The sequence below is a fragment of the Micromys minutus genome, assembly GCF_963924665.1.
Source record: "Micromys minutus genome assembly, chromosome: 26".
NCBI classification, from domain to species: Eukaryota; Metazoa; Chordata; class Mammalia; order Rodentia; family Muridae; genus Micromys; species Micromys minutus.
Genome location: NC_137961.1, coordinates 28,310,439 through 28,382,527, shown reverse-complemented (window position 1 = coordinate 28,382,527; position 72,089 = coordinate 28,310,439). Strand labels below are relative to the sequence as shown.

Genomic DNA, 72,089 nt, shown 5'->3' with positions numbered 1-72,089 from the left:
CTATGTGGATATATTTTTAGTGTAAAATACCGTATGAATTTTCTGATTTTCTGATAGCATTTGCTATATTTTCTCAGTAAGTTCCCAAATAACTGATTTCAATATAAACTTCTTTAGGTCACATTTACATGTTATATTTCTGTCAGACCTCTTTTTGTTTTTCTTTTCTTTTCATTTTTTAGCCCAAATGCACTTCAAGGTCATATGCTCTTAGGTGATTTTCCTAAAACAAACAATGTAATAGACAGATACTGTGCAATGACACAAAATAAACTAAGCTTTCTAGTACTATACCGAATAGGTAAGGGGACAGTGGGCAGCCTCCTCTAGTCCCTGATTTTAGTGGGATTATTTCAAGTTTCTCATTGTTTAGTTTGAAGTTGGCTATTGGATTTTTGTATATTGCCTTTATTATGTTTAGGTATGGGTCTTGAATTCCTGCTCTTTCCAAGACTTTTAAAATGAAGGGATGTTGAATTTTGTAAAATGCTTTCTCAGCATATAGTGAGATGATCATATTTTTTTCTGTCAGTTTGTTTATATGGTGGATATATATATATATATATATATAAACATCCCTGCTTCCCAGGGATGAAACCTAAATGATCATGGTGAACGATTGTTCTGATGTGTTCTCAGATTCTGTTTGAAAGAATTTTATTGAGTATTTTTGCATCAAAATTCATAAGGGAGATTAGTCTGAAGTTCTCTTTCCTTGTAGGGGCTTTGTGTAGTTTAGGAATTAGAGCAATAATGGCTACTCAAGCTTGTTTCTTGGTGCCATTTGCTTAGAAGTTTTATTTTTTGTTTTTTTTTTTTTTTCCCAGCCTTTTGCTCTGAGGTAGTGTCTGTCTGTTTTCTCTGAAATGAGTTTCCTGTATGCAACAAAATGCTGGATGTTGTTTATGTATCCAGTCTGATAGTCTGTTTCTTTTTTTTAAACGACTTTATTTTACAAAGCAAAGATAAATGTACAGATTTTAAACATTTTTGCTTAAAATTATACATTTTTGTCAGTAATGTTTTTTCAGACATTGAAATAATTTTTACATAAAACCATGTGAATATATTTTTTTCGTCAGAACTTGATTTTTTTCAAGGGCTTGACAGTATGCATTGAAAACCTAATAGTTACAATAAGCGTAAAGTACATGCAAAACAAAACGGAACATGGAAATAGTCAAAGTCTTCTTGTTTTGTAAATATATGTATATTCTTTTGTTTTCTTTATTTCTTGGACTTCATACAGTCTGTGAGTTGTTTCTGGGGGAGTGCAAGCCTCTGGGGTTAGCATCCCACTATCAGTGACTGCATATTATGTCTGTTCTTTTGTGACTGGGTTATCTCACTCAGGATGATATTCTCTAGATGCAGCCATTTTCTTAAGAATTTGGTTAAGTCATTGTTTCTGGTGGCTGAGTAGTATTCCATTGTGTATATGTACCACAATTTTTGTATCCATTCATCTTCTGAAGGACATCTGGGTTCCTTCCAGCTTCTGGCTATTATAAAGAGAGATGCTATGAACATTGTGGTGCATATATCTTTGTTGTGTATTGAAGTGTCTCTGGGGTATATGCCCAGAAGTGGACTAGCTGGGTCTTCAGGTAGTACTATATCCAATTTTCTGAGGTATCGCCAGACAGACTTCCAGAGTGGTTGTATTAGCTTGCAACCCCACCAACAGTGGAGAAGTGTTCCTCTTTCTCCGCAGCCTCGCCAGCGTCTGCTGTCATCTGAGTTTTGGATCTTGGCCAATCTGACTGGTGTGAGGTGGTATCTCAGGGTTGTTTTAATTTGCATTTCCCTGATGGCTAAGGATGTCCAGCACTTCCTCAGGTGTTTCTCGGCCATTCTGTGTTCCTCAACTGAAAACGTTTTGTTTAGCACTGTACCCCATTTTTAATAGGGTTATTTGTTTCTCTGGTGTCTAGCTTTTTGAGTTCCTTGTACACCTTGGATATTAGGCCTCTATCTGATGTGGTGTTGGTAAAGATCTTTTCCCATTCTGTTGGTTGCCATTTTGTTTTCTTGACGATGTCTTTAGCCTTACAGAAACTTTGCAATCTAATTAAGTCCCATTTGTTAATCTTTGATCTTAGAGCTTGAGCCATTGGTGTTTTGTTCAGGAAATTTTCTCCTGTACCTATGTGTTCTAAGGTTTTCCCTACTTTCTCATCTAATAGTTTCAGTGTATCTGCTTTAATGTGGAGATCTTTGATCCACTTACACTTGAGCTTTGTACAAGGAGATAAGAACGGGTCTATTTTCATTCTTTTGCATGCTGAGTGCCAGTTGGACCAGCACCATTTGTTGAATAGGCTGTCCTTTTTCCATTGAATGTTTACTGCTCCTTTGTCAAAGATCAGGTGACCATATACATGAGGGCTCATTTCTGGATCTTCTATTCTATTCCATTGATCCACATGCCTATTTCTGTACCAGTACCATGCAGTTTTCAGCACAATTGCCTTGTAATATAGCTTGAGGTCAGGGATAGTGATTCCCGCAGATGTTTTTTTGCTGTTGAGGATGGATTTCACTATTCTAGGTCTTTTGTTATTCCATATGAAATTGCACATTGATCTTTCCAATTCCATGAAGAACTGGGTTGGAATTTTGATGGGGATTGCATTGAATCTGTAGATTGCTTTTGGTAGGATGGCCATTTTTAAGATGTTGATCTTTCCAATCCATGAGCATGGGAGATCTTTCCATTTTCTGATATCCTCCTCAATTTCTTTCTTTAGAGGTTTGAAGTTCTTGTCATACAGGTCCTTCACTTGCTTAGTTAGAGTCACACCAAGGTATTTCATAGTTTTTATAACGATTGTGAAGGGTACCATTTCCCTAATTTCTTTCTCCACATGTTTGTCCTTTGAGTACAGAAAGGCTACTGATTTGTTTGAGTTAATTTTGTATCCAGCCACTTTGCTGAACTTGTTTATCAGCTGTAGGAGTTCTCTGGTGGAATTTTTGGGGTCACTTAAGTACACTATCATGCCATTGGCAAAGAGTGATGTTTTTATCTCTTCCTTTCCGATTTGTATCCCCTTGATCTCCTTTTGCTGTCTAATTGCTCCAGCCAGGACTTCCAGTACTATGTTGAATAAGTAGGGGGAGAGTGGGCAGCCTTGTCGATTCCCTGATTTTAGTGGGATTGCTTCAAGTTTCTCGCCATTAAGTTTGATGTTGGCTGTTGGTTTGCTGTATATAGCTTTTATTATGTTTAAGTATGGGTCATGGATTCCTGTTCTTTCCAGGACTTTTAACATGAAGGGGTGTTGGATTTTGTCGAATGCTTTCTCAGCATCTAGTGAGATGACCATGTGATTTTGGTCTTTGAGTTTGTTTATATGGTGGATTACATTGATGGATTTCCTTCTGTTAAACCATCTCTGCATCCCAGGGATGAAGCCTACTTGGTCATGATGAATGATCGTTTTGATGTGTTCTTGGATTCGGTTTGCAAGGATTTTGTTGAGTATTTTTGCATCAATGTTCATAAGTGAGATTGGTCTGAAGTTCTCTTTCCTTGTAGGGTCTTTGTGTGGTTTAGGTACGAGGGTTATTGTAGCCTGAAAAAATGAGTTGGGTAATATTCCATCTGATTCTATCTTTTGGAATAGTTTGGCGAGTATTGGTGTTATATCCTCAATAAAAGTCTGATAAAATTCTGCACTGAACCCGTCTAGACCTGGGCTTTTTTTTGGTTGGGAGGCTTTTGATGACTTCTTCTATTTCTTTAGGTGTTATAGGGTTATTTAGACGGTTTACTTGGTCTTCGTTTAACTTTGGGACCTTGTATCTGTCTAGGAATTCATCCATTTCTTCCAGATTTTCTTATTTTGTGGAGTATAAATTTTTGTAGTAGGATCTGATGATTTCTTAAATTTCCTCAGTTTCAGTTGTTATTTTCCCACTTTCCTTTCTGATTTTGTTAATTTGGATACTCTCTCTTTGCCCTCTCGTTAGTCTGGCTAGGGCTTTATCAATCTTGTTGATTTTCTCAAAGAACCAACTCTTTGTTTTGTTGATTTTTTCAATGGTTCTTTTTGTTTCTATTTGGTCTATTTCTGCCATAATTTTGATTATTTCTTGCCGTCTACTCTTTTTGGGTATATCTGCTTTCTTTTTTTCTAGGGCTTTTAGCTGTGCTGTGAGGTTGCTGATGTGAGCTCTCTCCAGTTTCTTTTTGGAAGCACTTAGGGCTATGAGTTTTCCTCTCAATACTGCTTTCATTGCATCCCATAGGTTTGGGTATGTTGTGTTTTCGTTTTCGTTGAATTCTAGAAAATCCTTAATTTCTTTCTTTATTTCTTTTTTGACCCTGCTATCCTTTAACAGAGCGTTGTTTAGTTTCCATGTGTATGTGGGCTTTTTGTTGTCTTTGTTGTTGTTAAAGACCAGCCGTAGACCATGGTGATCTGAGAGGATGCATGGGAGTATTTCAATCTTCTTATATTGATGGAGGCTCGTTCTGTGTCCAATTATGTGGTCAATTTTTGAGAAGGTGCCATGGCGTGGTGAGAAGAAGGTGTATTCTTTTACTTTGGGATAGTATGTTCTGTATATATCTATTAATTCTAGTTGGTTCAAAGTCTCTGCTAGTTTTACAGTGTCCTTGTTCAGTTTCTGTTTCCCTGATCTGTCCATTGGTGAGAGTGGAGTATTAAAGTCTCCCACTATTATTGTGTGGGGTGAAATGTATTTTTTGAGCTTTAGTAGGGTTTCTTTTATGAATGTGGGTGATTTTTTATTTGGAGCATATATGTTAAGGATTGAGAGTTCCTCCTGACAGATTTCCCTGGTAATGTGTAAAAAGTGTCCTTCCTTATCTTTTTTGATAACTTTTGGTTGGAAATTTACTTTATTCGATATTAGAATAGCCACTCCAGCTTGCTTCTTGGAGCTGTTTACTTGGAAGTTTTTTTCCCACCCTTTTAGTCTGAGATAGTGTCTGTCTTTGTCTCTGAGATGAGTTTCCTGTATGCAGCAAAAGGCTGGATTTTGTTTATGTATCCAGTCTGATAGTCTATGTCTCTTTATTGGGGAGTTAAGACCATTTATGTTAATAGATATCAAGGAATAGTTGTTTTTGTTTCCTGCCATTATTGTTTTTTTGGGTTGAGTTGTGTCTGTGTTTTTTTCTTCTTTTAGTTTTCTTGTTTAGGAGTTTTCTTGTTCTTACTAGGCTGTATTTTCCCTCATTGTATTGGGTTTTCCACCTATAATTCGTTGTAGTGCTGGGTTTGTGGTCAGATATTGTGTGAATTTTGATTTGTCTTGAAATATCTTTATATCTCCATTGATGGTGAATGATAGTTTTGCTGGGTATAGCAGCTTGGGCTGGCACTTGTGCTCTCTTAAGGAGTGCATGATGTCTGTCCAGGCTCTTCTAGCTTTCATAGTCTCTGTTGAGAAATCGGGTGTGAGTCTGATTGGTCTGCCTTTATATGTTACTTGACCTTTTTCCCTTACTGCTTTTAGTATTCTTTCCTTACTTTGGGCGCTTGATGTTTTTACTATTATGTGTCGGGAGGTATTTCTTTTCTGGTCCAACCTATATGGAGTTCTGAAGGCTTCTTTTATGCTCGTGGTCATCTCATTCTTGAGGGTAGAGAAGTATTTTTCTATGATTTTGTTGAAGATATTTACTGTGCCCCTTAGTTGATACTCTTCTCCCTCTTCTATTCCTATTATCTTTAGGTTCGGTCTTCTCATTGTGTCTTGGGTTTCCTGGACATTTTGGGTTAGGAGCTTTTTGTTGGGGCTGGAGGGATGGCTCAGAGGTTAAGAGCACTGACTGCTCTTCCAGAGGTTCTGAGTTCAATTCCCAGCAACCACATGGTGGCTCACAACCATCTGTAATGGGATCTGATGCTATCTTCTGGTGAGTCTGTTTCTTTATTATGGAATTGAGTCTATTTATGTTGAAAGATATTAAGGAATAGTGATTGTTATTTCCTTTTTTTGTTAGAGGTAGAATTATGTTTGTCTGCTTTCTTTTTTTTTTTTTTTTTTTTTTTAGTTTTCTTGCATTGTTATTTTCTTGCTTTTTCTAGGGTGTAGTTTTCCTCCTTGTGTTAGGTTTTCCATTTATTATCCTTTGTAGGGCTGGATTTGTGTTCAGATATTGTGTAAATTTAATTTTTTCCTGGAATATGTTGGTTTCTCCATCTGTGGTGACTGAGAATTTTGCTGGGTATAGCAGCCTGGGCTGATATTTGTGTTCTCTTAGAGTATGTATGATGTCTGTTCAGGATCTTCTAGCTTTCATAGTCTCAGTTGAGAAGTCGGGTGTAATCTGATTGGTCTGCTTTTATATGTTACTTTTCCTTTGATCTTTACTGCTTTTAGTATTCTTTTGTTGTTTAGAACATTTGGTGTTTTGACTATTATGTGTCAGAAAGGATTTCTTTTGTTGTCCAATCTATTTGGAGTTCTTTAGGCTTCTTGTATGTTTATGGTCATCTCGTTCTTAAAGGTAGGAACTTTTATTCTACGATTTTTAGAAGATATTTACTGTGCCTTTTAGTTGACCATCTTAGCTCTCTTCTATTTTTATTATCCTTAGGTTTGGTCTTCTCATTATTATTCAGACCTTTAATAAGATTACCTTTTATCTTTATTATTAGGCATATCCTTTTTCTCTTTCCTCATAGACCGAATGAAAGGAAAATAAAAGCACCTTGAATACATTGACCTGTGATCTTTACAATCACAGTTGTCCCTTAGTGTGACATCTCCAACTTTAAAGAGAGCACCTTGTAGTGATTTTATATCCTAGGTGAGTATAAAAAATGCAAATGGAAGAAATTGGGAGGTAAGAAAACACTGGATGTAGAGTAGGTACCTTCTTATAGAATAGAGGAAGCTAATATGATTGGTTTATAGAGCTAGCAGATGACAGTGACAAAAAAAAGTTAGTGGCTTTCAGTTTTAATGATTCTTTATCCTTCAGCAAACAAAAAATAACAGTGGCACTCACTCTTCATGGTTTCTTGTTAGCTCAAAGAAACTTCTGTTTAGCACAGCTAGCTTTGATTATGTTGATTTGGAATTAGATATATTTACTTTTGAGCATTAGCTGAGGCATCATAGGTGGAACTTGGAAAAGACTTGGCCAAACGCTGCTAATACAGGAGACTTGGGAGACTTTCTTATATATATAAAACCTCTCCTTGTATCTTTCAGGGTTTTGTAGTTAAGGTACATCATTATATATTGTTTGTCATGCTTCAAAGACTTTAGATATTATGAATTTTTCAACTTCCTCTTTTCTCCCATGAGTGATACTTTTTATACATATTCACAAATAGGCCAGCAGATCCTAGAAAAACCATTGTTTAACCTCCTTTAGCCAGAACTCTGTTACTAAGCATTTTGCCTACTCCTCTTGTTATGGCTTTGGAATAAAAAGAGTGTCATAGTTTTCTTCTCCCTTGTGATTTTTGTGGGCCAAGTCACTACTTGTCTATCTGTGGATTGAAATCCCTCTCTTGGTTACCTGCATGGCTTCTTATATTCTCTGGGGGTAAGCTGTCTCCTGTAACAGAGACTGTATGGCAATGCTACTCTGAAAGTCAAAGACTATTTTCTTGAGAAGCATATTCAGAATGTTTTGTCTATCTCTTTCTCACTTTGCAGAGAAAACAAGTATGTCCCTCTCAGTAGGCAACCTCTGAAAGTCTTCTATTACCTTGTAGTTATGTATTCTATGTTTCCAAATACAACTCTTCTAACTCCTAGGATCAAGGTGTACTTCAACATTACAGTGAAACCTAGCTTCATTCACTGTTAGTAAAACCCCAATTTTCTATATCTTATCTCATTTGTGAAAATGTGAAAATACCAGATAGGATTGGACTTAGGTTTACTATTGCTGTGATGAAATACCATGACAAATATTCATGTTGGGGAAAAGACCTTTCTTCAGCTTATTCCTTTATTTCATATCACAGTTCATCATCAAAAGGAATCAGAACAGGAACTCAAGCAGGGCAAGAGCCTTCAGGCAGGAGCTGATACAAGGAAATATGAAAAGGAATGCTCTTTACTGGCTTGGTCCTCAGGACTTGTTCAGTGTGCTTCATTATAGAATCTAGGGCCTTTAACACACATATAGCACCATCGGCAATGTCCAAAGCCTTCCTACATCAATTACTAATTTAGAAAGAACATGCTTGCCCACCACCCAACATTATAGAGACATTTTTCCCAATGGTGTCTTCCTCTTCCTAATGACCCTAATGTGTGTCACACTGACACAACACTACCAGAAGTAGCTAGGTTATTTTATTTATGAAATGTACATGTTAAGGCCTAGGTAAAATGTTAAGGCATAGGTTGAAGTTAAGGCTTAAGTAACTCTTAACTGACTAGCCTGGTAAGAAATGTTCTCATATGTTTCTGTTGTTACTAAGAAACTTTCTAATGCCCAAGTTGATTATGTATTTTGCTGTTTTGTACCCTTGGAAACCAATCACAATAGAAGTCAGTAGTACTGCTTTGAAAAGCTACCCACAATACCACAATAGGCTTGGTCCCAAACCAACCACCCAGCAGCATTTCCTGCACCTGTGTGTAAGTTTTTATATATAAGCTGCCCATAGAATAGACAGTAAAATAAGATAGACACCTTTACCAATATATGGAACTATTTGAAAAAAAACTTCCATTTTCACTAGTCTTCCAGTAAAGTTTAAGCTTAAGTTCCCTTCATAGGAACTGACATCGGACTTGGCAGAAAGAGACATGTAATAGGGTAACTGACATCCTGGTTAGCAAGTTAAGACATGAATGTTAGGCAAGTCCCAGCCTGGTAGACAAGTTAATATATAGATATTAGTGTGGCAAGTCCCTTGTCACAGTTAATACTCCAATAATGGGAGCAGGATAAATGTACAACAAAGGCATGTTTCTAAAGGTATTTCTTATTCCTAAATTCTGATTAGTAGAATATCTTGCCACAGATGTTTATAGATATCAGGCATTAAAAGTCCTGTAGGTCCTTAACTCAGGGTTACAGTTAAGTTTCTGAATCTGGACCATGGCTCTCATCAACCAGTTTTGGGCATATGTTCAATAAACTGTCCCTATTGGATTGAGATTGGTGTCTGAGAGACAATTTCTGGACCATGATACCAAGTGGCTTGCAAGTTCTCATTCTGGCTATTACTACAACCAATCTTTCAATAATTAAAGCAGGTTTACATTAAAAATACACTTTAAAACTGATTTATTCTGGTGAATTTCACTAGAAAATTCTGAAGCAAGACATTATCTTTTTTTTATTACTCTGTATTTACCTTTGAGATGTTATCCCTTTACCCCCCCCCCACCGCTCCCATCCCCATTTCCCCTCCATTTGCCTTCACAAAGGTACAGTTCCTCCAGATAATCCTCTCTACCCCATTGCTTTGGTATTCCCCTGCACTGGGAAACCATGCCCTCCCTAAAACAAAGCCTCCTCTCACATTGATGCCAGTCACTCTTATCTTCAGCTACATATGCAACTGGATCAACAGGTCTCTCAAAGTGTGCACAAAGGGTGGTGTTTTACTCCATGGGAGTTTTGGAGGGTTTGGTTGGTTTATAATGTTGTTCTTCCCATGAGGTTGCAACCCCTTTCAGCTCCTTAGGTCCTTTCTTTAGCAACCTCTTTGGGGTCCCTGAGTTCAGACTGATAGTTAGCTGCAAGGATGCTCAGCTGTAACTATATGGCTGTCTGTAGCATAGTCCCTGAGGAGGCATCTCTGCCTGGTTCCTGTCAGTAAGTACTTTTGGAATCAGCTATAGTTCTTGGATTTGGTGACTGCATATGTGGTGGATCCCCAGGTGAGGTGGTTTCTGAGTGATCTTTTCTTCAATCCCTGTTCCTCTATTTTGTCGATACCATCTCTGACCAGCAGAAAAGGAGAAATGACACAGCGTTCTTCTCAAAGCAGTTTATTCAGGAAACTTACAGCATGCCAGTGAAAATCTTTCTGTCCTTTCTGTCTCTCTGTTTCTCTTTCCCTCTCTCCTCCCCCAAGCGCAGTCCCTTTATCCTCTCTTGTCTCCACCTCCTCAGTCCAATGTTGCGTGGCTGTGCAACATTGTCCAATGGGTGTGCCTGCGCAGCTAATGGGGGGGGGGGGCAGGAGGAAATCAGGTGCTAGTCACAAGACTAGGCCAGAGTCCCAAGTGCCATCTTTGAACTGCCGCCACACCTGCTCTCCACACTATTTGACCTTGAATTTACATGCAAGTTTTGTTCTCTTTTCTAAGAAGGACTGAGGCATCACCATTTTGGCCTTCCTTCTTTTTGAGATTCATATGTCTATTAATTGTTTCTTGGGTATTGGGTATTCAGAGCTTTCTAAGGCTAGTATCTGCTTATCAGTGAGTGCATACCATATGGTTGTTTGGTTTTTTTTTTTTTTTTTTTTGACTGAGTTCCCTCACTCAGGATGATAGTCTCTAGTTCTACCCATTTGCTTATGAATTTCATAAAGTCATTGTTTCTAATAGCTGAGTAGTAAGTAATCCATTGTGTAAATGTACCATACTTTCTGTATCCATTCATCTGTTGGTGGACATTTGGGTTCTTTCCAGCTTCTGGTTATTATAAATAAGGCTGCTATAAATATGATGGAGCATGTGTCCTCATTATAATTTGGAGCATTTTTAGGGTATATTATATGCCCAGAGGTGGAATAGCTGGGTTTTCACGTAGTACTATGTTCTATTTTCTAAAAGCCAGTGCCAACAAAAGAGGAGAAATAAGGCTTAAATTTATACTATACAAAAGATAATGACTGGTCCTCTTTATATAGCATATCTTTTGTATAGTATAAATTTAGGCCTTATTTTCTCCCCTTGTTAACACTAGCTTTTTCATGGGACAACCAAGAGGATCTTGCCACTCTCTTATATGTCTTCCTCCTTTCTACCAGTCCTTCTTTCACTCTCCTTCCTCTCCTCTGTTCCTTCTTCCTCTCCTTTCCCCTCCTTTCCTTCCACTGCCTTTCCTCTCTCTTCCCCTCATTGATTTTACAATGCTGGCTATGTAACTCAGGGCACTGGACATACAAAGCACATGACTTTTACCACTTTCTATCTCCACCATGGCTTAGACTTTGAGCTTATACTCAAACTCAGACCTCTACCTTCAGCTTCACTGCCAATGCCAGTCTCTCGTTTCATTTATTATGTCTCATTCTGGCTGACCAGCATTCACATTTCTGAAGGCATTATGCTCTTAATGTTTTGCAATCTGAAACTCTTTTTTCTTTACACTTTAGATACTATGTAAGTACACAGATGTAGATGAATGCAATCTTATGTCTTATGTGAGTGTAAATTAGTTTATGAGTAATTACTAATATTTTCCTTAGATACAGAGACGTGGCTGAGGTGAATTGCAGTTCAGTGAACAAAAGTTGCAGTGTCTGGTAGGAAATTTGCTGAACAATGTCTCAGTTAGGGAGATATACAGAAGTGATTAAAAACTTTTTTTATTAAAATTTGATGGGACTAGAGAGATGACACAGTAGATAAGAGCACTTGATGCTCTTGCAGACCAGGGTTCAGTTCTTACCACACATATGGAGGCTCACAGCTATCTATAACTGCAAATCCAGAGGATCTAGTGTCCTCTTTTGGCCTTCATGACATCAAGTATGAACACAATACATATACCTACATGGTAACAAACACCCATGCATGTAAAATTAAAATAAATCATGAAAGAAAAAAGTGTCAGAACTTCTAAATAGATTGCATCATTATATATTAAAGTAGTATTAATTATGTATACCATAAAATAATCAAATGGTTACCATTTCTCTTAGTGATTTTATTTATTCTGTGAGAATTATATATAATACATTTTGATCATACATTCCTTTCTCCCAAGCAACCTAAATTATCTCTCATATCAACTTTAGTTTTTATTCCCTCTATTCAACACACAAACACACACACACACACACACACACACACACACACACACACACACAAATACACTATGGACTCTGATTTGGGTTGGCCAAATTCTCTAGAGCTTGAAGCATGAACTGGACCATGGTGGATTTATGAAGTGTCACTTCAGTGAAGAACACTGATTCTCTTTGTTGTACCAACTATTACTTGCAAATAGTTTCTTGGCTAAGAGTAAGATTTGTGGCTATGTTCTCTCCATCCATTCTGGGCAGTTTGTCTGGTATGAGCTCATATAGATCTTATGCATTCTGTCATAGTGTCTATGAATTCATATGAGCATGGTTGTGTTCTTGAAATATTTTTTTAAGTCATGCACCACCATTGCCTCTTCTCATCTCTTCTTTTGCATAGACCATTGCCCCTTGCAGGGAGGGTTGCAATAGAGATATTTCAATTAGAGTTGAGCACTGCAAATTTTTTCATTCTTTCCCTTGTCCTGCTGTGGGTCTGTGTACCAATTACCATCTACTACAAGAAGAAACTGTTCTGATGGGTTTTGAGTGTGTGAGCCAACATGTGGGTACTGACAGTCAAACAGATCCTTTGGAAGAGAACCAAGTGCTCTTCTAGTGGATGTAGCAATATACCATTGGCAGTAGTGTATTAATCTGTTCATTTTCGTGTCAAATGTAGATAAAGTTTGCATTGTTGTACCTTTCCATATAAATGTCACATCTTTCTGGATTACCTCCAAGAAGCCATTTCCAATCAGAGATGCTGACAGATGCATTACATCAGACACTTGACTAAAATGTCTCTAATCATCAGCCTTAGAGCTTCAAGCTGCAGGTGGTTCTGCACCTACTTCCGATGGCTCTAATTTTTCTCCATTTAGAAGCTCTTTCAAGTAAATCAACTTAAAGGGATATCAAGAAGCAATTTATTGGAGATTATGTATTTATTTTAATCAACGTGGAGAATTGCCTCAATGGCTGTAATCCATCATCTGGATTCTGCTATATTCTGTGTGTTCTTATTTTAGGTGAAAAGAGTAAAATCTTTTACAGTTCATTAGCTATGGTACAATTTTTTCTTGTTTTAATTAAGTTTGAACTCAAATAACTTATGTTTCACAGTGTTTTCCCTCACTCTGGCTCCAGACATAATACATAACATTTCTACCCTATGGTGCCATACAATCTGATATAATTTTTATGCTTCTCAAAATTTTTACATATTCTACTCCCTTTATAATTTTCAAAAGCAACATTTATTCCACTTTTCTAAAAGTCTGTGGTAGAACTGGTTTTATTTTGCACAGCACTTTGGTTAGTGCCCTGTGAATCCTACAATAGCCATTTATATCAAGCTAAACTCTTTTTGTATAGAGTTTTGATTATTAAGAGATGTATTTCTTTTCACTTTATGTATTAAAGTGTTTGCCTGTATATATGTTTGTACATTACCTGCATAAATTCTTATGGAAACTATAAAAGGCTACTCCTGAGACTAGATGGCCATGAGCCACTTTGTAGGTGCTGGAAGCTAAACTTAGGCTGGAAGCCAAACTCAGGTCCTCTGGAAGAGAGCCAAGAGGTCTTAACAGCAAAGCTATTTTGATAGCCCTTCCTTTTCATATTTTTAAACAGGGTCTTGGGTCAAAAGGATGGATCAGCTATTAAAAGCACATGCTTCTTTTTCAGAGGATCATGTTTGGGTCCTATCACCTACCTTGGGAGGCTTATAATCACTTCCATGAACAGCTGTACACATGTAGCATATTCTTACACAGTTCTCTCTCTCTCCCTATCCCCCTTCCCCCTCTTTCTTCACACACACACACACACACACACACACACACACACACACACACACACACTTACACATACAGTATACAATAAATAAATAAACAAACAAACAGAACTTTGTAACTTATCAAGGCTGGATTTGAACTTATGATCCACCTGCCCTACCCTTCTAATTAGCTAAAATTGCCACTATTCTCAGTTTATTTGTGGGATCAGTTTGTCTTTTTTTTCCACTTTCTCATTTTCATTTATATAAATTGCACATGTTCAGTCACATGATCTTTTAGTATTGTCTATAAAACTTTTGCAGAAAAATTACATTTGTTTTATTCAACATTAAAATCATAATTCACCATTATTTATTTGCCTCTTTATGATTGTAATAGAAGTGAATGTTTATTGTTAACAACTGTGCAAATATAAAAATGAAACTGAACACTTCCTCTAATTTCAGAGAAACTTTATCTTTGTGTTTTCTCTTAAGGCTTTAAAGCCTATATGGATTGTTAAGGCCTAGTAAAATGTTAAAGCCTAGGTAACAGTTACTTGACTAGTCTGCCGTAAGTAGACTTTCTCATGTTTCTGTTGTTACTAGGAAGCTTTCTAATGTCATGATTGACTACACATTCTGTTATGGTTTTGTGCTCTTGAAAATCAGTCACGATAAAAATCAATAGAACTGTTTTGTATAGTTCCCCACAATAAGGTTGGACCTGAGCCAGCCCCCAACAGCACTCTCTGCACCTGTGTATAAGCTTTTTCTGGTATAAGATACCACTGGGATAGATCCCAATATAAGAGGCAAGTTAGGACATGAATATTAGACAGGGCAAGACCCCTGCCACAGTTGAATGCCCTAACCAATGGGAGCAGGATAAATGTACAATAAAGACATGTTCCTAAGAAATTCCTTATCCCTAAATCATGATTAGTAAAATAACTCATCACAGACATTTGTGGATTTGGGGCTTAAAACCCCTGTGGAATCTTAATTGTGAGGAGTCATGATTCATTTGTCTAATCTGGACCATGCCCTGGTCAACCAGTCCTGTTGAATATGCTCAATAAACTATCCCTGATTGTGATCAGTGTTTGTGGAGTTTATAAGGTAATTCCTAGACTCTACCTTGTTCCTTGTCAGACATTTTTATACATGTAAAAATGTATAAATGTTTTATATGTGTAAACAGTTTTCTACAAGGCCTTAAATATTATCTCTACTTGGTGTTGGCCAGCTTTCGCTTAAACAATCAGTTGTAGATGTGTTTTTATATCAGTTACATTGCATCTTATGTGACTACATTTTCAGGCAGAAATAACTTATGTAACATTTCATATTTAAGGATAACTAACAGATATGTTACTGTGCCCTTCAATTTATAATCATTTTTTTGGTCTATGATTGTACTTTTGCCATCATGAACAAAGTTTTCAGTAATGTCCTTAGTTTTACATTTGAGTTCAATCAATACCGACAGATATATTTTTCCAAAGTTCTAGATGAAAGTAACTGGTTTTAAATTTTGATAACTGATGCCAAAGTTGAATCATACTATAGTATCAGCATTTTGATTTTTTTTAAAGTCAAGTGTTAATTTGTATGTTATAGTCTATATGAAATGCCGACACTGACTACATCATTTGCAGATTTAAGAACTCAATGAAGACTGAGCATGCTTGGTTCAAAAATCAGTGTGAATTTGAACCTGTGACATCAGAACATAGATCCTTCGTTCACTCAGGGTCTTACGTGATTCCACTGGATATTTACTTATGAAGCTGATTACAAATTTAGTCTTTTTGATGCATATTAACCACTTGTGTTTAGTTTTTATGTCTTTAAGGAGTTTTGAAACTTAAAACCAGATGTTAGCTGCATTTTATTTTTTAAACTCAATATGCAATTTAACTAAAATGATTTATTTTCTAATGTATGTTTTACCCAGTGAACTGAAATACTACATTTTTCATGTGCCCATGAGAGCTTAGAAATCAATATCTGTGTTCTATATTCTATGACATTAATCTACTTAACTGGTCTTCAGTCAAGGGTTCTCATGCAGCTGTGCTGTTCCCAACCAGACCCCACCCCAACAAAACCCACCAAGTATGCTCATCCACCTGGAATGTAAGTTAAAGACCTTGAAAGTGTCAGCTTTGTTACTTGTTCAACTGATGGGTCTTGAAGAGGAGAAAAGGACGCTTATTATCTTATATGATGAAAGCAAAAATATTTTCTCATGACAATAGCATAAAAGGGTGGCAAGAAATGGGAAAAATCAATTTTTCTTCTATTTACATTCAATACAGAAAGCCAGATGGGAGTATACATACTTGTAATGTCAGCCCTGAAGAGAGAGACAAGATTGTCCTACAGGCTCATTGGCCTGCTAGCTTAATCTCTTCATCAAGTTCCAACCCAATGAGAGACCCTTTTTCAAAGCTTCAGGAGGAATGACATACAAAGTTACCTTCTGTTTTCTGCACACGTGATACATATACAAATGCCCCTAAATAGAAATACTCATGTGGAACAGTTAGTCTGCAACATAATGTAATTCATTAATGTAATTTTTACATAGATGCCATTATATTTTATTATATTTGTCTCCCTTAATAAGAGCCTTTTTGCCCCACCCACATATAATTTTAAATTTAGCCTTATTTTGTGACATAATAAAGATAATAATGTTCTCCTACTTAGCATCTATTTCTGTCCATAGTCTTAACATTTCTAACATCATGGCTTCTCCTGTGAATCAAAGGCTACACCTTCATTAATGTCATTTTTAAACCTCTTCATGGAAACTCAGATCTTGCTATAGAATATCAGGCTTTTTGTGTCTTCAGTACAGGTAGTACTTGACTAACGTGTATGTACTAATTACAAAATTTGGGCACGATTTGAGTACAACCTACCCTCTCCTTCCTGAATTAACTTTCTTCACTGATTTTTTTCGGAAACACTACTGCCTAAGGGAAGCATGTAACATTTCATCCAATGAGGATTTTATCAAAGTAGTTGAAAGTAGCTACTACCATCTGCACTTCTGGTCCAGTTAGAATACTGTTGTTAATATAGTGGACACCTTGTGGGAGGATCAAGAAAGCCCAAGCCGTTTTCATATGCTTTTGTGGGTTTAGTTTTCTACTCTCGCTGGCAAAGGTAACTTCAGTAGCTTCCATTTGGCTGTTTCAAGAATAATAGCCCTTGTTAGACTTGCCAATGACTGAGTGTGGGCATTTGCGAACTGCCAGGCATATCTATTCCAACTGTACATTCAAGCACTGGAGGAAAGAACATAAAATGAGTTCACAGATCCTCTGGCCCCAGTGTAAGTCAGACTTCAGCAAAAATATCATCAATCACCTAAAATTTATAAGCCTATACTTTAGTTGGGATGCCGTATCCCTTTTGTGGTCCCTAAGTCAGTGCCAATTTGGAACCAGTGTCCAGGACTCATTAATCACACTTTATTCTTCATCTTTAGCAGATAAGCCCAGATTACTAATAAAAAATGAGCACAATCCTATATGTCAGTGAAGTCTTTGTTTTCCTCTGAAACTCCATGGTTTAAGCTTCCATTGTGTCTGTTTCCCCCAGAATTCTTAGTTTTTAAGCTCCTACAGAATGACATTTTAGCCCTGAGCACTTAATGGCTTTTCCAGGTAGAAGTTCCAAAACTCTCCACAATCATCTTCCTACCAATTTGACAAAAAGAAATAAAGAAAAGAAAAACAATAAAATACATAAAAAGACACTCATGACAGAATTCTACTTTTGTAATCAATTGTTAAAGTAATATCTCTATTTTTGTGATAAAAGATTCTGGCCTGTTAAATAGTTTAGTAATAGACAGAATTAATTTGGATCACATGTCCAGATTCCAGGTCATCATTGAAGGCTGAGGAACTCAACAGGCATTTGAAGCAGAAAATATGGAGGAATACTTTGCTGATTTACTTACATACCCATGCTTATCTAGATGCCTTTTTTTTGTTATTATTTTTTACAGTCCAGCTTTTATTCCCCTCCCAGTCCATTCTAGCTGTTTCTCATCCCATACCTCCTCCCCTGTCTCCAAGATGATGTTCATACCTCACCATTCCCACTGCACCAGACCTCCCAGCTCCCTGGGGCCTTAAGTCTCTCAAGCCTCCATCTTCTCTGAGGCCAGACCAAGTAGTCCTCTGCTGTATACCTGTCAGGGCCTCATAACAGCTGTTGTATGCTGGTTTTAGCATGGTTAGTGGCTCAGTGTATAAGGGCTCTCAGGAGTCCAGGTTAGTTGAGACTGCTGGTCTTGAGACTATGGGGTCACCCTCCTCCTCAGTTTCTTCCAGCTTTTCCCTAATTTAGCCACAGGGGTCCCCAGCTTCTGTCCATTGGTTAGGTATAAGCATCTGTATCTGAGTCTTTAAGCTGCTTGTTTGCCTTCTCAGAGGGCAACCATTCTAGGCTTCTGTTTGTAAGCACACCACAGCATCAGTAACAGTCAGGCCTTGGAACCTCCCCTGCAGCTGGATCCCAATTTGAACCTCCCCTCCTTCATTCTCCTCTCCATCTCAATCCCTGGAGTTCTTTTAGACAGTAACAGCTCTGGGTCAGAGCTCTTGACTGTGTGATGGCAACCCTGTCCCTCACTTGATGTCCTGGAGTAGACTCTACAAGTTCCCTCTCCCCATGTAGGGAATTTCATCCAAGGTTCCTCCCTTTGATTCCTGAGTGTCTTTCACATCCCAGGTCTCACGTACATTGTGAGAGGGTCTCCCCTCCTATCTCCCAAGGTTGCCTGTTTCCCTTCTTTCTTCTGGTCCTCAAGTCTTCACTCCTGTTCTCCCTACCCAATACCTATCATGTTCCCCTCTTCCATTGCTCATTGCTCTTTCACCCAGGTCCCTCCATCTCTCTCCGTGACTGCCTCTCCCTCCCAAGTGGGATGGAGGCATCCTCTCTTGGGCCCTTGGTGAATATAGGCTGTGTTAACTTGACAGTTAATAGTAGCTAGGGGACATATGCACACATATATTCACAAATAGTGATTTGATCCTTAATTAGTCAATAAAGAATAAATTTCTTGCTACTAGATGAATTCAGTTAATCAAAAAATTCTAAAGACTTCTTATGTGGAAGTAATTATTCTACATATAAAATATATAAGTGAGGAAACACTTTTTCTACAGTCACTATTTTAATATAGAAACATGTACAAATATAATTAAATGAACAAAACATTGCTGCATAGATAAAAATAATAACAGTTAATGTTTAGAGGTTGAGGAGAATAACCAGCTTCTAGAATACAGAAATTTATTTTAATCTAATAAAGTCTAACAGTAAGATGCTCCAAAATAAAAATAATAATCAAAAGAAACCAATAATCATGAAGTTAACATCGTAACTTATCTTAAGGCAGGATATTAAGATAGGAAATTTGGACAATATGGGCAAAAAGCATGCTGAGAGAGAAATGACTCAATCCTCAAGATGTGTCCTGATTTTTCTAAGAAAGGCAAAAAGATTTTTATAGTGCTAATAATTCCTAAATTTCTCAGGAGACTATTTATGTTTTTCCAAAAGAAATCTTATGCTTACTCAGGACCAAAATGATGTATACACTTGAGTTTCTAGCATTTCTTTCTCAGTCTCAGATTTGAGCAATACCTCCCATAAATGTACCATATAACCTCATGTACAGGAGAAATGTAGCTGTGTTGTAACCTACATCTTTTCTCATATGTTAAAAAAGACAGGGGTTCTCCCATTTCATCAGAGATGTAACTTGAAAGCCACAAAACCATTATACATTATTTATAAATATATTTACTTGAGACTACCTTAAAAAACTCATATCTACATATGTGTGTGTATGTATGTATATATATATATATATATATATATATATATATATATAATTTTCGATTGGGTTCTTATCTATTAGACTCTTTGTTAAGGTCTATGTTAAAAATGTCTTTAAAATTTCTATTAATTATATAGAATATTGGTTCTCTTTGAAATTGTTTTCTGTCATGAAACCTTGAATATTTTTTTTTTTGAAGGAAGATCCTATGGGAAAAGAGATCTCTTCAGCCTCCTTTAGGGAATGAAATTGAGCTGTATCTCTGTTGCTCAGGGCAACAACCTTTAACCAACAAACAGCTAATGAAAGAACCAAAGTAAAGACGAATAAAACCCCTGCTTATATAATTGCAATAATTATTAACATATTGAGATATATTTTTCCTCACCAATAGCAGATTTTAAGGAGTTGGGAAGATGGTTCTGTGATTACCAATACTCAGTGCTTACAAAGAGTTCAGTCATAGGATTCAGTTCCTGGAATCCACATAGTTACTATTTAATTCCAGTTTCAGGGATTCTGACTTTCTAGTTGGACCTCAGAGAATGTAAAGTACACACATGATACATGTATATACTTGTGAAAAAAACATTCATGAACATAAAATGAAAGAATACATTTTAAAGCTCACTTTAATTTTTCAAAAGAACAAGTATGCCATACAATGGTCTTCCTTCTCACATACTTTTAGGTAAACCTCAGCATATTACAATGAATGAATTATTTAGTGGAATATTACTGCCGCTTTTAATTGTTATTTCAAGAAATATTTATTAAACTTTATATTTTCTTGTGATAGTATAAATTAATAAAAATTTTTATATCATGAACATTACTTTTGCTATTATAATTCTAGGGATGAGAGATCTGCTCTGTTTTACTGGTCTGGAATTGGAGCGCCTGTTGGAACACTCTGTTCAGAAGCTAAGATTCCAATCGATTCCCTTCTTCTCCAGCTTTTACAACTCAGAATATATTTTTACATCATGTTCAAAAGCAAAGGATTAAAAAAACTAAGTACTGACAAAAACGTATTCATATACTTTTATGAAAAAATGCTTAAAATCTATACATTTATCTTTGTTTTTTTAAAAATAAAGTTGTTCAATTAAAAAATTCAAAGAAATCCAAAAAAGCAAAAGATTAATAAATATTTTTATTAATTTCTCAAGAATCTTATATATTATCTTTTAATTTGCCTCACCTCAAGTACTCTCATATCTGCTTGTCATTCCTCCCTTGCTTGTGTCCCCACTTAAAATATGGTTAATATTTGTTTTATATATATATATATATAAAACATATGATATATATATATATATATATCATATATATATATGTATCATATTCACCTTCCTGCCCCAACTCTTTCCTAATTCACAATCATCTCTACCTACAAAACTTTGAACTTGTTTTAAAACCGTGCTATCAAATTTATGCTGACCAAATACTTATGTATGTACATATTCATTAGAACTCATCCCAATTCCACTACAAGGGTCTACACCCTTAATTAAAATTTCCTCCATATCTTGACAACTATTCATTACAAATAGCTCCTCAGCTAGGGATGAGACTTCACCAACACTTTCCCTGTGTGCTGAGATGTTGTCTTGTTTGTGCTTGCAAGGGTTTCTTGTGTGCCAGTACAAACACTTAATTTATTTGAGCAACCTCTACTTTTGTTTCTGAAAAACCTTGTTCTGTTGTAATCTACCCATGCTGGTGCTTAATATCTTTCTGTGTGCTCTTCAGCAATGATTTCTGAGCCTTTGGAAGAGAAAGGATTATGGATGTTCCATTTAGCAATGAGCACTCTGCTGTCCATGGTTCTATGCATCTTGAACAGATGTGGTTTTCTGTGCTAACCACCTTCTATTTAGTCTAAAAAGAAGCTTCTATGATGAGGATTAAAAGATACACTAATCTATGGTGTGATAATGAGTCATTAGGATTTGACGTTAGTTTAGCACTATGTACCCTTAGCATAGTTGTAATAGTAGTTTGTCTCCTAGAAATTATGAGCTATCTAGCCACAAATTTTTGGCCTGGACTTGATGCCAGGTATGGGCTATGCCTTATGGAGCAGACATTGAAATCCTTCAGAGAGTGATTAGTTACTCCCATAAAAGTTATGCCACAAGTATAGCAGTGGAATTATCAGGTTGGCCATTATCATAGTTCATAGGGATATCTAGGTTTACTTAAGAGATGTATTTTCTTTTGTATTTTTGTTGGATATTTTATGTGTTTACATTTAAAATGGCATCCTCTTTCCTTGTTGCCCCCTCTCGGTTTTCTCTTCCTGCTGCTTCTATGAGGGTGCTCTCCCTCCCACCCACACACTTCCACCTTACCACCCTGGCATTCCCCTACATTGGGGAAACAAGTATTCACAGGACCAATGGCTTCTTCTCCTATTGATGCCAAACAATGCCACCCTCTGCTACATGTGCAATTGGAGACATGGGTCTCTCCATGTGTGCTCATTGGTTGGTATTTTAGTCCCTGAGATCTCTGGAGGGTTTGGTTAGTTGATAATGTTCTTCCCAAGGGTTACAAACCCCTTCAGCTCCTTCAGTTCTTTCTCTAGCTTCTCCACTGGGGTCCCCATGCTTAGCCTGAGAGTTAGCTGCAAGCATCCTCATCTGTATATGATCAATAAGGACGAAGCTCCCACGTTAGTACCAGCTTGATTTTTTTTTTTCTGTGTTCTATAAGGAAAGTGCATGATATCTCCAGAAAAAAAGTTCTGGCTTACATATATCATATATAGTTAATGTTAACATTCACAAATTATAGAAAACATGTGAATGTTTTTTCCTAGTTTGAATGATCTCATTCAAGATGGATGTTCCCAGTTCTATCCATTTACCTGAATGTTTGTCATTTATTTTTTTATTTCATAGCTGAAAATACATTATGTGAGTGCACCTCACTTTTTACATTATATTATTATTATTTAATTTTTTTTTACTGTCCAGTCATTGTCCCCATCCAGGTCTGCCCTCTGACTGTTGCTCATCCTATTCCTCTTCCCTTGTCTCCAAGAGAATGTCCTCACACCCCATCCTCCTTTTCATCAGACCACCCCACTCCTTGGGGGTCTCAAGTCTCTCAAGAGTTAGATGCATTTTCTCCCTCTGAGGCTAGACCGGGCAGTTTTCTGCTGTATATGTGTCAGGGGTTGGGCATGGGGCTCATATCAGCTTGGTTAGTAATTCAGAGTCCTAGAGATCTCAGGGTTCCAGGTTAGTTAAGACTGTTGGCTTTCCTACAGTGTTGCCCTTCTCTTCAGCTTCTTCCAGCATTTTCCTAATTCAACCATGGGGTTCCTGGCTTCTATCCATTGGTTGGCAGCATCTACATCTGACTCTTTCAGCAGCTTGTTGGTCCTATTGGAGGGCAGCCATGCTAAGCTCCTGTCTGTAAGCACACCATAGCATCAGTAGTAGTGTCAGACCTTGGAGCATCCCCTTGAGCTAGATCCTAATTTTAGGCCAGTCACTGCACCTCCTTTCCCTGAGTCTCTTCTCCACTTTTGTCCCTGCAATTCTTTTAGACAGGAATAATTCTGAGTTAGAGTTTTTGACTGTGGGATGTCTATACCATCCCTCCACTTAATGACCTGTCTTTCTTTTGGAGGTGGAACTCCACAAGTTCCCTCTCCCCACTGTAGGGCATTTCATCCAAGGTCCCTCCCTTTGAGTCATAAGTTACTCCTACCTCCCATGTCTCTGGCACATTTTAGAGGTCCCCACATCCTACCTCTGGAGGTTGTCTGTTTCCATTCTTTCTGCTGAGGGAGGGATCTGGGTGGAAGAGGGGACAGGAAGGGGCAAAGGGAAATGCAATCACATTTTGGGGTGGGGAACAGGAGTGAATATACATTTTTATTATCAGTTCATCAGGTGATGGGCATCAAGGCCTTTGACATTTCCTACTTTCATTAAACAGGCAGCAACAAATACCCATAAACCAATAATATAGAGTAGTTTTGCAGGGTTCTCAAGAGTCCTAGAGCTGGATCATGCGGCATATCTATTTCTAGCTTTTGGAGGAACTTCCAACATGATTTCCACAATGGCTGTGCCCATTTTTCCTTTAGTCAGCAATGGAGAAGTGGTCCACTTTCTCCAGCGGCACATCAGTGCTTGGCTGACTCATCTAGCATGTCCCCAAGGACAGCCCTGATTGGAAGGATAACAAGGTAATGAACAGAAAGGCATATGTACAAATAATCTGGAATCCAGTGACCTGCGCCCTCTGAAGGAGAATCTGCAGCATCTCCTTGCTATCAGCATGCAGTTGCTGCTGCATTGCAGCCACAGTGATGAGGAGGAAGCACAGGTACCAGCATCGACCTCTTGCCTCCATTAGCCACCACCACCTCCATGTTCTCATGCTTAGGCTCTGGAGAGTCTCCTTACTAGAAAGGGCCTCTGAAAAAGACCTCTGAAAATGCCAACTGGAGAAGCTGGCACATAGCCTACAAAGCCACTCAATCTAGACCTCCACCATGCCTTTGCCAACTGTGCACTGGTTAATTTTGCCAAATGTAGCAGGAAAGCGGCTAAACTAAAAGCAAATAAGGCATTCCTGAATTCTCCTATTACTTGTTTTTCAAGTAGCCAAATTCGCACCAACATATCTGAAAATTACGGCTGTGCTTCCTGAACACAGCCCAGAAACCTAAGAAGCTGAAAAGCTTTCACTACACTTTTGAAGTTTCTTCCACGTCTCCCCCAAAGCACCCACATATTTTTACCTGTCTCAGGATTCCATTTGTCCCATGTTGTATACTTAATGCTTTGAACTGTGCTCCCTCCATCCCTTGACTTGTGCCTTCTTCCTTCTTTCTTTCTTTGCCTTTATTTCTTCCTTTCCCTGTATTTCTTCCTTTTCCTGTATTGGTTCTTTTACCTGTATAATTATGCTACTCTCAAAAACCTTCCTTCCTCTAACCCATGAGAACTCCCCAAGGTGAGTATCGAAGGTCTCTGTTGTTTGAGTGCCATTTGCCACATACTTACATAACTCCTGGAGACTCAGCCTGATTAAGAATAGTAGGGAATTAATAAGTAACAGACAGACACATTGAAAGGAAAGCTAGGTTAAGAGGATGGGGCTTTCTGATGGGGAAGCCTCAGCATCTAGAAAGCTTATTTGCAGCCTCTGATGCTCACACCGTTGCTAGAGGAAGGAGAGACTGTGCTTTTCACATTTCTTGTTCTGTTCCCAGTTCTCAGAGCGGCATCATAGCATTTCACAGCACTAGTTAACAGTTACCTCTTTCAATTACCCTTTGGCTGGGGCTGGAGAGAGATAGCTCTGTGATTTACTGCTAACAGCCATCTGTAACTCCAGTTCCAGTGTATCCAGTGCCTTCTTCTGGTTTCTGCAGGCACCAGTCATGAACAGACATGCATGCAGGCAAAACACTCGTGCAGATGAAATAAGTCTCTCGGTTAATCGGTTAAGAGCTCACCTACTCTGAGTATCTGAAGGTTAACAATCGTGTGGACAATGTTCCATTTGGAAAATAAACATTTATAGGCTTCGGTGATTATGAGGTGAGTATATTTGGTATTCATTGTTCACCTTACTGTAAACACTTACTAGGAGCTGCTTTCTGGATAACTGGCTGTGAATCAGTTTCTAGACATGAATTCATGGAACTTAACACCATAGATTCTGTTTAAAGGCTCGCCATACAGGCATATGTAAATTTCACAACATCCTTTAACAAAGAAGTTCCAGCAAGTAAATCTACATTCTTTATCTATTTAATAAAAAGAATTATAAACTGTCTCTTAAAATTAATAGACCCAAACATCATCTCAAAGAGGTTGTGAGTCTCTGATACAGAAACAGATCACAAAAGAGCACATTTAGTTTGAGAAATAATGAAGCTTATTTTAATTTTTTGTCTTTCCTAACTCATTCTTTTCATAACAGAAGATATGATTCGGGTCATTGGGCTCTGTAATCCATGATCCCTTGGAAAGAAAGAAACTCTAGTCATATCATCTTAAGAGGATAAAGCCTACATTTTAAGTAGTACAACGCTTGCAACTTTGTTGAATATGGCAGGGCACTTTTGCAGGATTATTGTGTCCTGCACATGAAGCTTCATTATTTTAAATGCAGAGAGGCTCTGCATAGACGTTTGTAACAATTGTCCCCTCAGAATATGTCATATCTTCCTGCAGGCTCAGCTTTCTACTGTGGGCATGAACTTATGTGGCAGTCATTACCCCTGAGTAGAACAGTCTCCAAGGGAGAAATTCTCTCTGCTTAGTCATTAGCACATTCACTATCCAGCCAGGAGTCTGTCATTCATCTGTGTGAACCAAAGGGTGACACTACCACCTCCATCCCTCACACATACTCTGACCTGATAAAGTGCCTGAGTCACTGGATGTTTACTAGAGAGGCTTGGCCTTTATAGTTCTGAGTTTCCAAGAATGTATTTAACCCTCAGGTGTAAGTCTATTCTTATAATAGCCTAACCCTGTGGTCAAAAAGTTGTCTTTTGTCAGGCAGTATAAAATCTGAGAGTTTATCTCACTTATAGATGCATTCATGATGCTCAAAGGCCAACATCTTTTGTTGAGTCCATTGGCAATTAAGAGTACATTTGTTGGAATTAAACTGGATTCCTCATGGCCAGAACGGTCGTTGTACTCCAGATTCCCTGTACATTTAACAAAAGACTAGAAGAGTAAAAAGAGCTCATTGTCATTGAGGGGAAAGTGTAGAACTCAGGGACTTCTGAGAGTTATGTGTGCCAAATTTTATCATACAACACTCTAAACATTTATTCAGCAAAACAGGACATAAAGAACAGAACAAAAATATAGTTGACACAAAATTGGGGATTGAAGGACCCAAGAATATGTAACAGGACACACAAGGACAAACAAAACTAGACAAGACATTAGGCATCACACTGTGATTTCCAATAAGTAAATAATAATAAAAGGCCGTTCCTTAGGGATTTATCTTATTGTTTTGTTTTGCTTTGTTTTGTTGCTACTTACTAGGAAGAATGTCCTAAGTGGCTTTTACTTTGGGAAAACTAAAGGAGTAGTGGTTAATGCATTGGACAGAGGGAGTCATCCATAAAATAGGGTGGAAGGCAGAATATGCAGGTGAAGTTAAGTGAGTAAGAGCAATGTTGAATGGTCAGTCAGAAAAGAGAAGGCCCAAAACTGTACTCTGTGTGTAGCAATTATCACTGCCTGAAAACACTAGCCTTCATCTGCACAGTGTATTCCAGGCTACATGCTTCCCTGTGAAACATGAGTTTACTTTCTAAATGAAAAGAAAACTGATGTTAAACATTATTAAAATGACAGTTTATGAGCAGATTTTGGAAAATACAGTGGATTAGATGCATGTGATATTCAGGAGACAGAGTGAGACTCATTGCAACAGGGATGAGAAAATGATGGCTGAAAAGGCAAGCACTTGGCTACATGTAGGGAATAAGAAGACTGTTCATTGCTGATGCGCAGTGGGAAAGGATTGCTGGTGTTTCTGTAATGGGATGAGAGAGACCACAAGCACTTCACGGTATTTGGAACTGTTACAGTAATCAAATGACAGTGGAAAGCACTGTGTTTAGGCTAGTTCATAAAAAGAATTTACGAGGAAAAATATGGATTGTTTCTCTTCATCCTGTACTCTTTATAATACTGGCTATCTATGACTTAATGGCTATCTCAATGACTGATCACTCTTGATGAATTAGAGTTAAGTTAAGGCTCATACAGCTCTGTTTCCTTCAAGTAATTCACCTACTAATCAGGTGGCATGTTCTTTTAGTCCTGCAGTTTTAATCAACAAACTATCCCATGACAAAGGAACAATGAAGGAATGGAGAAGAGAACACATGAGCAGGAGTCACAATAGGTCAAAATTCACTCAGCCTCACAGATATTCTGTAGGTGTTAACACGAACACATGCACATAAACCTTCTATAAAAAAATCATCCATTAATTTAATAGATGCTAGTTTATTTTAGAGATTGAAAGAATTAATATTTAGAAATGTACCCACTAAATCGTGTCAAACAGAAAATTAGACTTTGCAGGAACTATGACCTCTGCATATTTGAAATATGTTAAAATTTGGCATGTAAGATTACTTCATATGTACTTCAATAAAACAAAATAGGAATTCAAACAGAAAAGTAAATGCATCATCTACATGAAATATATTGAATAGTGATATGGAATAAAAAGATTGCTGGAAATGTTGCCTCTATCCGTCTAAACTCTCCTCACATAGCAGGGCAGGAGAAGATTGCTCAGAGTTGCAGAATAGAACATTATCCACAATTCTAACTTCATTTAAAACAGTACTGCACAAATTTGACACACACAGGGTGATGCAATGTGAATCTACTTTAACTGATTTGTTATGGCAGTAATAAAAGACTTTTTAAAAAGCAAGTGGGCATCTGTATAAATATTTATAAAGTCCTTCCCTTAGATTCAACATAAAAAATCTATTAATAACCATAAATGTATTGGAACAGGAAGTTATGACTATCTCGATAGCAAAAATTAATTTGATCAACTAAGCAAATACTACTCATGATAAAAAAAAAACACAAGAAACTTCATAATGATGATAGTAAAACAAGACTTTTGGCTTAAGCTTTTGCAGTCAGCGCTAGGGTATTTCTTTCATTTTCTTGTACATTTCAAATCTCTTTTATAAATCCTGACTTTTTTTTTTTAAGGACACCTTTAGAATACTGTTCACAACATCACATCTGCAAATTCTACCCGCTGAGTCAAGATCGCCTTGTTACCATGTAACAAAAACAAAACACAGAATCCTCTTGGTGTGTGAGGCTGATGTAAGATGAAAACCCCAGATGTACCCTCTGTTGCAATTGACCCTTTGTTGGCATTTGAATTATTCTCCATTTCTACTATAATTGTACAATTACACAATTGTACTGCACGCTTGTATCGATTCCTAGTATCCTTGTAAGTTTAATATATCTTTGTCTACTTCTGGCTTGCAAATAAATATCTATTTTATAAACTAGAACACGTTTTCAACTTGAAAACTTTGGAAATAACCAATTATTTATAAGTACAAGCAAAATTTGAATGGCACATCTGATCTCTCTTCCCTCTATTAGAGATTCGTGGCTTATCCTGAGATGCAAAGGTGTAAGCGAGCTTTCATTTCTCTTTGGAGAAATAAAGGGATACTGTCTGACTTAACTCTTCTAAATTCCCCCACCAGGACCTTGCTGTAGGCCCCATGGACAAGCGAGGGGACTCGGAGCCCCGCCCAGAAAGCCCCGCCCCCATAGTCCCGGCCCGAAGCCCCGCCCTCTCGGAGCCTCACTCGCAGGAGTCACGCCCCGCGCTGTCCTTTGGAAGGCGGGACTTGGGGGCGGCGGCGAGCGCAGTCAGCTCCCAGAGAACTCGCGATTCTTCCTCTCCGTCAGACCCCGGTGAGCAGTCGCGAGGTCCCAGAGCTGAAGTTCACGGGGACTCCGCCGCAAACGCCTGCACGCTTGCCCGTCAGCCAATCGTGGGCGGCCTGCCTGCGGCGCCCTTTGACCCCGCGTCCCGGGCCTCCGGGAATCCCGTCCGGCTCAGCCCAGCAGCCCGGGTCCGAGCCGGTCCCCGCCGCTAGGTTAGTGTCCCCACCGCGTCCGAGCCCTTGCCCGGTTGCCCACGTTTGCCCTCCGGTGGTGCCTCACGCCTCGGTCCTGAGCCCCGAACCTGCGAGTGGGTCCGGAGGCCCCTGCGACCGCCTCTTAGCCCAGCTTGCCAGCAGAAGGCCGCCGGGACAAGTGCGTCCTCCGAGGTCTTTGTTCCGTTCTCCTTTAACTGGCGGGGCTCTGCGGTGTCCACTGTCCTCTAATGTGGCCGGGTTCTCTTCTGTTTCCGGAGGAAGAAGTTGGGGGAGTGCGAGGTCTTAAAACTTTGGTGTGGTTGTGTCAAGGAGAAGTACTAAACATGAATTAATGACAAGGAGGCTTCCGTGAGCGCTGTTGTGAGTCTGTGTATGAGCTTACCAATGAGACTGGTTGGCGTGTAGGCTGCAGCTTGAAAGAGAAATGCCAAATTACTCGAGGTTTTGGTGAAACTCTTTCACGTTAGTTACACTTAGAAAACTGCAGCTCTTGACTCCTATGATAAGTAAAGAGTATGCCATCAGAAAATTCCGCGCAAAGACCTAGCTGCCATATGTGTGAGCCACAGTGGAAGGCGGTGGGAACCACTGATCATTTCTTCTAAGTCACCTTCCACAGTGAAAAAGTCATTGTAATGTGCCTTATATACTTCTATACTGCGTAGGCCAGACCGGAGCCGGGAAACTAAGTTCCTGTTTTTTGAAAGGTGCTCAGTGTTAGGGTACTAGGCTGTTTACTAGCCCAAGAGCTTGGAAAAAGTTTTCTGTTCAGTTTCATGTCCTGTAAAATGAAGTTCTGCCTTATAGACGGTTGTGAAGATAAAAATGGAAAATGAGATTATCGGACTGAACTTCTGAACAAAAAGTTACCCGCACTTGCAGTGAAACTGACCTGAGCAAGCTTCTGAAAGTTTCGTCTGTGTGTTCTTAGCATTACTTCCTCTAGCATAAAATTAGACGAAAACAGCATCAACACGAAAGAAAAGGCAGGGCGAATCTTTATAATCTAATTGATAATTTTAAAATGGAATCTGGCTTTTTTGAATTATATAATACGAGCAAATACTTTTAAACTAATCCACAACAATCTGCTTCTGGGCCATTCAGATCAACTGCTTGAGTATGTAATACTGTCTATTCAGAATCATTTGACTTTCCCATTAACTATCGTTTTAAAAGATTAAAATCAACAAAGATAAAATTAGCATGGTTTCAGAAGAACCAGATTTCCAACTCTGGGAGTGCAAACTTCCCTCTTAGTGAGGACTTTGCCAGTAGTCAGTACCTTGAGCTTCTTACTTTGAGAACCTACAAACCTGCTGTTGACTTGCAGAAGTTTGGCAGTTGTTTTTCTCATAAGCAACTTATGAAACCTCTTTCTTTAGTTAAAGCTGAGTAAGTAGTTCCTTTGCCTGTCTCTTACAAAAGCACTGCTTGTTTTAGGCATTGGAGCATTTTCTTGTCTCAAACGTTAAGATGTTACATTGCTTAGTTGGGCTTCAAAACGATTGGATCTTCATGAATTTTCTTTTACAGTGTTGTTTATGATGCACCTCACACAGATCCGATCTACATATGTATAGTAAAATCAGTCATAGACATACTTTCTGAATACATGCCAGTGTCAGGAAAAGGAGGGCCAAAACATGAGTAAGCTGAATAATGATTAGTGGTCATAATATTTGTTGGGATCTAATAGAGTATAAATACACTAGGGCTTATATAAATATACATCTATATATAGCATATATATATAGGATATACAATATGTATATATATATATATATATATATTACACGTAGGGTATACATGTATAGGGCATATAATATGTACATACATATATTTATGTGTGCTCTAGCATTTATACTTGGGAAGTTGTACACAGGTAGGTGTGGTGTAAGAAACGCCAACGTTAAAAGAGAATAGTGTTGCTTCAATAGAGTTTTCTACTCAGGAATCTTAGAGACATGTGAAAAAAATCATATATTTGCTTTGACTTGAATCTTGAATATTATTTTTGAGAATAAGGCATATGCTGTATTTGTTTGTTTTCTGCAGGCCGGTCTAATGGTCAAATTAGAACAAAAGGAATTGTTCATTCTATTCATATGTTCTAACTACCCAACTACATGCTTAGTCCCATATACTGAGTTAGTTGTACTTTATCTATTAACTTATTAATCATTTAATTGATAGGCAGAGCCTCAGTATGCATTCCTGGCTGGCCCGGAAGTTCCACGGTGGTCTGGAAACTCAGAGAGATCTGTCAGCCTCTGTTTTCCAGGTTCAGGGAAAAAGGTGTCTCACTGCATCCACCCCCATTTGCTAGTGATGGATTATTTTCATCCTAGCCATCTTTTCCTCAAGGCTCATCACTACTGTCAGATGTGAAATAAGCCTTCATCCTGACAGGAATCCTATGAGTGAGGTGCCTGGACCATATAAAGAATCATAGAAAGCCAGTCTCGACAAGGAAAGATAGGCGTGCGGGCTTACAACTATAGAGCTCGCAAAATGTTTAAATAATAATGTTTACTTATTTGAAAATTTCACATACATTTATAATATATCTTGATCTTACCAACCTACTACTCCCCAATCCAATGTTGTCCAGAATTTGGCCATCTCGTCCCAACTTTATGTCCTCCATAATTAATTATTGATTTCAGTTTTCCACTGCATGAGAACTTGTGGGTGTGGGGTCATGCCCTGTGGTATGAGCAACCTAAGGGTGACCATACCCCCAAGATTACGTGAGTCTGCTTCTCTCCAAGCAGTCACCAACCACTGGTAGTACTCAGCTAGATTTTGGGTGTTGGGAACATTGCTCCATGCTGGGATTTTTCATCCTCTTGTTCTTGTGCAGTTGGCCACAGTTGCATGAGTTCATGTATGCACCAGCCAGGTCATGTCTGCAGGATAGCATTGCACAGCGTGTGCTCCCTCTGTCCTCTCCATCCTCCAGCTGGTACCTTCTCCCTGTTCTTCTTCTGCAGCTTTCCATATTCCAGTGTGGGCGGGGCAGGGTGGTGGTAGAGTCGGACCATCTACAGCCATGTGCTCTGAGTCCTTTATTCTCAGCAACAGTAATGAATCTCACTGACTACTATCAACTGCAATAGGAAGCTTCTCTGACTCAGAGCAACATAAATCGATGTTTATAAAAATACTTAGAAATTATCTGTATATATACATTATATAATATATAATATGTATATAATTTCTAATACCTTTAGCATTTTTTAAAGTGTTTCTTTTCTCATTGACTTTGAATCTGGAATAATCTGTGGTGATTAATTTAAATTCTTCTCTCTTTTATTTTCTTTTGTATTACCTGGCATTGTCCACAGAACAAGTTTTTCTGACAACAAAAATGTTCACATTAATAAAGGGTCACACATGTGTATCATTAGCATGTTTTTCAAATTCCAACCTTAACTGTTTTTTTGTTGTATACCCTGACCAGTCTGTCTCACCAGCCTCCTGAGTTAGCATTTCTAAAGTTCCATCTCAGTCTGTAGCTCTCTCTTATTCACTCACTCGTTCTCTGTGTTTGTTCAGCACTCAATATACTGCTTAATTACTTATAAAATACTTCACCCCAATCACACAGTTCTTTGTTAAGTGCTATATAAGTAATCTCACAAAAGAGATTACTGTTTTCTCACTTAGCAACAGCAACTGTACATGCTTTAAGCATATTTACATTTTGTGTTTGATTAAAATAGTCAAGCTCATATCCCAAAATAATTTTTTTTGCTTCATGCCTCATCAAAATTATCATTATATTTATAGTTTATAAATTCAGGACGGCATGTTGTAGTGAGCAGCAAAGCAAAGTGGTTGTGTTCTTCCACCATTGCCTGTGAACAGACCTTCCCATTCCCTCCGTAGAGCATTCACTTCCTGTGATAGGCTGAGCTCAGAACTGTGGAGAGCTGGTCCTCTCCAGCAGTGAGCAGAGCTGACCTTCGGATCGCTCTCTCAGTCTTTACTTGCCTGGTGCCTTTCTTCTTTCTTTCTTCCTTCCTTTAAAAAAAAAGTGTTTCACCATTAAAAAAAAGTTGCCAAAATAGTGAAAACAATTCAATTCCTATATTTTTCCTACAGTTTTAAGATTGGTGCTAGGAATTTCCTGGTGACCAAAATTTATGGATGTTTTAGTTTATATGAGAAATTAAGTATAATTTACATGTTTCCTCCAGTGAATTTTAATCATCTCTAGATAATAAAAGATAATAAAATAAAAGATAATAAAAATCACTATGTTGTTGAAATAGTCAATATTCTATGCTTAGAGAATAAAGACAAGAAAAATATGTACATTTTGCCACAGATGTAAATTTGTCAGTAGGCATCTGTGGTTTTTTGAATCATGTATATAGAACTGCCAATATAGAAAACAAACTATACACACTCTGTAATGTGGATGAGTGTGTGTGTGTGTATACATGTATATGCATATGTCTGTGATTGTCTTTAATTTATTTTTAGAAATTTTTTTCATGGAGTTAATTTTTTGGACAAAATTCCACAGCAGTGATTATTTCATTTTTAGTATGTCCTCTCTAGAAAATCATTATCAAATATGTCCCAAATTAATTTTGATCACTTGTTTAAACTAGTGTTTGGTAATAGGTCAACTGTCATCTTTTCCATTTTATCAATTCAGTATATTTTGATGAAATACTCACCGATCCTATGTCCCATCAAACTTTCACATGTTTCTGCTCTGTTACTTTATATATTAGACTATTTTGTGCTGCTACAAAAAGTTTCAGAAAACTTGGTCATTTATATAGAAGAGAATTTTATTTCTCACAGCTCTGACACTGACAAGTCTAAAATCAGGTAGGATCAGCTTTGTAGGGAGGGATCCTGTCTGGTGATGTCTAGATGCTGTATCCTCTGAATGAGAAGAGCTCAGGAGAGCAAAACAACCTACAGCGCCATTAATTCATTCATGATGTGGTGTATGTGTGCAGTTGAATTTTGCGAAGCACTTATGAAACATGAACAAGGAAATGTGCTGGAAAATTGAGGTATTTGGAAAGTATTAAATGTAATTCAGAAATCTTACATTCTCTCTCGTATGCATATCTTTAAGGTATGCTTATTTGTATGTATGTAAAGACGTAGGATAAAGAGATACAGGTATGGAATGTCAAAGGAAAATTCAAGAGTGGAGAAGGTGTTGAAGAAGGAGGTAAGGACAGTAACTCAGGAAGTCTTACAGTGGAGAGGAACCTGGGTGGGTTGTCACGGATGCAAGGGGTTGAAACGGGCTGGGGTGCAAGAAAGGAAGAGGTCCATCACAAACAAACCTGCTTCAGAGTGCCATCAGGAAATAAAATAGTAATGTAAAATTTAAAACTTCTGATAAAAGTTTGAAAAACATATTTATGATGGGTGGAAACATCATCTCCAATTGAGTATGCCTCTCAACAGTATTGAATTAGGGGTTATGTTTCTGACTCAAGGGGTTTTGGGGGCACAGTCATTCAGTAGTAAATCTTTCCTGCCAGAGTATCTAATTTTTTCCCCACTACTGTTATTAAGATTTGTTTTTCATATTCTATTACATTCATAAATAAAATTTAAAATGTAAAATTATTCTCTTGTAATATTTATCTTTTTTTAATTGTAAGGATCTATTTTTTAAACTTTGTCACTGGAATTTAATGTTTTTATTTAAATGACTCAAAGTATTTTCATTTATTAACTGCTATCTAAAAATTATCTATGTATACTCATTATTTACTTTGTGTATTCTATATACACAATATTTATGTGATGAAAATGTATTTTATTTTATTAAAGGGATTCCTATAGTTTTTATCTGATCAAGCATTACTGGTATATACATGTGATATTTCACATTCAGTGTTTCTTGTTTATATGCGTTTGCGGGGTGTGTGTGTGTGTGTGTGTGTGTGTGTGTGTGTTTGTACATCTGTGAGTGTCTCCATGTGTATGTTCTTGTATTTGACAGTATTTAATAATTATTATAATTTTAATTTTTAATTTTAATAGCTGTATTTTAATTATTTTAAATACCTTAAAAATGGCTGATATCAATTGCTAATGATTCTTTTCTCAATGAATTACAGCAAAACATTTACTAGTTTGGCGTTTAAAGTATGTCATCATGGCAAAATTTCGAAGGAGGACCTGCATCATTTTGTCACTTTTTATTCTATTTATTTTCTCTCTGATGATGGGCTTAAAGATGCTGTGGCCGAACGCAGCATCCTTTAGACCTCCTTTTGGACTCGACCTTCTTCCAGAACTTCGCCCACCGAATTCCCACTCTGGAAACAAAGCTGACTTCCAAAGGAGTGAGAGAATGGACATGGAAACAAACGGCAAGGATGTAAACGGTGCTGGCGTGACTGTGCGGCCCCCCACAGCCTATGACAGGAGCCTGGAAGAACTGCCTCCTGTGAATTACTTTTTACATGCGTTTTATTACACTTGGTATGGAAATCCACAGTTTGATGGTAAATACATACATTGGAATCATCCCATCCTGGAACACTGGGACCCTAGAGTAGCCAAGAACTATCCACAAGGGAGACATAGTCCTCCAGACGACATTGGCTCCAGTTTTTATCCTGAGTTAGGAAGTTACAGCTCTCGAGACCCTTCGGTCATAGAAACTCACATGAAACAAATGCGCTCAGCCTCCATTGGTTGGTAATTAGTTTATTTTATTTGCATATATAAATAATTTGGGTGGACAATTAAATTATTGAGTATCATTATTTTATTAATTACAGTCTTAGCTAATTCCCTTGGTTAAACTGCATGTGTGTTCTGTTCATGTTTTTTGTTTTTGGTTTTTGTTGCTGTTTTGTATTTGTTTTTGGAATACTAGGAATTGAATTGATGACTTCACATCACATGTGCTAGGCAACCCTCTACACCTGACCTACAGCCACTTTTGTCCTGTATTGTGAGACAGGGTCTTTAAGGACTGAAGCCTGTTCCTCCTGCTTTAACCTTTCAGGTACCTGAGGTATAAGGCCATAGCCTTATTCTACCAGACTTAGGTTATATATGTTGTTAAAATTGAGGTAACTACTGTTTAATTGCTTTTAATATATTTTGTTTAATTGATAATTTTTGACATATTTTGGGTACACTAGTTTATTATTTTCCATTGAATTCACAATTTTATTATTATTGACTTACATAAAATATAAAGAATTATTTTAACTTTATATATCAGCACACCCATGAAATAAGCTGTCTCTGTAATCCAAAGGGCTTATCCTTGACTGAGCATGGTGGAGCATGCCTACCATTCTAGCACTTGGAAGGCTGAGGGCGGAAGGTCATAAGTTCAGTGAAGCTGCACCTTGTCCCCTGCCCTCAGTCCATCATCATCGCCCTACTTATGGCCGAGCCTGTCCCCAGTGTGGGAACTGGGTCTGACTCTGTCAGTGGAGGTACAGCACAATGAGTCGGCTGTCTCCTCTGCTTGTCAATTTGCATGAAACAGGGTTTTGTGACTCACCTGTGTTGTTAAGAATATTGGCTTTAGTCATTTTGACTGGGGATTACATTTCATTATATGATGAGGGTGTTTACTTCTGCAGCCATGCATTGAATATTTCCATTTTTCAATGCTTTTCTGTAGCATACGACTGAGCTTTGTGACTTTAACTCCCCCATTTCAAATCCCCTCTCAATATCATTTTTATTTAATATGATATGGTTTTTAATGTTCTATTTTTTCTTTTCATCTCTTCTTTTTATGCTCCTTTCCTCATCTTTTATGTGCCTTATCTGACGTGGAATATTTGAATTATTTCTCCCTGTAGTCTCCTTTGGTAGTACTTACAGTCTTTGTTCTTACTTATTGTTTAGTTTGCTGTAGCATTGCAAGGTATACCTTTAACGTAACTTGGGAAAAGTGATCAGTTATTCTTCTCACCAGTGCCCCTAGTTCATCTCTGCCCTTTGTGTGATTTCCACGTAAATGTCAAATGTCATTAGATAAACATAAAACCCTACAGTGACAGTATCTAATCCTGTGCCTGAGTCTGAGGATTTCTCACAGCCAGGCTGCTGTCTTTTTGAGTTCCACTAACAAAGCCTGAACCTTCTTTCCTGTGTTCTTTCTACTGCTACTGCGTTTGCGCATTTGACTGTTTTTCTTTGGAACATGCTGTGCTGTTTGAGCTCAGGAAGAAGACAGGTCCTTGAGTGACATTGCTTTGTCTTTGCTGTTGATAACTCTGGTGCTGGCTCCCTTAAATATCTGCATAAAGTGAGCTTTGGGATACTGCACTTCAGCTGCCTCGCTCCTCCCAGGCATTCTCAAGGAAGCTGACTTCCTTGATCACTTCCATTACAAACTTAATCATCCTTCTGCTATGATCTTTGTTATGGAGTAGGTCTTTGTCTTCATGACATTACGTTTTGCCTATACTTGATGATGGTCTGCTATTACATCAGTAGAATGTTTGCATAATTATCATTAATAGAATCTGGGTTTGAACTGTGGAACAGTGCATTACTATCAACATTCACATGCTGTGTGGCTTTTTGACATGTACCGTTTTCCTTAAGTATGATTATATTCACTGATTTTACTGAGAAAGTAATTTTTCCTAGGCTATATGCTCAGAAGTGGTTTATTGTTGTTCTTGATGCGTTGAGCTAGTGGGCTGCTTAGATGTTGACCACTTTTCTCCCAGCATTTCTTTTCACCAAGTCCTTCTCTAGGTGCAGCTCATTTATTCAATAGTGATGCCTTCCCTGGATCCCTAACCACCATTGGTTCTTTATTCTGTGTCACATCCCTTTGATAGAGGACAAAGATAGCCATTCCCCCGTCAGCTCTAATGAAAGTGTTGCCTTGCTCCTCTATTTAGAATCTGTACATACTCTCACTATGACAGAAATTATGTGTTAAAGCCTAGCTGTCCAGCAATTTCTTTTTCTTTACTGGTTGAGAATTTCACCTGTGCATATTATATATTAATCACATAGACTCTCCCCTCTAATTCCTCCCCTCTAATTCCTCCCCTCTAATTCCTCCCCTATCCCAACAACCACCACCACTTTTTGTCTTCTTAAGTACTCTGTTTATAAACTAATTCTCTGAGTCCCATTAGTGTTGCTCTGTATGCGTGCTAGGACTGTCCCCTGGAACATGAGTACAGGGACCACATCCCTGTAGAATACTAGCTCGTACCATTTCACTAGCCCCTCACTTATGGCAGTACTGCATTTTGGCTTACTCGATATTGACCCATTTCTCATCTTGATTTCTCAATTTGCATAAGCTTTCCTTTATATAACTTTATTATTTCTTCCCCTATATTTAAGAGTGTATTCATTCATTGAGATATCTGTGCTGTCTCTCAACTATATCATTTTTTATATTTGAAGCTTCGAATTATTTGTCTCAAGTATTTTTCCATAGTTGATGATTTTTCTGTAGACTGGTGTTCCTAATACCTATATTGTAATTTCTTAGCATAGAAATAAGTAGATACTATAGGGAAACACTCCAAACTTTTTGCTTTTATAAAATCTTGTAAATGATACTTATGTATTAAAAGAGCATATAGATAGTTATAGTTTTATTTATAATTACCAAAAAAATTGAAAAGCTACTAGTGTATCCTTTAATAGGAAAGTGGATGAACAGCCACACAATGGGCAGCAGTAAGCAATCTATGAGTTCCTGAGTCATAAAAACATGAAAGACCTAAAATACAAGTAGTTACACAAAAGTCCGGTTATAGAGACCTATGTACCTTGTATTCTAGCTATGTGACATTCTGGCAAAGACAAGATTATAGAGCGTGAAATATCAGTTATTGCTGGGTGTAAATGTGAGGGTCAAGAAGTAAACAGGCAGAAAGATTAATGTTTATAGTAAACTAGTCTGTCTGATACTATAATGGTTAGCTTATAACCCTTAAATGTTTTTGTTAAAATCCACGGAACTCCACAACATTAATAAAAATCGCAGTCATTAGTTAGTAATTCAGTGATACCTGTCCATCAAATATAGTAAATAGTGCATAGGAATGAAAAGTGTGAATGTGGAGACCTGGGGAAGATGGTGGGGAACTGAAGGAGACAATATGTCAGAACTATGTGTTTTTTTTGCTGCGAGCCTTCATTATTCTAAACTGTGTAGTGTATTCATTTCAGAAGATACAAATGCTTAAAGTAGTTGATAAATCCTGGGCATAATACCCCGTAACCACACCACTCCTTTGAGTGTACTGAGAAGTTGTATTGGCAGCGTTTGACACCTGCATCACTACTGACAATGCCTTGCTGCTTTTGTTCTTTGTTATGCTTTTCTATCAGGAGTACTGGCCCTGTCTTGGTACCCACCTGATTCAAGCGATGAGAATGGAGAAGCTACTGATTACTTAGTACCAACTATTTTGGATAAAGCTCATAAGTATAGTCTGAAGGTATTTACTTTATTTTCAAACTATAAGTATCATTGCTAATCCTCTTATATTGATGATAGTAATAATATTTTATGTACTCATTAAAATGTGATATATGTAGAAATTATGTTTTAAATTAAAGTATTACTGTGTCTTAAAGGTTTGTTTGAATAATTTCAGAACCTATCCAATTATAAGATATTCCTTACTAATTTTCTAACCATGTTTTATACTCATGTATTAGATTTTCTTTTGTTTTTAAACAGGGATACCCCATGTAGCTCTTGCTTGCTTAAAACCTGTAGACCAGGTTGATCTGGCACTCACAAAAATCCTGCCTTCTGCCTCCCAAGTGCTATGATTAAAGACAAGCACTACTTTGTCTGCCCTGTACTATGTGTTTTAATAGCAAAAGAGGCGGTTGACGGGTTTCTTTGTGAACACAATATAGAAATTAGTGAAATTCATGTGTGAATAGCGCCCTAAATATACAAAACTACTACATTTAAAAGTATAACTTTACACTTTATAAAATGGTTAGAAGATAAATTTTTGTCCAATTTTTTAAATTTTAAGTTTTATATAGTGTATTTTGTTAATATTCATCCTATCTCCTATAAGATCTACACCCGGTTCCCACCCACTCAGTGCGCTTCTTGATGTTCTTGGATGTCTGGCCTTCAGTTGGAGTGTGATTGCCCTACTAGGGTGCATAGATTTAATGGAAGCTGACGGCACCTCTCCCAGAAGCTGACACTTAGCACTGGCTCTTCAGCTGCATGTAGGACTTGATGTCCAGCTCCCCTCTCCACGCCTCAGTCGTGATCATCTTGAGCTCGCACAGATTGCATGGGTGCTGACATAACTGCACGGAGTCCATCTGTGTACCTACCCCGGTGTAAGCAGAGAGCACTGTTTCCTTTAGTCTTTCTGTACGTCTGCTTCTTAGTCTTTCTGTCTCTTCTGCATTGATCCTTTTGTCTAGTAAACAGATGTGTGACATAGATGGCCCATGTGAGGTTCAGTATTTTACAGTGTCTTATCCTCTGGATCTTGACCAGTTCACCATATACTGCAGAAACAAATACCTCTGAGCGTTACAGATGAGCTAATCTATGGACGTAATAGTAAGTCACTATGAGTTTGGCTTAGTGTTATGCCTACTGAGCAGACTAATGGTATTAAGTTCTCCTCCAGAGACTATGGTTTATTTAGCCATAGGTTCTTGGTCCTATAAAGGTCCTCGTATGGGTTTGATCTTCAATCAGAAGGTGGTTGGTTCTCTCATGGCCTTTATACACTTATTGAACCAGTGGGTGTTTCTGCAGGCTGGTTATTGCCATAGCTCACAGAGTTCATAACTGGGTGAGATTAGTGGTTTCTTGCCACAACCACTAGTGTGCATAGCCTCTTCCAGCACTGTTAGTGCTATCCAAAAGGGCAAAGCTTTCAGTACCAGCTTGACTTTCCATATTGTACAACACAAGTTTGTAGTGTCATCAGTTGTAGTGTGTTATCGTCAAGTCTGGGTAGTAAGGAAGAGCATAGTTAATGGATCAGAGACAGGTGACTTTGTGTAGCCTTGCCTGTCTTAGAACTTGCTATGTAGACCTGGCTAGCTTTAAACTCACAGAGATCCCCCTGCCTCTGTCTCACAAGTCATGAACTTAAAGGCATGCACTGCTTCCTGGCTCTGGTTTCTCTTCAAGTATATCTTTTGCCTATGTATCTCTTATATTTATCTTTGGTCTTATTTTGATTGCCAGGCATAGGTTCCAACTCATGGAGCGCCCGTTAAATCCAGTCAGAAAAGTTGGTTTCTTCCACAGTGTTTGTGCAATGGTTGTACTAGTGTGTCTTGCAGATGGTCACCAGTGTCGCCTGCAGGGTTTATAGCTAGGTGGGTTTTTAACTTTCCCTCTGGTAGTGTGCGAAATGCCGTCCAGTGCAGTGAACATTAGGATTGAAAGGTAAAGCCTCTAGCTTGGTGCCAGCTCAACTTACATGTGTTTTCATGTTCAGTGAGTTATGCCAGTGTTGTCGTCAGTAATAGTTTTCCACTAAACTTGTTTGAGTGAGCTTTTCCAAGATTTAAATATGAATTTTTATCTATTTTTTTTTAGTATTTCTTTGTCTTCATTAAGTTTGTGTTCATCTCATTCATTGACTTCCTTATTTTACCCAGATGTTCATTTACATTCTTTTTAAATTCTTTCAGGAACTAATTCGTGTCCTCTTAGACTTTGTTCATTTTTTTTTTTTTTTTTTTTTTTTTTTTTTTTTTTTTTTGTATCATTCCTTTGAATTCCTTGTCTGGTATTTCATTCTAGTTTCTCTTTTTAGAAAATCTAGCACTATGGAACTGAATATTTCAGAGGAGTCTTGTTGCCTTGACCTTTCCTGGTCCTTGTTTTTTTATTTTTATATCTGGTATTAGGTCATTGTAGGTGTTTGTTATATCTCTTTTAATGTTTTGTTTGCAATTAAGTGTGAAATTCTATTGGAAATTTTCCCCTTGGACTAGCTTGTAGCCTTTCCCCCATAGCTTTTGTACTGGGCCTGTAATATAGTTCATGTCTATCTGCTTTAAGTTTAAGGACCATAGGGAATATAGCCCAAGGATAGTGTTTGCTAAGATATTACCTCCTAGGGGTGGAATGGAAAAACAGTAAGTTGACTATGAAAAAGAATTCATATTATATAGTAAGTAGCAGGGAGGAATTGGGAAAGTTTTAGGAAAAACAGACTCTAAAGATTACTGACATTAGAAAAGTGCAATTAAAAATAAAGGAAGGGGAGGGAGAGAGAAGACAAAATGAAGTAGGAATTCGAGAAATGTGTACGAATTACGTTGTAGGTTAGAGAACTATGTAAGAGCAAACAGTAGAAATAGGTGCTAAATCTAATAAAGCTCTATGAAAAATAAGAGCCAATGTTTATGGAAGAATGAAGATGTAAAAAAATTTAAATTAAAATGTTAAAATTTCTTTCTTGATTAGAAAGCCATTTTCTGCCAGAGAAGTCTTGTGCACTTAAGTTTGCTGGAGGAAGAGCTGCTTCCCTTTGTGTAACCTAACCAAGCAGGGGATGCCCTCCAGACCCTACATAATGGCTGTATTATTCCCTCTATCCCATTCTTAAGTATCTTTGCAGCTAACAGTTTTACTCCTACTGACGTTCAGCCTGCCTGTGCCACTTTTCTTAACCTGGCTCTCCTGTTCCACAGAGTTTTAGTGGATGAACTCCCGTGAGGGGTTCTGGGATTCTCTGGGTCTTCTCTCTTGGGGTTGTAGTTTAGAGATGTGGGTCTATACTGTATTCTCTGCCTCTGAGCAACATATTTGATTGCAGTTTCTCCTTGTACCAACACAATTTTATAAATTAAAGGCAGTGGGTAATTTTCCAGCATCTGCTTCATACAGTTTGTCTGTCTGTCTGCTTTTGGTTTTATTTGTTGCGGTTGTTGTTTAGTTTAGTTTACAGTCCAGCATACATTTCTGTGGCCGTAAAGAAAGCCTTGAGATGGCATCTCTAAATGCCAGGAGCTGCCACAAAGCTTCCCAGGGGCATTCAGTGAGTTCTCTTAGCACCAGGAGTCTGCAGATAGTTAAGTCTTCAAGTTCTTGAACTACAGCTGAAGCTGAATGAGTCATTGGTTTATTTAATGCATAGTAAATGTGCAGCCCCGGATCTGTGCAGTCAGTGCCCCAATTCTCTGGTGAGAGGTAATAGAACTGGACATTTTAGCTTTAACAGAGTTTTTAAAGGTAAAGTTGTTACAATCTCATGATACATGAGAATAGACTGCTGTTAATTCTACTGAAAGCTCTTCTATAGAAAAGTGTAAGGAAGACCTCAGCAGTTGTCTCTGTAAATACCAGCTACATACTTGATCCATGATTTGATATTTAATGATCAGGAAGAAATTAAATTTAATTAAAAAGAGTTGCTGATATTTAGATTTCACCAATGTTTAATACTAATTGCTTACCCTTAGTAGCTCTTCAACTTACCAAACTTATTTTGAAAATAGTTTATAGATGATCCTCTATTAATTGTTTCTGATTTTTGGAGTTGGGTTGATTTTACAGTTCTCTATTTGGAAGGTTTAAAAAAAAGTTGTCCTACACTTTTATTATTACTTGTTTAGAAATAGTTTCAGGGCATGGCTTTGCCTTAGGCCTTTGTTATAGCCTATTAGTTTTGACTGCATAATGTGTTAATAGCATTAGTTAAACTAAGAGGAGTGGTTTTAATTATAAATAAGCAGAGCTAATAAAAATGTCTGAAGAATTAGTACCTTGTTTTGCATTACTGTTGATGGTTCTACCAAATCTAAGCCAGTAAAATCTTAAGTGGTGCATGTTTTTTCCAAAGATGAAATTTTTAATATATAAGTTCACATTATTTTCTGGAACATACATTTGTAACACATGGAGCTGTCACTCCATTGGGGTAGGTATGCCACAGTTATAAAAAATCAAAGCCGGATCTTTTCTGTGTTGCACGATATATAAATAAGAATCCCATGGTACCTCCGGCAAGGTCCCAGTGCACAGACTGACCTGTTCTCAGCCGGGCAGACTCTGACCAGAAGCTCTGGAATCTCTCCACCGTGCTTGCTAAGTTCCCTTGGCTGGTCGCTGCTGTGCCAGCCCCACACTTTGCTGTCATACCTTTCTCTGAATCCAGTGGATCTGCCACCTGAACCTGGACTTTCCCCCACATTCGTCTTCTCTCCTGTCCAAAAGGAAGCATCTTACTCCTGCTTCCCCCTCCTTCTCTCTACAGCTCAGAAGTCACGCCTGCTCCTCGCCCACTGATTGGCCCCTGAAATTTTTACTCAGTAAGGGAAGGTTCTGCCACATTTCTGCTCACTACATCTTCTCTGTATATCATCTAAGCGGGCGGGGGCGGGGGCTGTGAAACAGCTGCTTTAAGGAGACGTGGTGGAGCCAATTAGAAGACTGCTACTTCTCAACTTGGGAATTTATTTCTTGTCCAGTTGTTAGGTTTTCTGCTGGCCTGCTTTGGGTCACAAATCAGGAGAAAATAGAAATGCCACATGCTTTCATACTAGTGCTTCTATTTTGTTTGTTATTTTAATGAGAAGACACCTTACCCTTCCCTACAGCCTTAGTAACATGAACAGTGGGATTTACTTAAACTTGATTCACAGCCCAGAGCAGAGATACCACACTAATTCATACACTTTATTTGCATCAAACAAATCACATTTAAAGGTAAAAGTTGTGGGGATATTTGTTATACAGCATCATCACATCAGATCTCAAGGGGACCAGAGACCCTGTCACAATAAAGTCAGATGCAGGGATCATTTTGTTTACTCAGGAGTATAAGGAAAATAAAAACTTCAGTTATTGATTATTTTGTTGATTATAGTGCAATAAATTTATTAGCATTTTAATTTGAAGTAAGTTTTTTTTAACCTTTGTATAAATCATTTGTTTTATACTAATGGTTTATAAACAGTTATGTTTCTTGAATGAATAGTATAAATTCGTAGTGAGAACTTAGCCAATTTTACCTAAATGAGATCTAATCAGTGGTGTAGAGTTTAATTTGGTTGTTGTTATTAAGAAAATGTTTCACTTATGTGTAGTAGTAGAAACTTTCAGTAAGTTTCATCTAGTGAGATTTAGTTGGTAACCACTAGATTCAATAAATATTCACCATAATGTTGTTAACTTGACAACTTACTAATTTTGCAAAATGTACTGACATAATGCCTTTTTAATTGATTTTTTTCTCCTTTAGGTCACTTTTCACATAGAACCATATAGCAGTCGAGATGATCAAAACATGCATCAAAATGTCAAGTATATTATAGACAAGTGAGTTTTCTCAATGTTGATAGTTACACTGTATGATTTGGTGATAATTACTGTTAAGAGTACACTGAAATGATTTCTGAGAGGTGGTTTAGGAGCCGTCCTTTCTGGTAATTTTACAAGTAAACTGGATATTTCCAAGTTCCTTCCATTGCACTTTTGAAGAATAAAGGTAGATACTTACACTCTTTTGTATGCTTTTCAGGCTATTTATGATTTCCATTTATACTTATTTTATGTTTTTGTTTTTAAAATCTTATATCTATCTTGTCTTTTAAAAGAAGGTTCTGATGAAATGTGAACTGAGTTTATATAGCAGTGTTTGCATATATGTCTTCATTTGCATATGGAGTGACTAAAGACTTTTGTAATTAGTTTCATTCTGGTAAAGTATTTTACTGATAAGATTCTCTGAGGTGTGTTATCTTCTTATAAAGAGTCATCTCAACAACAAATGGGCACCTGTCACAGAGAAGATAAACCAGTTTCTTTGTTCTTGGAGATCATAATAATTTTCTATGGCTTTAGTCATCATTTGCTAACTTTGAGATAATTGAGTTAATTAACCTCCTGTCTGGAAATATAACCAGTGTCTCATACTGTATAAAATTAAAAGTGTTTGCATTATTATACTTACAAAACTGGCTCACTGAAGATTGGTAACAATATGCTCAAGCTTCATAGATCAGTTTCATTTTGGTGAATAGTTTTATTGTGACATATTTTACAAGTGTTCACCTCACATTTAATGTATCTTTATTGTAGATATGGAAACCATCCAGCCTTTTATAGGTACAAGACCAGGACTGGGCATTCTCTACCCATGTTTTATGTCTATGATTCTTACATCACAAAGCCTAAAACATGGGCCAATCTGTTAACACCCTCAGGATCTCAGAGTGTTCGCAGTTCTCCTTATGACGGATTGTTTATTGCACTTCTAGTAGAAGAGAAGCATAAGTATGATATTCTTCAAAGTGGTTTTGATGGAATTTATACATATTTTGCCACTAATGGCTTTACATATGGCTCGTCTCATCAGAATTGGAATAAACTGAAATCATTTTGTGAAAAGAACAACTTGATATTTATCCCAAGTGTAGGCCCGGGATACATAGATACGAGCATCCGTCCATGGAACACTCAGAACACCCGGAACAGAGTCAATGGCAAGTATTATGAAGTCGGACTCAGTGCAGCACTCCAGACCCACCCCAGCTTAATTTCCATCACCTCTTTCAACGAGTGGCATGAAGGAACTCAAATTGAAAAGGCTGTCCCCAAAAGAAGTGCTAACACAGTATACCTGGATTACCGGCCTCATAAACCAAGTCTCTATCTAGAACTAACTCGAAAGTGGTCTGAAAAATACAGTAAGGAAAGAATGACATATGCATTGGATCAACAGCTGCCTGCTTCCTAATTATCATTTATAATTCATCAAGTCTCCAAGTCAATACTATATTTTGAGTTATGGAAAGAACTTTCAAAATCAATGTGTGCTTGTTACTGTAACCTCTATTGGTTATTTCATTTTTACTCTATAAAAGATTCATTTTCCTGGAATGGACAATATCTTACAGAAACATCTGACAAGAAAACTTGTGTCAGTAACATTCCTGATGGTGTAGGTTTCTGAATTTCTGGCTACAATTGAAATCTTAATGGGATGGCCTGTTTTCTTTCACAGTGGAGAAAATGATTTTATTACATTACAAAAAGCAGCTAACATTCAGGGCTTTCGTACTTGTATTCTGGGTCCAAGACATAGGAGCATGTACATATTAGGTACATCTAGCCACAAAATTTCAGACCTAAAGGACAGTAAGGGGGTGTGCTTCATTTCTGGGCTCCTCAGTGAAGTGTGTTAATACCAGATTCTGGCTGGCTTCCCCTAGTGACCAAACTCACCTCTCAAGTTTCTTATGAACACAAACTTGTTTAAGTAACAAGTTATTTTACTTCATTTTTCTATTTCTGTTAGTCATCGTCTGTTAAAGCAAGGCTGTGTACACAGTACCCGTCAGTGTCATCATTTGAGGACTTGGGTGCCTGTGCTGCTAAGTGCTTCTGCTTTTCACTGGCCCTGGTTTGTCCTGCTGCATTACAGACTAGAAGCAATAGGTCGTTTGATAAACGTTAACAACTGCGTCTAATCTGTTAGAAAAACCATGTTCCTCATGGATAAAATTAAATGTTCCCAGAGACTACTGAGCTGACTATGAAAGAATAATGTCAGTATTCAAAGTGTTTTCCTTTTATTATTTTAATTTAATTTTACTGTAAGAAATACAGAAATTTACTTATCACTTCAAAACTAGAGATAGGCATTTTTTAAGTAACATATTTTTTAATTATGTCTTCATTTTATTGTCTTACACTTTAAAGTGGCTATTATTTTAAAAAGAAAATGTTAGTGACCAATAGCTGTCAAGTGGTTACAAATTTATTAGTTCTATGCTAAAGTAATTTTTTTTAAAGTGAAAATAGTAAAAATTGACTAAATTAAATGTTTATAATTAAAATTGTAAAAACAGCTAGTTACATAGTTGTACACAACTGTTATTTCAGTTGGGCAGTGGTAACAGCACATGCCGGTCTTCATAGAGTAAAGACAAATGCGTTCTGGAGCTTGTCTGAGAACACACAGGAGAGAGGAAACAGTCTTACATAGAGGTGAGTGTCCTGTGAGGAAAGTTCCTGCTGCACAAGTGTGAGGACCCGAGTGTGAACACCTAGAACTCAAACATGAGCTCAGTAGCGTACATGTTCTCTTCAGCTCCAACAGCAAGCTAGAAAAAAAAATGCACACAAGACAAAGCCCAGAAGTTTGTGAGCTAGTTAGCCCGCTGTACACAGCGGCAAGTAAGAGATCCTGTCTCCAACATGGCGGGTCAGCAGGCAGGGGTGCTCTGACATTCAAACCCACCTTACATCATACTCGGTTTCGCTGTTACTCTTGAATGTTTGCAGACTCTTACACACAGAGCTTTTTAAAAACTTATTTTTAAAATAATGCTTTTAGAATAAAATCTTTCTCAGGAGTTATACTAACCCTATTAAAGCATTCTATTTATCAGAAAATTATAAGGACATAAAAATTAAGGGAATAATAGATTTTTTCAGAGAAATTGTAAGAATAATTCAATATATTATTTTAATATTACACATCTCCATTGGAATAAGGAAAAATATAACCTATAGGTTTTTTCTTTGTTTTGCTACTACATTAAAGCTAATTATCAACACATAGAGTTTTTATAGCATATGCTGTTTTCTTCATTCCTTCTGTTGTGTTTTATATTTGGGTCCACCATGACAAAAAGTGAATGTTATGAAACAATTCTGAGATTAAGAAAAAGTCTACAAAGGTAAGGTCAAGCAAGTGTCAGTAAGAGTTGAGTTTTCACAGCAGAAAACTCAGTCTGGCTCCTGCTGTTCTTAGTATATCTGTACTCCATCAGAATTCAAAATTAGACAGATCCTATCTATATTGTTAAAAATTGCTGTCTGAACAAATGACTGAAATAGCTTTTCATAAGAATTACTAGCTGATAATTATATAAATAACCTTAGTCATCCCTCTGGTCTCCACAACAAAATATTCAGCCAAATAAGGAACAGCGTGCTCTGGAACAAAAATTATTTGTATATACGAAGCATGTTTAGTGTGTTTCCATCCCATAAACCAGACAGTATAGCCATTTACATTTTCCTAGGTATTGTAAATAAGCTGAGAGGGTTTAAAGTGTCCCTGAAGATCATTGTGGAGTATATTCAAATCCTGGTCCACTTTAAATGGACCTTAGCATAAGCAGCCATTTTTACATCTGGGTCCTAAAGCCAGTTCCACACAGCTACCAAGGGAGAGCTATATTCACAATATTGCTAGTGATGGTTAGAGGATGCCTTCAGAGCCTCTTTCCCCAGGTATCTTTTATGGTTACCTCCACTGTCTGGAAACACAGCTGGAATTGCAATGGTCACAAGTAAATCTGAGCAGACGACCCCATTCTTATTTTTATAGATCTGAATGTTAGAATTCAGCAAACTTCAAGCGATATAATATATGCAGTGCATGAAGTAGAATCAGATTGTTATAAGGATTTTATTTTTGTGGATTAACCCATCTAATTTAGAATGTAGAGAAGAACTAGAACCTTAATTCTTTTAATACATAATTGTCAAAGACTGCCCTTATTAATGTTTATTTGAGTTGTATATTAACTTGCTTATTTATGTGTGTAAATTGGAAAATGGTTTATTTTATTATGTGATGTTAATTTTATCTAATAAAAGCATAAATGAAAAATGAATAGTGTTCATCGCTGGAAGTCTACTCATTGTTGTGATTAATTTTATTAAATTTCTTGTTAATGTAGGAAAGGTAATAGTAGTCAACATGAGGTGGAATACGATAAGGTAAACATCTTTAACATTTTCATATTCACATATATGCCAAGTTTAATGTGGGTTTCCAAACTCGTAGCATTAACTCAGTTTACGGAAGCTCACTTCGCTGCTCACTGAGAGGCGCAGAAAGAGTCAAACTAACATAGCTATAGTAAACCAACTCGCTTTCTTACTTTCTCTTCAGATAATTCATTACTGACATATAGAAACTGTGCTGGCTTCGATATCATGCACCACAATTTTACTAAATGTGTGTTCTGAGTAGAGTTTGGAGGAAAGGGGTCATCTCTGTACATAAGATCAGTTTGCCGGTTTGACTTCTTATTTGTTTGTTCTTCTGACTTATGGTGATAGATAGGATTACTACCCTTTTAGATTTAATAAGTATAGAGATGTTGGAGTATTTTAACTAGCAGTCAAGTGCTTGAATATCATTTTACGAAAAAAAGCAATATTTAAATCTGTCAAAAACGTATTTATATAAAGTTTTACCAGTTCAGAATAAAAAATTACGTAAGTATAGGTGAAAGGTCTTTATGTTTTTGAGCATTACTTTGAAAGAGAAAAATACTCAAATTAAGTGTAAAACCACTTTGGTATATAACTACTTAAAAGCTAAATGTTATTCTTGGGCTTGATCTATTCCTTCTATCCTTACGAATGCAGGTACTACTTTAGTTACTAGTTCATAGAGAACCAGCTTCAGTCAAGTCAGTGAGCTGAGCATCGCTGCTTTATATTCCAGCGTGAGGGAGTGACACTCTCCAGTACGACTGGGAATTTTGGTGTTTTACATCGTTACTATCTCTCTTATGATATACCAATAAAGTAATCAAAAGCAAGTCATGAGTCTAAAATTTACTGAGATCAAAATGTGGCCTATTTCTATATTAATGTATAGTATATATAAATGTAAGTATCTAATATCTAAATGTAAGTATATATCTTACATTTTAAATTTTAGAATATATAATAAACTTTAAGTTCCACAGATTACATAAAATTATTTGTAAATTCACTTTACAGGTAAAGACCCTTTAGAGAATTTTTTGAAATGAACATTCTAAGAACAAAGCAAGGATTGCCAAGAGATGATGATAACATATACAATTCAATTTAGGTTATATATTCTGTAACATATATATGTGTACCAACTGCTTTTGTCGTGAATTATGTGAAGACTCTAAGCAAAGATAGTAAGTTTCTAATTGTAGATTTCTCAATAATGATGACTCCACTATCACCAATTATTTGGCTAGGTTTACAGTACCAGGCATTGTCCTCCTCTCTTTGAGCAAAACTTAAATTTGGTTAGAGATCATTTTGGTTACTCTGAAGGTGTGTGCCATTAGTGCAGGCTTAGGCTTACTGTACAATCTTTGTCTTTAACAAAAAGAAAAAAAAATCTCATCTATACATAATACTCACTAATTCCCAAATTAAATTTAAAGTAGCACTTTGTAATTTAGCCATAACAATAGAATACAAGTCCAGAACTCAGGAAGGGTTCTGCATTTCTTGTAGCTTTTACCAGTGCTTACCTGATAGACAAAAAAAAAAAAAAAAACAAATTAGCAACTCAATAATGTAAAAAGTTTAGTGCCAGATCTGGCTATATAAGACCATAATAAATGAATATCAAGCCAGTCAGATAGATAACATTGTGGATGAGCCATACGTGTTAGCAAAGTGGAAGAAGGTTATGCCTGCCTCTACCTCCTGAACTTGGATTCAAGGTGAGCTACCACCAGGGAATGGTGTTGGATTTCACAAAGGCCTTTTTGTCATTTAGTGAGCTGATCCTGTAGTTTCTACCCACTGGTTTATTTCTGTAGTAGATTATATTTATTGATTTAGTCATGTTAACCTGTCCCTGTATCACTGGATTCAAGATGACACCATGGTCAATATTTTGTTGGTTTTTATTTTTTTTAAAAAAACCCATTGAAAATAGGTTCATCTCTCATAGGATACATCTCAACCACTTTTTGTCCTTCCTCCTCCCAGTTTTTCCCTCACCAACACCCTTTCCCAGATCCACTCCCTCTGCATTTCCTCTTCAGAAAAGTGCAGGCCTTCAGCAGATAGCAGTCTCACTAGACAAAGCAAGATACAATAAGACAAGTCAAAAGCCCTCCTATCAAGGCTGGACATGGCAGCCACAAAGGAGGAAATGGTTTAAAGAGTAGGCAAGAGTTAGAGAAACACCCACTCCCCCTTATTAGAAGTCCCAGGAACAAACCAATGAGTCATAACATGCAGAGGACCTGAAGTAGACTAATGCAGGCCCCATTCTCGTCACTTCAGCCTCTGTGAGCCCACTTCAACTCTGCTTAGTTGATTGATTGGCCATGTTTTCCTGGTGTTCTCCATTTCCTCTGATTCCTGTGGTGTTTTCTACTCCTTCTTTTATATGGTTCCCTCAACTCCGAGGGAAGGGACCATTGGAGACCTCCAATTTAGACCTCTCTGCCCAATGTCTTACCATGGTTCTCTGTATCTACTCTCATATGCTGCCAGAGGAAGGCTCTTTGATAATGACTGGACAATGGTCACGGCCCTAGTCTATGAATGTACCAGAATATTATCAGGAATTATTTCATTTGCTTTTTGTTTTGTTTTTTTTGGGGGGGGTGGTTTTGTTTTATTTTTGTTTATTTTTAAGGCATGTTTGGTTCTACTCTAGGTGTCTGGGGTATCCTGTCTAGTTTCCAGTCATCTAGGCAATGTTGATCATGAGCTCTTTCTATTGGAATGGGCCTCATGTTGTCCAAACATTGGTTGGCTACTCCCACAAGTTCTGTATCACCTTCAACCCAACACATTTTTGAAGGCAGGGCAGATTGGAGTTCGAGGGTTTTGTGGCTGGGTTTCTGTCTAGGTTTCTTTTTCAATAACCTGCTGAATACCTTCTTGGGCCAAAGAGACTAAAGTATTTAAATGAAGGTTACATACACTTACTAGCTCAACTTCTATGTTTTAAAGGCATTCTTGAATTCCATTTTGTAAGTGTTTTGTTGAGAATTTTTATGTTTCTATTTTTCATGAATATTGACTTATAATTCCTTAATGTTTTAAGTTTTACGTGCTTTATGTATTATGGCAATACAAGATTAATTTTTTTAATTATCTTCCCTTTTTTTGAGACTATTTTGAGGATTACTTGTGTTCTTTAATAGTTTGGTAGAATTCTACCTATCTGTGGATAAAATAGCTTCTTTTAGATGGAATATTTTTTTAATTACCAATTCTATCTCATAGGATGTTAAAATTGGTAATGTTTAAGTTACCAATTCTATCTCATAAGATGTTTATTTAAATTGTTTGTTTAATTTTGATTGAGCTTTGGCAGATTTTATATATACCTGAAGTGGAAGTTCCTGAATGTGTTGTGTGATATAAATACTTGTGTTTTGCTGAGGCCAACTCGTGATATTTGTCTGAGACAAGATCCGTGGGAGGATACATGATGTTTGGGGAAAGTATAAGTGGGACTCAATAGACAGCACATAGTTAGCTGTGCCACACTGCACTGGTCTCAAGTTTTCACTCATCTTCACTTGGTTGAGAGAGGCAGTGCAGAGAACTTCTAGTGCCTAGGCAGCTCCTGGTCACTCCTGCTGGCTCATGAAGATTCAGAGGAGAACTAGAGGTTTGTATCTGCTGTAACATGCCTCGGTTGATGATTCCCGTTTGCTAACACTTTTGAACTGGATTGTGGTATCCTGACAAACAGATTGGAGTTGCCCCCAAAGAACTACTTCTAAACAGTTTCACATGTGTCCTGTTTACCATCTTTTCCCCTCTACCTTTGAATGGTCAACTATGGAGTGTCAAAGCATTTGAAAAGTAAGTAAAAGTTAAAATAGGTTTTGAAAAACTAAGCCTGGATATACTTATAGAAATGAATCAATTTCTTCTGGATTTTGCATATTTTGGTGAAAGATAAATATTTGAAACACGCTTTTATGGTTTTCTCATTTTACTCCGTGTCTATTTTAATATTTCCTTTGTTATTTCCACTTCGATTAATTTGAATTGCTTTTACTCATATTAATTTGGCAAATCATTTTTGAATCTTGTAAAACTTTCAACAAGCCAACTGTTCATTTCAAGAATCAGACTTGACATGCTGCTTGTATTTTACATGTTGTACCTGTAAAGCAAATTTAGTCTGGAAAAAGATTATCTGTAATAATACTTACTAAAGTGACCCCAGAAATTTCACCAGGGAATGCCTAAACCTGATGAACAACTTCAGCAAAATGGCTGGATATAAAATTAACTCAAACAAATCAGTAACCTTCCTCTGCTAGTAGAATAAACTGGCTGAGAATGGAACTAGAGGAATGACACTCTTCAAAATAGTCACAAATAATATAAAATTCCATGGTGTGACTCTAAACATACAAGGGAAAGATCTGTATAACAAGAACTTTCAGTCTCTGAAGACAAATCAAAAAGTAACTTCGAAGATGGAATCCATGCTCATGGATTGATAGGATTAATATAGTAAAAATGGCTATATTGCCTGTCTGGTGTTCACCTGAGCCCTGAGCAGACCTTGGGTGCTGGTGCCGCATCCAATCCCAAAACACCCAGAAGAAATTGGTCTCCCAGGTGCCAAGACCAAAAGATAACAGGATCACAGGATCACAGGAACACAGGTGTACCAATAGGCACAGGATCACTGATGAAGCTAGACTCCCAGAAGATCACCAGGAAAGAAAATCTTCCCATCACATAATAGTCAAAACACCAAATGCACAAAACAATAACAGTGAAAGCACTAAGGGAAAAAGGCCAAGTAATATATAAAGGCAGACCTATTAAAATTACACCAGACTTTTCAACAAAGACCATGAAACCTAAAAGATCCTGGACAGATGTTATTTAGACCCTAGAGAACACACCAGGACTGAGGCAGTAAACAGGCTGTGTAAAACCACCAGGGTAAAAATTTCCACAGACAAAGTTAGATGGTGGGGTGTCTCAGACCGAGCAACAGAGGCTCTGTTCTAGAAGTGGACCCTCAGAGTGAGACTGCCAGGCTAATGTAGAGGTAAGCTTTTTTCCTCTGATATTTACTGCAGCAACAAATGCCAGTCCAGGCTACTATACTCAGCAAAAATCTCAATTACTGTAGACAGAGAAACCAAGATATTCCATGTCAAAAATTAATTCACATATCTTTCCATAAATATACCCCTGCAAAGGATTATAGATGGAATTCTCACACAAGAAGAGAAATTATACACTAGGAATAACAAGAAAGTAATCTTCTTGCAACAAACCCAAAAGAACATATTCACACAAACAAAATTGCACCTCTAACAACAAAAATAACAGGAAACAAGAGTCACTATTCCTTAATATCTCTTAACATCAATGGACTTAATTCCCCAATAAAAAGTAACAGTCTGGATACATGAACAGGACCCAGCATTTTGTTACATATAGGAAATGTACCTCAGTCACAAAGACATACCCTATTTCAGAGTAAGGTGCTGGAAAACAACTTTCAAAGCAAATGGCTCCAAGAAACAAGGTGCCAAACTGTTCTAATACTGAATAAGAGAGAGAGAGGGAGAGAGAGAGAGAGAGAGAGAGAGAGAGAGAGAGAGAGAGAGAGAGAGAGAAGGAAGGAAACTTCATGTTCATTAAAGGAAAAATCTATAAAGATGAACTCTCAATTTTAAACATATATGCTCTGAATTCTAGGATACCCACATTCATAAAGGAAACTTTACTAATGCTCAAAACATACATTGCACTACACACAATAATAGTAGAAGACTTCAATGCCCCACTCTCTTCAATGGACAGATTATGGAAACAGAACCTAATCAGAGGCACAGTGAAACTAACACAACTTATGAACCAAAAGGATTTGACAGATATCTATAGGACATTTCGTCCTAAAACAAAAGAATATTTTTTTTCTCAATACCTCAAGGTACTTACTCCAAAGTTGACCATATAATTGGTCACAATACAGGCCTCAACAGATAGAAGAAGATTGAAATAATCTCATGTATCCTATCAGATCACTAAGGACTAAGGCTCGTCTTCAATAACAACAAAACCGACAGGAAAACCACATACATGGAGGCTGAACAATGCTCTTTTCAATGATAATTTGGTCAAGAAAGATATATATTAAAGACATTTTAGAATTTAATAAAAATGAAAGCACAACATACCCAAATTTATAGGGCACATGGAGGCAGTGGTAAGAAAACTCATAGCTCCAAGGGCCTCCAAAAAGAAACTGGAGAGAGCATACACTAGCAGCTTGACAGGACACCCAAAAGCTCTAGTACAAAAAAAAAAAAAAACCGAAAATCACCCAAGAGGAGTAGAAGGCAGGGAATAATCAAACTCTGGCCCGAAATTAGCTAAGTAGAAACAAAAAGAACTGTAAAAAGAACCAACAAAACCAGAAGCTGGTTCTTTGAGAAAAAATCAACAACATTGAGAAGTTCCTAGCTAGACTAACCAGAGGGCACAGGAACACTATCCAAATTAACAACATTGATAATGAAAAAGAGAGACATAACAGAAACAGAGAAAATTTTAAAAAAAAATCAGATCCTACTACAAAAACTTATCCTCAACAAAACTGAAAAATGTGGATGAAATGAACCATTTTCTAGACAGATACCAGGTATCAAAGTTAAATCAGGATGAGATAAACCAGCTGAACTGTCCCATAACTCCTAAACAATTAGAAACAGTCATTAAAGTCTCCAAACTAAAAAATGCCCAGGACAAGATGGATTTAGTACAGAATTCTATCAAACCTTCAAAGAAGACCTAGTACCAATACTGTCCAAACTATTTCATAAAATAGAAACAGAAGGAGCACTACCCAATTCATTCTATGAAGCCACAATTACACTTATACCTTATACACAAATACACTAAACCAACACAAAGACCCAACAAAGACTAATCACCCTTATAAATTTTGATGCAAAAATACTCAATAAAATTCTCCCAAACTGACTCCAAGAATACATCAAAATGATCATCCATCATGATCAAGTGGGCTTAATCCCAAGGATGTAGGGATGGTTCAAAAAATGGAAATCTGTCAATGTAATTAACTGTATAAACAAACTCAAAGGAAAAGAAAAACCACACGACCATCTCACTAGATGCTGAGAAAGCATTTGACAAAATTAAACACCTGTTCGTGTTAAAATTTTTGGAAATATAAGGAATTCAAGGCTCATACCTAAACATAGTAAATGCAGTAGGCAATAAACCAGTAGTCATATCAAACTAAATGGAGAGAAACTTGAAGAAATCTCACTAAAATCAGGAACTAGACAAGGCTTCCCACTCTCTCCCTATCTATTCAATATAGTACTCAAAATGGTAGCCAGAGCAATTAGACAAAAGGAGCTCAGAGGGATACAAATTGGAAATAAGAAATCAAAATATCACTATTTATAGGTGATATGGTAGTATGATTAAGTGATCCCCAAAATCCCACCAGGGATCTCTGAAACTTGACAAACAACTTCAGCAAAGTGGATAGATATAAAATTTTCTCAAACAAATCAGTAGCTTTCCTCTACTCAAAGGACAAACAGGCTGAGAAAAAAGTTAGGGAAATGACACTCTTCACAATAGTCATAAACAATATGAAATACCTTTCTATGATTCTAACCAAGGAAGTGGAAGATCTGTATGGTGAGAACTTCAAGTCTGAAGTCTCAGAAGATGGACAGTACTCCCATGCTCATGGATTGGCAGAATTAATAGAGTAAAAATGGCCATCTTGCCAGAAGCAATCTATAGGTTCAATACAATCACCATAAAATTTTCAACTTAATTCTTCAATGAGTTGGAAAGAGAAATTTGCAAATTCATTTGGAGTACCAATAAAACTAGCAGTGCAAAAACTATTCTGAACAATCATAGAACTTCTGGGGGGAATCACCATAGCTAAGCTCAAGCTATATTACAGATCATTTGTCATAAAAACCACATGGCATCAGTGCAGAGATAGACAGGTAAATCAATGAAACATAATTGAAGACACACAAATGAACCCACACACTTATGTTCACTTGATCTTTGACAAAGGAGCTCAAAACATTCAATGAAGAAAGGAGAGCCTCTTCAATAAATGGTTGTTCAACTGGTAGTCAGTATGCAGAAGAATACAAATGGACCCATTCTTATCTCCTTGTACAAAGCTCAAATCCAAGTGGATAAAAAACCTTCACATAAAACCAGATACACTGAAACTATTAGAAGATAAAGTATGGAAGAGCCTTGAACACATTGGCACATGGGAGATTTTCCTGAGAAGAACAACAATGGCTTATGCTTTAAGATCAAGAACATACAAATGGAACCTCATTAAATTGCAAATCTTCTGTAAGGCAAAGGACATTGTCAATAGGACAAAAAGGCAACCAAGAGATTGGGAAAAGATCTTTACTAATCCTACATCTGATAGAGGGCTAATACCCCATATATACAAAGAACTCATTAAGTTACACTCCAGGAATTAAATAACCCTATTTAAAAATGGGGGAGAGGGTTGAACAAAGAATTCTCAACTGAAGATTATCAAATGACTGAGAACCACCTAAACATATGTTCACCATTTTTAGTTACTAGGGAAGTGCAAATAAAAACTACCCTGAGAATATACAACAGACAGAATCGCTAAGATTAAAAATTCAGTAGACAGAAGATGATGTCAAGGATGTGGAAATAGAGGAACACTTCCCCTTTGTTCATGGGATTGCAAGCTGATATGATCACTGGGCTACTCTGGAAATCAGTCTGGAGCTTCCTCAGAAAACTGGACTTTGCTATAGCACTCCTGGGCAAATACCCAAAAGATCCCTCAACATATAATAAGGACACAATCTCCACTGGGCCTTTTTTGTAATAGTTAGAAGCTGGCAAGAACCCAGATTTCCTCCAACAGAAGAATGAATATAGAAAATGTGGTCCATTTACACAATGGATTACTAATCAGCTATTAAAAACAATGAGTTCATGAAATTCTTAAGCATATGGATAGAACTAGAAAATATCATCCTGAGTGAGGCAACTCAATCCCAAAAAAGCCCACATGTCATGAAATCAATGATAGGTAGATAATTTAATAGCCCCAAAGTTCAAATTATCTAAGATACAATCCACAGACCACATGAAGCTCAAAAATTTTGGAAAGAAGAGTGGATACTTTAGTCCTTCCTAAAAGAGGGAACAAAATATTCCCACAATAAAATACAGAAAGAAAGTGTGGAGCAGGGAGTGAAAAAAAAGACATTCATAAACTTCATACCCACCTACCACCCCCGGGGAATCCATTTCTTATTCAGTCACCAAACCCACAAAATATTATGGATGCCAAGAAGTGCATGCTAACAGGTGCCTGATATAGCTGTCTCCTGAAAAGATCTGCTAGTGCCTGACAAATACAGAGGTAGATGATCACAGTCAACCATTGAACTGAGAATGAGGTCCACAGTAGAGAAGTTAGAAAAAAGACTTAAGGAGTTGAGGGGTTTTTAACCCCACAGGAAGAATAACAATGGACCAGAACTCCCAGAGCTCCCAGAGACTAAACAATCAACCAAAGATTTCACATGGAGGGACTCATGGCTCCAGCAGCATATATAGTAGAGGATAGCCTTATCAGGCATTAAGAGAGCAGAGGCCCTTGGCCCTGTGGAGGCTCACTACCCCAGTGTGGAGAAATGCCAGGGTAGGGATATGGAAGTGAGTGTGTGGGTGGGGCAGCATTCTGTTATAGGCAGGGGGTGGGGATGGGATAGGGGAATTCCTGAGGGAAATTCAGAAAAGTGGATAACATTAGAAATGTAACTAAAAAGAAATCCAAAAAAGAGAAAGAAGGAAAGAAGGAAAGAAAGAAAAAAAGAATGAATGAATGAATGAATGAATGAAGGAAGGAAGGAAGAAAGAAAGAAGGAAAGAAGAAAGAAAGAAAGAAAGAAAGAAAGAGAAGAAAGGAAGGAAAGAAAGAAAAAAAGGAAGGAAGAAAAAAAACATGGTGAAAGGGTTAAATGGAAAAGAAAAATCTGTGAATGGTAGAAAAATATTAGAAGAAAAATAAACAGAATTCATAAAGAAAATATTTAAAACCTGAAATAAAATAAAGAAGGTTATATTGAAAATTTATAATAATGTAAAATACTTTGCATCGTACTTTTTGTTTAATTTCCAATTGTGAACAATATTTCAGTCTGACTATATTTCATAAGCACCATAGGAAATACTTGAACCGCAGAAGTATTTGCACATGCTGTTTATATGCAGCACCAACTGCCCCTTTCTGGAGCTAGAAGCTTACTGAGTCTCGTTAGTGTTTTTCATATGTGTTTAGAGAAGACTTTTGGGGTTGGATAAACTGCTGCTTGGCCTGATGATGGCAAAAACGAATTCTCCCCCTCTCAACAACTATTTAGTAATGAGCTTGTCTCTTAAGTATTTATTGTGCTCTCCATCACAGTATCTGTGATGAAATCTAGGAAGCCATATTATTTCTTTTGCCACATTATGATATCTCAACTTGTTCATTTTACCTGTATGATTTCCTAATTCAAACTGATTACTAACTCAGGATCTGTACCATTCTCATGCTTCAAGACCCTTCAAACTTGTTTGTAATTTTAGCTTCACTTCTCTATTAATTACTATCTTTTAAAATCAATATTTCCCGTATTAGAAGAAAATATTTTCTTGTGGTTGATGACCTTGGTGATTTGAATGTGCTTGGCCCATGGAAAATGCTACTATGAGGTGGCAAGGTCTTGTTGGAGTAGGTGTGGCTTTATTAGAACAAGTGCATCACTGTGTGGGTGGGCTTAAAGGATCCTAGGGATCATTGTCCATACCCTTTGGGATTCAATTTTTTTCTTCTTGACTACAAATCAAGATATAGAACTCTTACTTCCTATTCTAGTACCATGTCTGCCTGGATGCTGCCATGCTTCCTGCATGATGATAATGGACTGAACCCCTAAAACTGTATGTCAACCCCAATTAAATATTGTCCATCATAAAAGTTTCCTTGGCCATAGTGTCTTTTCACAGCAAAACCCTAACTAAAACAATGACAGATGTATAAATATCACTCAGAATAGCACAGCGATTTTAAGAGCTTATGTAATATCAAATGTGTGTGGTTTATTAGATGCCTTGGCCTTCTTTTCCATTTCAGAAACATGAACTACCTTGTCCTCAATGCTCCCATTCAACTGATAATCTCACTGCCTCCTTAATTGAGAATGGAGATTGCAAATTCCAAGCTAGGGCTTTTGCAGTCCCATCACATGCTGGGATGTGTGTGTGTGTATGTGTGTGTGTATATGTGTGTGTGTGTGTGTGTGTGTGTGTAATGTGCAGCTGAATTGAGTTTTTGTTTTTGTTTTCTTACTATGTCATTGAAAACTTTAAACAAAAGGTGAGCAATTTCAGGAAGTGAGTCTTCTTAAAGCAAGGTTAAAGTTTGAAAAATAAATCTGATTTTGAAGAAACTACAGTTTTAAGGAGAAATATTCTATCAATACAATTATAGGGTTGGGCCAGAAGTACTTCAGTCACTATTAGCTGAAAAGCAATAGGAAAAGTGCAAAAGAATTTTAAAATTTGGTTTATTAGAGCCATTGGCTCCCCCTCTTGTAAGACAGGACAATAGGATAACAGGACTGAATGATGTGGTGTAGCAGAACTGATCATATTACAGCCAGGAAGAAAGGGTCTGGGAACAAAGTACACCTTTATAGTACAGTCCCTCAGTGACTACTTCCTCCACCCAAGCTTGACCTACTGACATCTATGGTGTTTAAAAATTTTATTAAATTATAAATGGATTTATGGATAAATTTGTTGATAATTCAGACCCTGTCCCATACAATTCACCCTTTTCCCAAATTTTTACCTGTGAACAGTGCTACATTGGGAATTATTGCCTTCAACATATCAATTTTGGGGTATAATTTATATGGAACACATACACTTCTCAGAAGTCTTTAATACTTGCTGAAATCAGAAGTACTGGTGTGTAAGACTCTCAGCAGATGATTCAGTTAGTCCAGACCTGGAATTCTGAAATACATGAAAACTCTGAAAACATAAAAACTAATTGTTTAAAGTGTTTTAAAGTGAAATAATTTGTCATTCATACATATAAAAAATAAACAGTGCACAAACCACTTCTTATGGATTTTTCAATGCCAGATATTCATGTGTTCTGCCAGCCTTCTTTCTCTGTGAATGAACATGCTATAGTCATCCAAAAGCAAGATCTCCCCTGTGTTATAAGTCCTTATTGCCCTCTCTCAGTAGATATTTAGTATACCCTTTCTGGAATAACTAACTAGTTCTTATCAGCACACAATTTTTTTTTCTCCCAACTTCAGAAAGCTATTCAAGTTTTTTCTATTTCTGTCTTTGTTTTTTTCTTGTTTCTTTTTCTTTTCTTTATTTTAAGATTTCTTTCTATGAAAACCCTTCCTCAAATACAAAACAAAATTAAGTGAAAACTTCAGTCTGATTACACTAAAAATAAAACAAAATTTAAATTGAGAAGTTTTCCAGAAGCTATCAAATAAAAAGTGCCCCAAAATGTCCAGATCGCATAAGAAAGAGATTGAGAAATTGTCATAGACTAACTTTAAGCCATAGTTTTCCTCCTAACTTGGGACTTATGTTAAGCAAATGTAATATGGTTTCTGAATATGACTATAAACAACAAAAAGACAATAAAGCAACAACATTGCTATCTGAATAAAATCTTAGTAATTGATATTGGTTTATTAGTCTTGATTTATCATGGCCAATATTTACTTTTTCAAGTTATCTTTTTTGGTTTTCTAGGGCCTTTTTTTTTGGTCACTGAATTTGTGTTAGTTGGTGTTTTCATTGCCATGATAAAACATCACTGACTAAAGCAGGATGGAGAGAGAAGGGTTTACACTAGCTTACTCTAGATTACCATTATCCACGGAAGTCAAGGCAGGTACTCAAGATAGGAATCAGAAGCTGTGAAAAACAGGATTGCTACTTAGTGGTTTGCACTCCACAGGTTACTAAACTGGTTTTTCTTATACTGTCTTGTACTACCTTCCCAACGGTATCACCACCCTAGTGGGCTACTCAAAAGCACATCAATCATTTCTTAAGAAAATGGCCTAAGGGCTTATGTAGTGAACATTTTGTAGGGAATTTTTCTCAATTGAAATTCTCTCTTCTCATATGACTGTAGCTTGTGCCATATTGACATGAAATTAAGAAGTATAAATGATGCATTTGTCAACTTGACACATAAACACATCACTATAATATTATAACCTTTTCCTTCTTAGTTCCTGAATATGTTTATATTTATATCCTAATATAAAACATCCTACAGATTTAAAGTCCTACAAGTCCTACAGATTTAAAAAAGAAACCTTAAATACTTTTAGAGTTTGATTTTTTAGAAATATTTAAAATATCTATAAAACTCAAAAGCCTCTAAACTACCCAGGGTCTTTAAAACTACCAAAATTCTCCCTAAAATTGCAAAATTTCTCTAAAAACCAGGTCTTATTTGAAGCTCAAAGTCTTTAAACTGTGAGCTCTGTTAAACTCAAATAAATTAGATACTCTCTTTTTCCAAGAGGGAATAACTGAGACCCAGTCATATCACAGAACATGAACCAAAGCCCAGTCGTGTACATAACTCAGAGTCCAGTTTCTGGGATCCACACATAAAAGAGCTTGGGTCTCTCACTTCTCTGGCTCTGCCATTCAAAGGATACATAGCTTGTAGCACAGGCCCAGGAAAGCTTCTCTCCACGGCACCTTCTATATTTGATAGTCATCCTATGGAGCTGACATCTCCAAAATGCTGAGGTCTGTACTGCAACTGGGTGGAAGTTTCACCAATGGACTCTCCTAGGCTTTTTCCAGGGACCTCAACCCTACCACACATTGTCAGGCCTCAATTTCTCTTCATTATTTCTTCAATCTGGGGCTGCATCTGCTGCAACAGAGGCTATGCCTTCACCAATGGACTCTGCTGGTCTCTTGTGTTACCAAGCTCCCAATGATTTCCATGGTCTCTTCATGTCTTCATATCTTGTACCGTGTGGGACATTCTTACACATTGCCAAGTTGGGGCAGATTATGAAAAATATCCAATGATCTCAATAGACTCTTTACAAAACTCTCAAAGCTTCTCCCTGGAAAAAAGAAAAAAAAAATCTTCATCACATTCAGGTCTTCATTTTTGTTGCTCTCAGCATCATCTCCTAAGCTCCTACTAGAGCTCATCAAGCCCTAACCATTCAACAGCTTTCCTGGCAACATCCAATAATTCCAAACTCCTTTCAAAATCACCCCAAAACAAAATGGTGCCTTTATTTTCACTTAATTAATAAAAGGAATGCAATATTTCTATTAACAATGTGTCTTAAGTCTTAAGTACAATATTTTTTTTGGAAAGTATCTAGTCTTGTTGTTTACCAAGTGTTTCCTAACACTCAGACTTTCTCTCTCTCTCTCTCTCTCTCTCTCTCTCTCTCTCTCTCTCTCTCTCACACACACACACACACACACATGGACAAACACACACGGACACACATACACACACAAACCTTAATTTTTGAGGATCCACATTTCTGAATTTCATGAGGTGGTTGGGTTTCTTATGCTGTGTCTTGGGTTTGGTGTGCAACAGTCTGGTAAATTGCCTTTGCTCTAGGAATGGAGTCATAGTTGAACCTGAAAATCAAGCCTTACTTGAAACATTTCACACTCACTTTTGTCTGAATTGAAACCCAGATACAGGAGACAAAAACATGAGGGGAAGAAAAAATTGAAGACCTAATGGCATATTATAAACACTTAAATACTTACCAGAAGATATGTGTCTTTCAGACATTTTATTTAACCCATAAAACTATTTTTTAAAGGTTAAGGAATTTTCTTTATTTTATATAAATTAAGACTATGTAGATATATTTTTTAATCAAAAACACCATTGTCTTCACAGTATGAGTTAGAGAACGCAGCCTGAGCTGGAAACAAAGAACCAGGGACAGAATGGAGTCGGCAGGGATACCTGTGTTAAAAACCTTTTAGGCATTTTATTTAAAAGTAGTTTTTTATATCTTTATCATTATTGGCACTGTTTCTAAAGAAAAACTCCTTTTTCCCAAGCAAAAAAGCACAAGAGATGGAGTCTGGCTTCAGAAGGTGGAACTCAGTCAGGTCCTGAGGCCCCGCAACGCTATCCCTCAGGTAACTCCAGCGGGGGGGGGGGTGGCATCAGACAAACAGGGTGCCACCTTAGTGCACTGTGTCAACTGTACTGGCTGTGAGCACAGAAAGCCAAAACCTCCCTCCTACTGGGAATGCGCTGCCAGTGGCTTGGTGGCCAGGGCCACGACCACCCCAGGTGCCACCTTTCTGTGCAGACTGTGGTGGCCCACAGTTTGGTCAACAGGCTTCCGCCCAAGAGACCAAAAATTTCTGGAAACAGGTGGATAAACCCAAATAACTAACGTGCATCTGTTAGCGATTGTTACCCACAGCCTCACAGCTTTGGCCTGGCACTCCCGACTATGTCTAGGCAGACAGATAAAAATGCACTGAAGAACTTCTGAGCCCTCACAGCCTCACCTCACTGACCCTGCATGGTCACCCGGAGCTGCAGCCCTTACCTAAGCTTGTCTGGCAGGACTCAGTATGATGAGCCCTGGGGCTCGGCCAGTCTCCTTTCCTACCCTTTCCCAAGACTTAACCACAGCCACCTAGTGAAGACCAATCGGTAACAAAGGTTGATAATATTGAAAAACAGCAAACTAAAATACAATGGGGAACCTTGTTCTCTCTGCCCTGCCATCCACTCAGACCACTTCATGTCCCTCTTGCACTCAAACCTTCCCTCCCCACCATCCAGCACCCCCAGCATCCACTCTGGCAGGCCTGGCAGCTCAGGATAGGTAAGCTCCTTTCCAAGGCAAGCGCTCACTGGAACTGTGAGAACGGAACCCCAGGGCCAGCGGTGCAGGGGTCCCTCTGTCTGCGAGGCTCGGCAGGGCACCACCATCTGCTCTCACTTCTCACTCTGGTGCACTGGCTGCCTGGCAGAGCGAGTGGCTGTGAACGATGGCTGACAGAGAAGGGAGCAGAAAGAACCACAGGATACAAAGCCAAACTCCGAACTATATTCACTAATCAGTTCTTTGATCAAAAAATTCAAAGTAGAGAAAACCACGAAGTACAAAAGCTTTCCTGATGCTTTTCCTTATCATAGAACATGACACCTGTGATGTACGCAAAGAAAAGGGGTGGAGGGAGAAGGCGAGCTGGGAGGCTGGCGGCCACCTCACTTCTCTTTCTTCTTGTCCTTCTCATTGAAAGCCAGGATCAGCATGAGCTTCCTGAAGCGTGTAACGAAATCTAAGAAGAGGTCAACGCAGTGCCAGATGTAATTCTTATCTCCGTTTCCAGACTTTTCAACAATGAGCTGAGTATCAAAGAGGACAAAGCCACATATGACCAGCAGCCCCATGTACAGGTTTGCCTGGAACAGCCACATGGATCCAAAGAAAAGGATCCCCAGAGAGGACAAGAACATGAGGCTAATGGCTGACATCAAGATACCTCCCAAGAAGAGGTAGCTCCGGCGCCTGGCGTAGAGGGCACTCAGACTGAAACAGGTGAAGATCATCGCCGTGCCCATGAAGGCCTTGGGGAGGATGCTGGGGTTGGCAGATCCAGAGCAGGTCCCAGGCCAACTCCTGTAAGAAAGGCGAAGCCAGCGAGAAGTCCCAACCTTTTTTGCTCGGTCTCATAGCTGTGAGGTGTTGCCATTAGTCAAATCATCAAGGCCAAGGAGCCCAGAGCAGAGAGGAGGCCAGCCTGGATGAAATGTGTGACCACAAGGACATAGGCCCCTGCCGCCGCCACAAACATACAAAGTGCAAAACTGGCATAGACCTTCTTGAGGTGCTGCTGTGTTGAGGGCGTTATGTGGGAAAATTTTAAGAGGGCATCAAAGTTGATCTTCCGATCAAATATATTCATGGCTCCAAAGTCTGTTCAGCACAGCCTCTGCTTCTTAACCCGCCTCTCGGGAGCTTCCCAGCTCTGCTAACACCGGATGTGCTCTAACCCATAAAACTTTTATTTTGATTGGGGCTAATAGGAGTTTCTTTTATGCCTTGGAATTTAGACATTCATGATTAATAAAATTGATATAGTGTTATAATTTTCAAAAGAGATAAGGAAGATGTTTGAGAGAGGGGTCAATACTCTAAAGCAGTAAGAACTACAGGAAACACTCATTGAAGTCTCTGCGAGGACAAAGGAACCTGGCCAAGTTCATGAAATCTCAGTGCCAGAGACACTGTCTCGAGTCTACATACATATGGAACAGGTTGTAATATTGCTTCCAGTGTTGTAAGAGAGAAAGAAAGAAGGAAAGATCCAGGTCAAGTCAATCCCCTGAGAATTTCAGGCTTGAAACCTTCATCCAGTATGCTTTTCCACGGAAGCTCATTCTCTTGATTTGTAATTTGTGAACTGCTTACTATTGAGTTCTAAGATCTCATTACACTAGCATGCAAATTTTATCACAGATTGAGGTTTATTACAAATGGATGTAATTGAGGCCTCAAGCCTTCTCACTCAAGTCTCATTAAAGTGAAGGATATTTGGAAGATCAAAGGATAAAACAGAAGTATGCTATACTTTAGAAGAGAAGGAAATAACTAACTTACCAGGATTCTATATTTCACAGGCTTCTAACCCCTGAATACTACAGTTGTCGCTGCATATTCACAGGCGTGCACAGATTCCTATTGGAATCAAGTATTTTTCTGGTGTTTTTGAAATACATTATATATATATATATATATATATATATATATATATATATATATATATATATTAAGCATAAAAAAAGCTAGCAAACAAACTTGTATGGCTCTGGCAGGCTAAGAATTTTCTCCAAATTCTTTCTGCCTTCCTCAAACAGATGGCATTGTCTCCCTAAAGATAGCAGCAAAGGTCCAGGTCCTTATTTGGCCACTTCTTCCTCCTGAGGCTGACTATCATGGTCTCCGTTTCAAAGTAATCAATCCAGCAATCAAAAGCCTCCTTTGGCTCATCTAATTGTGCTCCTTCCCAATTATAATCAAACACATAAGGTATCCTCTTTTACCTTTATTTATTTATTTATTTATTTATTTATCTATCTATCTATTTATTTATTTTTATTACTTTCATTTATATTTTTCTACAGTCAAGTCATTGCCGCCTCCAGGCCTGTCCTCCCACAGTTCCTCATCCTCTTCCTCCTTCTCTGTCTTCAAGATGGCCCACCACCCCACCCCCACCCAATTCCCCACCACCGTGCCATCCACCCCTTCCCCATCCCAGCAGACATTCCCACTCCCTGGGACCTCAAGTCTCTCAAGGCTTAGGCAAGTCTTCTCCCATTGAGGCCAGACCAGGCAGTACTCTACTGTATATGTGTCTGGGTCCTAGGACCAGCTCATGTATGCTGCCTGGTTGGATGCTCAGTATCTGAGGTACCTCAGGGATACAGGTTAGTTGAGAGTGCTGGTTTTTCTATGGGGTCACCTTCCTTCTTCCAGCCTTTCCCTAATTCAACCACTGGGGTGCTCAAGGTCAGTCCCTTGGTTGCATGTAAATGTCTGTATCTCAGTCAGCTCTGCTTGGCCTCTCAGAAGACAGTGATAGCTCTCTCCTCTATCCAGAAATAGTCTTTGTACTCTGGAACAAATAGCCCTCTTTCCTCCCCCTTATTCCCCTCTCTTTCTCATTCATTCTTAATCTGTTTGCCTCTTATCTCCTGTTCTCTGTCCCTCTGAGGCAAATAAATCTGTGCTGTTCTGAGATCTTGGTATTGGGAGTCCTGAACCAATACTTTTCCTTTTGCTGTCCAAAATTTCAACTTAAACAAGAAAAGCATAATGGGTAACTATTTTTACTGATGCTTTTGTTTGTAGTTTGACTTTGAGTAATAAATTTTCTTACAAATGGCATGTTAATTTTTTAAAGATTTATTTATTTTATTTATGAATACACTGTAGCTGTTTTCAGACATACAAGAAAAGGGCATCAGATCACATTACAGATGGTTGTGAGCCACCATGTGGTTACTAGGAATTGAACTCAGGATCTTTGGTAGTCAGTGCTCTTAAGGACTGAGTCATCTCTCTAACCCCAGTATGTTAATTTTTAAAAGAACAAGCAGCAAATTCTGAAGTATAATTCCTTCTGTAAAGGTGACAGCTTTGAGATAACTTTAGGATATTTTCATTTGCTTCTGAAAACTAATAAACATACTATTAGTTGATATAAATTTTTTATATCTTATTTTATTAAAAATAAATTCTTTTTTTATAAATTTTTCTTGTTATAGTTTTTTTTCACTTTTTATTTCTCCCAGTTTCTCCCTACCTCCTATACCATCTAATTCAACTCCCTTTCTGTCTCATTTGCAAAGAACAGATTTTAAAAGATAACAATCAAACATGACAAAATAAAATATGGTAAGACGAAACAAAACTATCATATCCAAGTTGAACACTGAACACAACAGGAGGAAAAGAGTCTTTGTAACACACAACAGAGGCCATGGCCCTTAGTGTATCTCTGTCACCACGTGGATTGTAAGATAGTGCTTACTGAGTTAAAGCTTGAGAGTATATTTTTGCTGGCTTCTTTAATTCAGAATTCTAGAAGTTAACTCTAGCATGAAATACTCATCTATAAAATTTTGGAACTAATATGTATCATTTTAGTACATAGAATTTATGATAATAGGGTTATTGGTAATATAAAACTTATGTACTTCTCAATCTTCAAAATTTTATAATTTCTTGAATTCATTGTGAAAAGGGAGGTCACTAAAAGTGAATAATTACAGTGTTCCATTAATAAGTATTCTAAGCTTGCACCTTTGCTTTCAGTTACTACCTGTTTGTTTCAAAAACTAAACTTTGTGTATAGTTAAGTATAATTTAAGCCTTGTCATTTGATTCCCTTTCATATCTCCTAAAAGGTTTTGTTCCTGGAATTAATGTCACTCAAATTAATCTTACCACCATCTACCTTTTCCTATGGGATAATTCTAATTTGTATAAAGCATGTCTAACATTGCCGTCAAATGTCAACAAGAAAAATCTGTCTTTGATTTCTATTCTATCAGATATGTCTACTCTCCTAAACAGCAAGGAATTCAGAAGGCACACATACACACACACACACAAACACACACACACACACACACACACACACACACACTTCCCTTTAAAGAGTAATTCTCTTCCTTGTGAATTTCATACAATTTTGATCATAATAAGCTTCTCCTGCCACACGTATCTGCCCTTCCCTACCCTACATTATATCCTCTTTTTGTTTTCTTTTTAGTTTCATCAGATTTAGTTTGCATTTTCTATATGGCTTTCACTGGAGCTTGGTTAACCCAATAACACATTTATTCTTAAAGAAAATGCAATCTCTTTCTCTCTCAGAAGCTATCAATTGCCAATAACTTCTCTGATGAACTGCTATGAGTGCATATGTGCCACTGTCCTGCTTTGAATGGAAGGCATTCATTCTTTGTGGTCTTTTACTGCAGCTCGCTGTTATTCTCCTATAACCCCTCTTCTGTAATGGTTCCTCAGCTCTGTGTGTTGTAGATATCCCATTTAGGACTCAACATTTCTCAGTCTCTTATTTTCTATAGCCTTGACTAGTTCAGGTGTCTTTTTGTGAGTTACTGCAAGTAAAATCTTCTTTGATGGAGGTTGATAGATGTATGAATTCATGGGTATAGGGATACATCCTTAGGAATTAAATTAATACTATATCAATTTTGCAAATTATGAGTAGTATGTTGCCCCTAGCCTATGACCTGCTTTGCCAAAGGTTATGGGCTCCTGCAACAGTGGCAGATATGGGTTTCATTTTCTGGAAAAGACATTGAATTCAATCAGAAAGTTATTGGTTACTACTATTAAATCTGAGCCAGTATAACTCTGATGGGACTGTCTTGGCAGGGCAGCTATTATTAAACCTCACAGGGTTCACAGCTGGATAAACTTGGTGAATACTTTTATCCTTATGTATTAGAAATAGAACTTTCCATCACTATGAGAGCTAATCAACAGGAATGAAGACCTAAGTGAGTACCAGCTTGATATCTTCATGTTCTATGACTCAAGTATGAAGTATCTTCGGCAATAAGGTGGGGTTGTGGGTTAGATGTTAGGAAGATATATGAGGAGAAATAAACAATACTAAACATATTTCAAAATGTCATATGAAAACATTCTACTATAGATCACAGACAGACAGACAGACAGACAGACAGACACACACACACACACACACACACACACACACACACACACACACACTTTAGGAGAAAGGGAATACCAGAAAGTGAAATGGATCTCAGTCCTGTGATCAAGGAGATCAACCGAATAAAAAGAATCCCGTCAGTATATGAAATAAAGGGACTGGGACAAGTTCCCATCCAGCTATGATTTCAACCTGTGAAAAGGAATAAAGAGCAGTTTGCAGATGGGTGAAGGGAAGCATACTTTTATTACCAGAGCACCTGTAGCAGAAGAAGCAGACCTCTGAGTTTGTGGACAGTCTGCTCTACAGATCCAATTTCAGCATAGCTAAGCTTAGACAGTGAAGGAAACGCTTGGAAACAGAAAGCTGGTGTCAATGCTATTGAATGGGGGGGGGCAAGATTTCAGCTCATACTTGACAGTTTTATCCACGTGGTTCTGGCTTTAGAGTCAAGGTAATAGGATTTGTATATAGAATCTTCCTTTCCTTCAAGGAAAGTCACTGAGGCCAGCCTGAGTCCAGGCTTGCAATGGAGATCCCAAGATATTGGAGATGCCAGGGCCTTGGTCTAATTGCCAAGGATAGCTGATAGCAGTGCAGCCAGCTCAAGAGAAAGAAGTGTGCTGCAGTCAGCAATGATGAAAGGAGTAGCAGATCTGAAGAACATTTTTAACATCATAAGTGGAGATGTAGAGATTGGTATTTGTCCAACTAGTTTTTGGTCTTACATCAGTCGAGCA

General features: G+C 37.6%; 1 protein-coding gene and 1 pseudogene across 2 annotated transcripts; one reads left to right on the top strand and one right to left on the bottom strand.

Moving 5' to 3' along the window:
* Positions 1-29,130: 29,130 nt before the first annotated feature.
* On the top strand, positions 29,131-47,851 carry MANEA (mannosidase endo-alpha). The gene is made up of 5 exons (XM_080938709.1): positions 29,131-29,267; positions 35,381-35,962; positions 39,609-39,718; positions 45,476-45,552; positions 46,315-47,851. Exons 2-5 carry the CDS (start codon positions 35,419-35,421, stop codon positions 46,970-46,972), a joined length of 1,389 nt encoding a protein of 462 aa, XP_080794835.1. The 5' UTR covers positions 29,131-29,267; positions 35,381-35,418; the 3' UTR covers positions 46,973-47,851.
* Positions 47,852-66,337: 18,486 nt separating this feature from the next.
* Positions 66,338-67,108, bottom strand: LOC308437497 (bax inhibitor 1-like; annotated as a pseudogene). Its single transcript has one exon. The product of its transcript is annotated as a bax inhibitor 1-like (transcript).
* Between the last annotated feature and the right edge of the window lie 4,981 nt (positions 67,109-72,089).

What these genes read in the sequence shown, in the direction of transcription:
- MANEA (XM_080938709.1), top strand. Translation starts at nt 35,419, where the DNA reads ATGGCAAAATTTCGAAGGAGGACCTGCATCATTTTGTCACTTTTTATT. An exon ending in CTCATAAGTATAGTCTGAAG is followed by an intron (nt 39,719 to 45,475) that starts GTATTTACTTTA and finishes TTTCTCCTTTAG; the next exon opens with GTCACTTTTCACATAGAACC. An exon ending in GTCAAGTATATTATAGACAA is followed by an intron (nt 45,553 to 46,314) that starts GTGAGTTTTCTC and finishes TCTTTATTGTAG; the next exon opens with ATATGGAAACCATCCAGCCT.